The following is a 72,089-nucleotide window of genomic DNA, read 5'->3' as shown; positions in this document are numbered from 1 at the left end:
ATTATGGACTGACGTAAGTCCAGTTCTAGGGCGCTCCTGAGTTTACCCCGGGCATAGCAAACTGGCCAATTTAACTTTACTCACCCCCTAAGCTTTTTATGGCTTCCAACAATTCATCCGCCACAGTGACTTCTCTTATATTGTGAATTCTATTATTATACATTACTCTTAATGTAGCTGTAAATTTGAATTGCACTGAGGCGCCTAACATTTTAAATTCTTCCACCCATCTCCCTAGCTCCCACTGTTTGTTTATAGTTACCCTGGACAAATCTGACCTAATTTCAAATGAGAAGTCCTCGCCTCCTAAAGTTTTCAAACCAAGCGCTGTAGACAGTATATTTTCCTTCAATGAATAAGTTTGAAAGTTTATCCGAATTCTCCTGGGGCTCTTTACTGTTGGGTCTTCTCTTGAAGGGATCTCTATGTACCCTCTGATTATCGCTCGCTATTTCTTCAGTGCTCTCCACCAATAAAAGTATGTTTTTTATAAGAGAGACCACAAACAATTTAACATTATCCCCCTCCACTCCTTCCGGAACATTTAAGATTATCAAATTATTTCTTATAGAGTCGTTTGCCAGCCGCTCCACTGAATTTTGTAGCTCTTGTCCATTTTGTTCAAGAGTTTTATTTCTTCCTTTTGGAGCCTCATTTCCTCCTTCATTGTACCCAATGACTCTTCTAAACCATGGGCTCTTACCATCAAAGCGTCCAATTTCTTCAGCAGGGCCTCACATGTTCCTCTTATCTCCCCTTGATTAGTTTCTGAGGTTGCAAAGCCCCTTTTCATGTCATTGGATAAAGCCAAGACTAACCTCTCCAAAGACGTATTTAGTGTATCTGGAGCAGGAGAAATGACTGAGGTAGGAGTCAGAGTCAGAATGGGGGGCGAATGAGAAAATACTTGAGATACAGCATCACCTGGTGGAATTGTAAAGACACCGGCTGGAAGCTCTAACATACCCGCTGACTTCAAAACAGCTTCAGAAATACCTGAAGGTGGACTGAACACTTCGTTGCACAACTGCAGAGGACAAAAGCACTCTCTGCCTCCGTCTAGCTCTGGGGTGCCTGATGGTGCCTGGGGCAATTGCAAAAGTCTCCTGTCCCCTCCATTCTTGATGGGGCTATTTGCTCGCTATCCATTATTTTGGCAGGAAGAGCTCTTTTTAGTGAGCTTATCTTGAGAAAGGACCTGAACGAGAGGGTGATTTTTTAATTAAGTTGGGAGGCTGTGCTTATTTTTCTGCTTTTTAGCAACCTTATGAGTGCTCTTCTCACTAGACTTACAGCTGTTTACCGGCGTTTTACTTGCTTGTGGCTTCCTACGCCTCATTGGGACTCTCCCTCAAAACACTTTCATTCAGGCCCCCTTCCCAATTAGATCCTACCTCTACATGGTGATTAGTCCTTTGCAAACCCAGACCAGAGGGCCGAGCCACAACTCCCTTTCTCAGGGCCTATCCTTCTTTGTAGTCACCTCTGCTGCCTCTGCGTCTCTCCTGCCAGGTCTGCTTCTCCTAAAGCCTGCTACAACGCGCCATATCTTGAGCTTGTACTGGCTCTGCCACTGTTCCCCCGGAGTGGAACCTGCGCCACAGCCCAATAGGCGCGACGAAGCTCCAGAGCAGCTCGGGTCCAGCCAGCGGCCTGAATGGGCCTGTCTGTGCCCCCACAGGAAGCCTCCATGGTGAGCGCGGATCCTCTGCCAACGTTTTTTCACTGGAGGGCGGGCGGTAAACTTCCTACATTACTGCATGGCGAAAACTCAAGTAAGTTCTAGCGCGCTGCAGCTATCTTGCAGCTGCCATGTTCCCCCCTCATGCAGTCTGTAACCTTGCTTAACTAGAAGAATCGGAGCTCCAAAAAAGTGACTACGTGCGAATCTAGAACCCCTCACCAAGGGAGGATGCCCCCAATGACATTGAGTTCAGCTCTGCCACAGTTTGCTGCCTTGCCCTGCTGAGGATTTTTCACTCCCATTCTAGAGGCTAAGTGAAATGGTAACATTTCTGACCAGGAAGGAACCTGGATTCTCTATTTGACCTGTGCTCCATCATGTCAGCCTTAACTCTGTGGGTGGAACTCACAGAGTCTCACTCTGTGGAAGTCTGTGGAGTTGCATAAACACTCAGTGAGATTCCATGGAGTTCCACCAACGAGCTGGAAATATGCAGTGCAATACTGTGCACAAGAGGGTGCAGCCATTTGAGTTGACTTTGCTGCAACTTGTGTAGACAATCTACTCAAGCGGCAGTAAATTCACTCCAGCAGCAGTCTTCTGACTGCGACTGCTTAGAAAATCGTGATAGGGGATGCTAAATTGTGCTAACAAGCTCAAATTCTCTGCTACCTAGTGGGCTCTGGCATGCAGCGATTGGCAGAATTTGGCAGGAACTCTGAGTTAAAGAGTAGGATGGAGTGACCAAAATGTTGCCAGTTCCACGAGTGGAATGAAACAGTCCGCCAACTCCTACTTCACTCACACCTAAGAACCAATCAAGGAACCGGCCAAGTACAGCCAGATGACTGGGGTTGGTGTGTGAACATTGTTGGTGCTATTCTGAACATTAAACAATAAAAATCCATATCCATATCTTCAGTTTCCTTTGTTTTCAAAATAGGTTTGGGTTATTTCTTGTGTTTTGTTTTTTCACTTTTTAAATGTTTTGATACTGCATAAAAACTTTATGCTTTGCCTCTATGTTAAGTCTGTCTGTAACCAAGGCTTCGAGCTCAGGTTGATTCAGTGACTTTATTGCTTTACCATGACAAGGAATGTGTTTATTGTTTAAGGTGGGTCACCACCCTCCTTAACCAATACCCCTTGTTTCTTATAGCAACCAATGGGTATACCATAAGTAATTTACAACTATGTACACTTACATGGTCAAAACAATATAAATTACCTTCTGAAAGGGCTTAATTAGGGTTATCAAAGTGCAAATCTTCTATCCCCACAGTTTGGTTTAGTGGGTCACCAATACCAAAACACTTGCCTACTACAGTAGGCTGTGGGATTCTGTGTAACAACATAGTGCCTATAGGCTTTAAGGCAGTGTAGCAATCCACAATTAAAGACTTATTCTGTTTTGACAACAAGTAAGCCAGGCCTACTGGCTTTATCATAATATTTCATATATGAAATAAGATATAACTGATCTCAGTGAACCAAAAATACATATAGCCCTTACCATTAGGCTTGACACCATTAAGAACACAGTGCTCTAAAAATGCTCATAAGCTGATAACAATCCATTTTATTTTATTTCTCATAAAATTAAAAATATGTGCAAAACTATAGTTGGCAAAACAATATTTAACCTTTCTCAAAAGTACCTAACCAGGATTTTCACAGTGAAAAATCTTCTATCCCCTGGGTTTGCCAGAGGGGTTTACCAACAGTAGCATGCTTTCTCACTATGATAATATAGGACATTTACTGCAACAACATTGCACAGCTAAGGGCCTGCCAGCTTAAACAAATGCTTTTCACCATTAGTAAGTAAACCTTCTGTCTTTTTCATAACTTCATAGTAGATCATCAGAATTTTATTTGGCTGGGCGACGCTCCGCAGCTCTCGTGGAGAAGCCGCCTCTGCCCCTACCCCCTATTCTATCCAAATCATCACTGACAAGGTGGAAAGGAAATACTTTGTAAATCCACCACTGTCAAAAACTGTGCAACCAGACACTGGAAACTGTGAACCTCCAGATGCTTTCCTCAGAAAAGCCATACATGTCTTAGTGTGATGGTGGAGACAAGTATGTGGGAAACGGGATCTGAAATCTTATATTTAATTAATTGGTGTCAACCGTCTGAGAAAAAGAACCACATGAATATTTAAACAATCATTGGCAAAGCCAATAGGTCTCACCTGTGCGAGATCTATTGAATTTGTCTAGGTTTAGCTATGTCACAGAGCAGCACAACCGCTGTGCAACATGGCTGAAAACAAACAAAATGAAAGAACAGCGACACAGTCAACTCTGACCACACCATAGTGTTTTTTTTTAACTTTCCACCATGTTGTATAGCAGCTGGGAAATTGGGAAAATTCGTTGGTACATATGGCCCCAAATGTGTTATTTAAAAAAAAAAAAAAAAAAAAAAAAAAAAATTCCTTTAAATAATGAGTGTGAAATGAGGGTGAAGTTCTCAGTAAGTGTTTTACAGCCAGCATCTGAATAAATGCATTATTCAGATTCATGGGTGAGTAGACAAACCATGTGAAGTAACTCATTCTCCCACAAGGTTTTCCTTGGCAATTAGCATGGCTAGAAGGAGTAGCTGTTTAAAGTTGGGCTGTGGGACTCCCTCGGCCTTAGGAAAGCAGATCTGCTCTCTCTGAAACGCCTCTCTCTGGTCGGATGAATGTGCATGAGTGTCCATGTGACAGCTCGATTCTCAGGCGAGGCAACACAAAATGTCCCCTTCTTCTGTTTTGTCTTCCTCTCTGAAGAGAGGTTTGAAGGCAAGGGGAAGTGGCCATATTCTAACGCACTAGCAATGCTGCTGTGCAAGCGACACTAAAGGAAACAAGGCGAGTCAGCGTCTGGTCAACATCCTGTGATTCTGGGCAAATCACTTTAACCCCCCCCCCTCCATGTCAAAACACAATAGGGCATATTTCAGAAAAGTGGCGCTTTCCATAGTGCAGCGCCACTTTTCTTCCGCCCTTTAGTGCCTACTACCACCACCATGTGTGCGCTGTATTTAAATTACAGCGCACCATGGTGCAGCGTAGGGGGCAATAGTGCTTTTTTTTTTTTTACGCTATTGATATGCTCTGCAGGAGTATTGCCATAGGGGCTCATTGTATTCAATGGCATGCCCCGTTGTAACGCCTGCTCTGAGCAGGCATTAAAAGTGCCAAAAAAATGACGCAAGGAAAACAGGAGTACGCCCCCTTTGAAAACATTATGCCTGGCGCAGGCATAATGTAGCACAAAGGGTTACAAAGTGGCGCAATCCATGCATTTGTAAATATGTCACAATGATTTTGGTCTTCTAACGTCACATTAGCGTAAAAAAATTACGCTAATGAGGCATTAGAATGGCGCTAGGGGCTCTTAAATATGCCCAAATGAATGTTAAATTGTGTAATGTACCTGGTGCTCAAATAATACTGTTGGGTCAAGCAAGTTTGCACTATATAAATATGCACAAAAAAATAAAGAATAAATAGGACCTCAATCATAGTGTGAGCAGCGAACAAACACTTATTAAGCCCAATCAATCCGTACTTGGTCCATGCACCATAGAAAGAAAATTAAGTGGGACAGGAAGTGATGTGCAAATTAGAAGGCAACAAAGAGGAGTGGTAATGATGCTAACAAATTGTATGTAAAGGCATGCTAATATCCCTTTTTAGAGTTTTTCAAAAACATTTTTTTAGATACAATAGGTTGCCAAGTGACAGCACATTGATCTAAACAGGCTCGAACTAAACAGCAGTTTCACAAATATTTGGCTAAGATTTTCTGTTGATCTGATGTGCATTTTTGCTAATTATTCTGCAGTTTCCTGAGCTGGCGCATTTTTTTCTCATTTGCTCTGCTTTGCAGATTATTTCATTGCTTCCAGATTGTGATACGATGTGATAGAGCGGTCCGTAGTAATAATTTTATCTGTGTTCGGACGCTCTTTAGGCCGATGAATCTTTTGACTAAGTGGGAACTCTCTGTACTCTTAATCGATCCGTCGCATCAAATCAATAATCAATAACGTACATAAGCAATACCTTGATCAACATAACACTTAATGATTAATCCAGAATACATTTCGGCGAACCCTGACCTTTCAGTCAGGAATAACCACACCAGTTTATTGCAAAGTTAGTGAATTTATTTCCCTATATTAACAAAGCTAGCACAATATAAATGTGTCTCAACACCAAATGATAAACATATATGAACATTAATAGCTGTCCATAACGTCGAAACAAGTGCAATCTATGAAGCATTTGAATCACGAGGCATTCGATAATGGCAATGCAAATCACTAATACGATAATCTGTAATGAACTAATGGCATACATTTAGTCAGCATAACAAGATCTCAAATTGCATCGTGCGACATATGGAATCCTCATCTAACCACAAATTAGCATCGGCATGTGGGACTTCATGCAAAAACAATTTAGCAACATTAATTTAGGAAAACTCTTAACTAGGGATCTTACCAAAAATCAGCAGTTGGTTACCTAAAAGAAACACAATGCAATTTTACAATTTCTTTTCATATTTACCAATTACGATCAGCATACAAGGAAGTCTTCGTCTCACAGGTACCGTTTCTCGATCAGCATGGGTACCGTTTCAATCGGCATGGGACGGGACAAAGGGGCAGGGGTGGACGGGGCAAATGCCTCACGGCGGCAAGGTAAAACTATTACTTCATGCAAAGGGATCAAATCAAAGTTACAGTCTCTAGGGCAAGAATCATTTAAAGTCTCTTTCTCTCGATTAGAGAAAGCATCAAAGTCTCTTTCAATATGGCGTCGCAGCAAAGTGGGCCATAATAGCTACGAAGTCAAAATGGCGGGGTGTCCGATGAGAGAGAGCTTCCTCTCGTGCACCTGGTTTTTATAGACAATAGTTCAAGTCCAGTAGGGTCTTCCATTGGAGGGTTCATAGGTTAGCTTCAAATTGACCAATCAAAAACGACAGTTCTCAAGCTTTTACTTAAGCATACATTATCCTTGGAGATGGGTACGCAAGTTGCAACATTGTCTCCCAATTAGCTCACTTTCAGAGCCTCCATTGTCCGCACCTGCAAGTCGACCTTGAATTAAAGAGAAAATATGCCAGGCTGGCACTAACTTTAAGATAAGCATGTGAACAGTTTCTGTGGAAAAGTACAGCTTCAAGCAAAAATACACGTTTATTAGCACAGTGGAAAAATACGAACATCTAAACCGTGAGACCAGGCCACTAGGCCAAAGCCTCCGCTAAAGTAATGCTAAGCTAAAGCATTTCAAACAAGCAAATCGTAGCACACGTTTATGATTATGTCGGATTAGTGCAATTCTAATACACCACGTTATATAAAGCACGCGTATAAATGTTGGCAAACTACTCTGAGGGCACATTTTGTCCCCGTACAATCTTTATTAGTTCGGTTAATGTCACACATGATTATTTCACTCTACGTTTAAGCGTTAATAAATCAAAACCTTCATTTTCTGCTTCATCAATCCCTCCTCTGATGACTACTTGTCATCACACAAATCATGCCCACAAATTTTATTCCATTAAAATTCTGTCAGTTCCCTTTTCCTTTTAGTACCCCTAGTTTGCGCTTTGTATTCTTCTGCCATTCTTTTCACAATTTTCTCCTCCTTTCTTCTTTTAATTCTTTCCATAATCATTATTATTCCCCTTTTTATTCCCCAAATTCCAAATACACAAATTATTACTATTAATATTCCTTCTATTATTTTCAATAATATTCCATTCCAAATTCCCCCAATCCAATGTCCCACTGAAGCAGGTCCTTTTCCAACCTTCTCCCACACTCCTGGTTCTTTCAATTCCTTCAAATCTGCACTTTCTTTTGTTAGATTAGCAAGCATAGTTTTAATCTTCACACTATTATCAGGTATATAGGTACAACAGTGACGTGCACCAATCATTTTGCAAACGCCTCCATCCTTTGCTAAAAGAATGTCTAAAGCAAGCCTATTTTGAAGAGTCATAGCTCTTTCCGCTGCAAGCTCAGCATCTATCAGGATTATGGCACCTGAAAACTTTGTCAACATGTTATCCACTATAGTAGACAACTTTCGTATCTTGATGGAATTCAACACAACTCCTAATGAAGGAATCATGGCTCCAAATATATCACCTACCACAGCAGCTGCGGTCTCTCTTTTCTGGATACGATGGGATCCAGATGTCTTTTGAATCATCGATACGTCATCCAGCTGATAAACCTTTGGGAACACTATACCCAAATAACATCTCCCCCACCATCCCTTTGGAAGACGATAATAGGCATTATGCCCACAAATGTAATATACACCTGGAATGACAGGGTCAAGTCCGTTCATCATGAATGTCCATTTGGCCTTAAAAATAAACGTATGTTTGCATTCACTCGCTCCTACAAAAATGTTGTCATAATAAGATTCTCCTCTATATATACAAAATTTCCCTACATGCCAAGCATCTAAAGCTATTTTCCCTTGTGTCTTTATAGCGGCAAAATCATAATTATCTACTGAAGTCCTCTTATGTAGCTCTTTTTCTAATTTCGCCTTCATTTGTGCCCTTCTATCATCTGTGCGATCTAAAAAGCTTATTTCTACAGCAGAGACTGAGCAAGTAAGGTTCTCCCTATGAGCATGAGCCGTTTCAAAAGGTTGCATTGGCTCGAAAAATTCCCTCATTATTTTAGCATCCCAATCTTTAGCAATCTGACTAAGCTGCGCTATTATAGGAACATAAGCAAAGGTAACATCATAATTCGAGTAAAAATACTGTATGTTAGTTTGACCATAAAACCTAGACATTACTATACTACATGTAATCCCATATGTAAGAGGCATGTGGTGATAAGTTACCCCTTCCTTTACTGATGTCGGTATCTGTGTACACACATAACAATCCTTCGCATCCATAGTCTCAACATACTCTGTTAGTAAGCGATAGAAAACGTTATACGAAAGCTCTTTTTTATCGTGCAAGGGCCTCTCATCCAATGCTAGTCTTTTCAATGGTGTTAGTTCAGTGGCAGTAACAGGAGCAATAGTAGAAGCCTCGATATTCTCACTTTCACCCTTTCCATGCATTCCAAACACAATTGCCATTATTATTATTACACATGTAATTACCAAGCCTATACACACATATTTACAATATTTCTTTCTATTATTTTGCGTAGCGTACCTAGTCATGATCTGTATAGAATCAGAGAGCTAGAAGCACCTATAAAAGAAACTATTTAGCGATTCAGTTACAAAGCTGAACAAGCCCAATGTTCACACCGTCTTCTTCAAAAGGCCAGTCACTTATCGGTTAGCAGCATTTGTCTCAATTCGGCAATAACTCAGTCTTTATCTGTTTAGCAAGTCTCATCCGGTTTAGCAATGTCTCAGCTGGTTGTTTCTTTCACGTTAGATTGTAGCGAACAATATCTTTTACTACTCTTTCAATCGACAGAGTCTATGAAACTTTTCTTTTCTATTGGTATCTCTTCTTCTTCTTCGTTCTCGATGCTTAGAGATACAAACTCGTCAGTCCACTCATCATTGACTGCATATGCCCATTCAGGACCGGAATATCTCCTGTTTGGTATCCTTTTCCTCTTCAGTTTTGCTTCTCTTTTCGACTCTGCCTCGCTGGCACTTTCCTCTTTTGTCAAGTCTTTTTCCTCACTTGACGATTGTTCCACAACAGTCACTTCCTTTCTTTTCTCTTTCACTTTTGGCCTTCCTCCTTCGTTCAAACTTTCTTTACCCCTTTCTTTTATTGGTGAGATACTTAGTCTTCTCTTTGCACCGTGTCCATTTGATGGGCCTGCAATCTTTTCTGTGGAAGCTTGAACCTTTTCGTTCTGTTCTGCCTCGTTCCCTCCTTCTGTGGAATCAATCACGTTCTCTTTTTCTTTTTCTGTATCGTCTGCTTCTGGGAAAGCCCTCCTCTGATCAGGCTCTCCTGCTTTTTCACCTTTTTCGAGCCCTTCGTCACCGTTACTTTCGTCAGGCTCTTTATCACTTTCAGCTGCTTTAGGCTCCTTGTCACCTTCAGCTGCTTCAGGCTTTTTGCTACCCTCAGCTGCTTCAGGTTCTTTGTCACCTGTAGCTTCTTCGTCGCTATCTGAACTTTCTCCTTGGTCTCCCCCAAGTGAGTTGGTGTCTTCGTCGTCGGAGAATATCTCTTTCTCTCCTGCTTCTGCCTGTTCGCTTTCAGTTCGCTTTTGTTCTGTCTCAGCACTCGACACTGCTTTATCAGGCACTGGTAGTTTCAGCGCTTCAACTTCCTCATCTGTGGGACACAACACCTTCTTTGTGTGACTGGCGTGAATCCAGTTGGGAACCCCCGCACACTTCACAGCGGTAGTTGTCGTCAGGATCACTTGGAAAGGGCCTTTCCAACGGGGTTCCAGACACGACTTTCTCACGTGCTTCTTTACCACGACCCAATCACCTGCTTTCAGTGCGTGTCCTGGACCTTGGATCGGTGGCAAGGTGGTCGCTTCCACCTGGTGAGAGAAAGAGCGAACCACGTCAGCCAGTCCTTTGCAGTAGTCTAACACCATATCATCTGTAATATTCAAAAGCATGTTTGCGGGAACTGCAGGAAGTCTCATAGCTCTGCCCCTGAGAATTTCATGCGGAGACAATCCAGTCTTTCTATCAGGGGTGTTTCTCATTGACATTAGCACTAAGGGCAATGCGTCAGGCCATTTCAAATTTGTCGATGCACATATTTTTGCCATTCTCGATTTCAGCGTACCATTCATCTGCTCCACCAGTCCTGAGGCTTCAGGGCGATAGCTACAGTGCAGCTTTTGCTCAATGTTCAGCGCTTCGCAAAGTAACTTTATCACCTCGTTAATGAAGTGACTTCCCCTATCTGATTCTAAAGAGATCGGGAATCCGAAACGTGGTATCAACTCTCTCAACAATAGCTTGGCAACTGCAAGGCTGTCATTTCTACGTGTGGGGTATGCCTCAATCCAGTGACTAAAAATGCACACAATCACCAACACATATTTTAGACCCCCATGCACAGGCATCTCAATGAAGTCCATCTGCATTCGACTAAAAGGCCCGCTTGCCCTACCAATGTGACTCGCGTTCACAACTGTTCCCTTTCCTGGGTTCATCTGCTGGCAAGTGACACATCGATGGCAAACTGCTTCTGCAGCTTGACGAAATCTGGGGTTAAACCAATCAGTTTTGAACAATCTTATCATGGCATCTCTCCCTAGGTGAGCTTGCCCATGATAGAACCGCGCAAGCTGTGATAAGAGACTATTTGGCAAAACATATTTTCCCTCATGTGATACCCATAACTCGTCTTGTCTCTTTATACATTGTGATTTAATCCAGGAATCTCTTTCATCGTCCCTGACATTATTTTGCAATGCTTTCAGTTCATCTATCGTATCTACAACCTTCAAGGCAAATGCTTCAGCCGGTTCAAATTCTGGCTCATTTATCGTATTCCAATCATCCCTTAGTAATATACAGTTCAAGGCACAAAATCTTGCGACTTGATCCGCATATGCATTTCCCAGAGACACATAGTCCTGTCCTTTCGTATGAGCACTACACTTTACCACTGCAACTTCAGCTGGCACTTGAATGGCATGTAACAATTCCCTTATCCTCTCCCCGTTCTTCACTGGGGATCCTGAAGAAGTCAGGAACCCTCTCTGTGACCATAGTTGTCCAAAGTCATGCACAATCCCAAACCCGTATTGACTATCAGTGTAAATGGTAACTTTCATCAATGCAGACAGTTGACATGCTCTGGTAAGGGCTACAAGTTCTGCTACTTGTGCAGAATAGACTCCTTGAAGCCATCCCGCTTCCAAGACCCCTGTTACAGTACATACAGCATATCCTGCTTTCAAAATCCCCATCCCATCTCTTAGACATGAACCATCAACAAAAAGAATTTGGTCATTTTCATCAAGCTTGGTATCCTTGATGTCCGGTCGAGGTTTTGTGCAAAATTCAGTCACCTGAAGGCAGTCATGCTCGACGTCTTCAGCGTTCTCAATTTCGGCATTTTCTCCAGGAAGCAAGGTTGCTGGATTCAACGTAGTGCACCTTTTCAGCTGCACATTCGGTGAGCCCAGAATTATCGTTTCATACCTTGTGAGTCTTGCTCCAGTCATGTGCTGCGTTCGGGAGCGGGTCAAAAGTATCTCAACTGAGTGAGGGACCATGACTGTTACTGGGTGTCCCATCACTATTCCTTCACTCTGAGTGAGGCTGATACCAACTGCTGCTACGGCGCGCAAACACCCTGGGAGTGCTGCTGCAACCGGATCCAAAGTAGCTGAAAAATACGCTACTGGTCTGTTTACACCACCATGGGCTTGAGTCAAGACAGACAAAGAACATGCATCACGTTCATGGCAAAACAATGTAAAAGGCTTCGTGTAATCAGGCATACCTAAAGCTGGAGCCCTGCACATGCACTCTTTCAATTCAACAAAAGCATCCATCTCATCTCCCTTCAGCTCAATTTCATCCAAAGCATCCTTCTGGGTCAATTTCAGTAGAGGCTTTGCTAGAGTCGAGAAGTTGGGAATCCACTGGCGACAATAGCCCACCATTCCCAAAAACTTCCTCACCTCCTTCCTTGTCTTTGGTGGACTCATTTGAAGTACGCTCGTAATTCTTTCCTTCATTATTCTCCGTGACCCTTTCTCTATTTGGTGACTCAAGTATTTCACTTTCTTCTGACAGAACTGCAATTTGGAAGGAGACACCTTATGTCCATTCCTTCCCAAATGGTTCAGCAGAGCAATGGTATCGGCTGTGCAGCCACTTTCTGTCTTTGATGCAACCAGTAAATCATCAATGTACTGTACTAAGGTTGACTCGAATGGCAATTCTAACTCTTCCAAATCTTTCTTTAGAATCTGATTGAATATCGACGGTGACTCAGAAAACCCTTGAGGAATTCGACACCAACTGTACACTCTGTCTAGGAATTTGAAACAAAAGAGGAATTGGCTGTCCTCATGAAGAGGCACAGAAAAGAATGCTTGTGACAAATCGATGACTGAGAACCATTCAGCATCGCAAGGAATTTGAAACATTATCACAGCTGGATTCGGTACGACAGGGCAGCACTTGACTATGATGTCATTTATTTTCCTCAAATCCTGCACGAGTCGGACCTTTCCACTCGGCTTTATTAGTCCCATTATTGGTGAATTACATGGACTGCTTAACACTTCTTTCAGTACCCCTTGCTTTACAAATTCGTCAATGAGTTGAGCAACTTTCATGAGGGTATCTTGTGGCATGTGGTATTGTGGGGTCTGGGGAAAGATTGCATTGGGCTTTACAGTCATTTTCACTGGTTCCACTCCTTTCATCAATCCCACCTCTTTCCCTGTCATATCCCACACTTCCCTTCCGACTGTTTCCCGTAATTCAGCTGGGATGTCTTCTTCAGTTATCATCGGGAAAAGACAAATCAGAGGATACTCTTCATCAACAGTTTCCATCTCATCCCCCTCTACACTGTCCTCTTCTTCCCCATCACTGCTCGTCTGTATTGTTATTCCTTTGTTCGAACACATGATCGAGCAACCCAATTTGCACAATAGGTCTCTTCCTAATAGTGCTATCGGGCTTGAGTCACATACCACAAACTGATGCACCCCTTGATAGTTACCGATGCTGACTGGTACCGGATCTGTAATTGGGTTCGTCAGATATCTGTTTGCTACTCCCACCACTTGAACTGTCCTCCCTGAGAGTGGCAAATTTGGTACTTCACTGCTCTTAACAGTTGAACGTGTGGCTCCCGTGTCAACCAAGAATGAGACACGATGCCCCATTACTCTTCCCTCTACGTACGGACCCCTTTGATCAACTTCCAAGGATGCCGCAAGCACACAATCTCCTTCTTCTCCTGAACTTTCACTCTCCCATACGTTGTTTATTCCACTCTCACTGTGTAATGGGAACTGTTGTACGGTTCCATTTGTACTCATTACCTGACCCGATACCTGTGGAGGAACCATCACTTGCTGCTGACTCATTGGTGCCAAGGGTATTTGCATTTGCTGATTAGGTACCATAGGTAACTGCTGTTGCATCGGCTGCATTTGCGTCATCTGCATACGAGGCATCTGCATCTGCTGCGGCTGCATAGGTTGTAATCCCTGCAATTGATTTACGGTCTGAAAATTTTGGCTTGGACCTCTCATTTTCGGTCCCCTCATTGTCTGAAATGCATTGACATCATTGTTTTGCTGACCAACACCTGCACCTGCACCTGCACCTTCCTGCACCACCATCGGGCACTCGCGTTTCCAATGACCTACGATTCCGCACACGTGACACGGCATCACCTTCTTCATTGCCTGCACACCTGTCACAACAGTGTTCAAATCCGGGCCATTATTCACAAAACCTCCTCTGCCTCTGCCTCTGGCCTGTGGCTGAAACGCCATGTTTCCCTGCAACTGCAACTGCGGTTGTGGTACCTGCTGTTGGAACCCTTGTATCCCTTGCAAACCTTGCAGACCTTGCAAACCTGTCTGAGCTGCCTTAAGCTGCATCATCATCACCTTTTCTTTCAGCCTTTTCTGTTTCACTTCAATTTCGTCGCTACAGTATTTCGCATAAGTCAAGACTTTGTCAATCGGTTTAGACTGCCAACAAATCAAATGTGACTTTATCATTTGACTTATTTCTGGTTTCAGCCCTTCCACAAATCTGAACACAAAATGGAGCATGTCCTTCGCCTCAATTGTTTCCGTGCCACTGTAATTCTTGAACGCCTTCAACAACCTCTCATAGTAACTATGAATCGATTCTTTGGCCTCTTGGGCAGTTCGATTAATCTTCTGCCAATCCACATTCTTCGCGGGTACCTTAGTCTTCAAATGCTCAATCACCTTATAGTACAAGCTCATCACCATAGGTGATGGTGCACCTGTCTCCCTGTCTCTCTCTGGTTCACTTGTCGTCCAACCTACAGCTCTTTTGCAATCCTCCCACAAATCTGCCGGAACCACAATCTCAAACAGAGTGTTCAGGTCTTCCCAGAGACACTTTGCAAGCTTCACAAACCTGTCAGTCTGCTGATACCATTCAATCGGTTTCTCCCTCAGTTTGGGAAAATCGTCCGTAAAAGACTGAATGTCGCTTCTGTGCCATGGTACATGTACTAATTTTCCCCCTGCTGTCTCCCTCATTGGTAACATAGTTACTGTATCACTACTCTGCGGTCTTTTCTCATTGTGCTCTGTAGCACTGTCCCTCCTCTTTTCCTTCCTCTTTACCCACCTGCTTTCCCATTTGTCTAAGCACCTCCACACTTGTGCACTCTGCAGCAATTCTCTAAGGTGTGTCTTCATGCCTGCTGACCTCATGTGTTCAAAATCTGTGGTCCCAAAATCTAACCTGTAGCTCCTGCTCAAGTGTTTCGTCTTGTCTATGTCAACCCTGTTTCTGTCAGCTGCTTCCTGCAAGCTCTTGTGTATCTTGTTCACTTCCTTCGTAATCCTGGGACATAGATACCTCAGCTCTTCTTCTGTGTAGGACTCTAACCTGTTCACACCCATAGTCCCTTCCACCAATTCTTGTGCTTCCATGTTCAACCTGACCCTATTCATATAGTCTTCTCCATTCCCACTAGCTGAATTTTGTGTGGAATTCAGACTGTTGAACCACTGTGTCAACTGTTGCGCATTCACCCCCATCAGGGTAGCGTTCACATCGACTGCCATCGATGGTTGCGGCAGCTTTTCAGTGTTCGATGTTAGGGGTATTATCAGTGGGGGGCTCGACCTCACCAGTGTTGACTGAGCACATATAGGACTAAACTCCATCAAGGATCCAGACCCATTTGGCTGAGTCGCTATCGGAGTTATCCCTGGGGTGTTTTCTATGCACCTCCTTTCTGTCCCATTCTGCAGCATTGATCCCTGACTGCTCAGACCCAAGTTAGGCTGACTATACAGAGGTACCGGTGGACCTACAGTAATGGGTAGTGATATCGCGTCTGGGTTCTGTCCATTCCCCATGTTCTGAGGCATGTTCATTCCCACACCATGGGTCATCATTGCCGGCATGCCCATCTGGCTCCCCGTCATCTGAACATGTGCGTTTCCTCCCTGCATCTGCTTCTGGGGCAGCATAAACTGAGTTGATTCAGCTTGTCCCATTGTTGGGTTGTAACCATTCTGTACTCCCCTTACGGTTGGATCTAGAATCATTCCTGCACTGTTATCACTGTTGACGTACCCTGGCATCTGCGGCTGATAATTTTCTGCTGGTTTCAACACGGGCACATCTGGATATATTCTCCTGACCTGCGGTATCTGCGGGGTGAACAGTAGACTCGGGTCCTTGGATCCCGATGATGCTCCTGAACTCTGGGTTTCACTGTTCTGTACCGGTGCCGGAGGGGCAGAACTGGTACTTGGACCTTGTCCATTCTGTGCATAAGGCGGTGGACGGTCGTTCAGCAATTGCTATTGATATGCTCTGCAGGAGTATTGCCATAGGGGCTCATTGTATTCAATGGCATGCCCCGTTGTAACGCCTGCTCTGAGCAGGCATTAAAAGTGCCAAAAAAATGACGCAAGGAAAACAGGAGTACGCCCCCTTTGAAAACATTATGCCTGGCGCAGGCATAATGTAGCACAAAGGGTTACAAAGTGGCGCAATCCATGCATTTGTAAATATGTCACAATGATTTTGGTCTTCTAACGTCACATTAGCGTAAAAAAATTACGCTAATGAGGCATTAGAATGGCGCTAGGGGCTCTTAAATATGCCCAAATGAATGTTAAATTGTGTAATGTACCTGGTGCTCAAATAATACTGTTGGGTCAAGCAAGTTTGCACTATATAAATATGCACAAAAAAATAAAGAATAAATAGGACCTCAATCATAGTGTGAGCAGCGAACAAACACTTATTAAGCCCAATCAATCCGTACTTGGTCCATGCACCATAGAAAGAAAATTAAGTGGGACAGGAAGTGATGTGCAAATTAGAAGGCAACAAAGAGGAGTGGTAATGATGCTAACAAATTGTATGTAAAGGCATGCTAATATCCCTTTTTAGAGTTTTTCAAAAACATTTTTTTAGATACAATAGGTTGCCAAGTGACAGCACATTGATCTAAACAGGCTCGAACTAAACAGCAGTTTCACAAATATTTGGCTAAGATTTTCTGTTGATCTGATGTGCATTTTTGCTAATTATTCTGCAGTTTCCTGAGCTGGCGCATTTTTTTCTCATTTGCTCTGCTTTGCAGATTATTTCATTGCTTCCAGATTGTGATACGATGTGATAGAGCGGTCTGTAGTAATAATTTTATCTGTGTTCGGACGCTCTTTAGGCCGATGAATCTTTTGACTAAGTGGGAACTCTCTGTACTCTTAATCGATCCGTCGCATCAAATCAATAATCAATAACGTACATAAGCAATACCTTGATCAACATAACACTTAATGATTAATCCAGAATACATTTCGGCGAACCCTGACCTTTCAGTCAGGAATAACCACACCAGTTTATTGCAAAGTTAGTGAATTTATTTCCCTATATTAACAAAGCTAGCACAATATAAATGTGTCTCAACACCAAATGATAAACATATATGAACATTAATAGCTGTCCATAACGTCGAAACAAGTGCAATCTATGAAGCATTTGAATCACGAGGCATTCGATAATGGCAATGCAAATCACTAATACGATAATCTGTAATGAACTAATGGCATACATTTAGTCAGCATAACAAGATCTCAAATTGCATCGTGCGACATATGGAATCCTCATCTAACCACAAATTAGCATCGGCATGTGGGACTTCATGCAAAAACAATTTAGCAACATTAATTTAGGAAAACTCTTAACTAGGGATCTTACCAAAAATCAGCAGTTGGTTACCTAAAAGAAACACAATGCAATTTTACAATTTCTTTTCATATTTACCAATTACGATCAGCATACAAGGAAGTCTTCGTCTCACAGGTACCGTTTCTCGATCAGCATGGGTACCGTTTCGATCGGCATGGGACGGGACAAAGGGGCAGGGGTGGACGGGGCAAATGCCTCACGGCGGCAAGGTAAAACTATTACTTCATGCAAAGGGATCAAATCAAAGTTACAGTCTCTAGGGCAAGAATCATTTAAAGTCTCTTTCTCTCGATTAGAGAAAGCATCAAAGTCTCTTTCAATATGGCGTCGCAGCAAAGTGGGCCATAATAGCTACGAAGTCAAAATGGCGGGGTGTCCGATGAGAGAGAGCTTCCTCTCGTGCACCTGGTTTTTATAGACAATAGTTCAAGTCCAGTAGGGTCTTCCATTGGAGGGTTCATAGGTTAGCTTCAAATTGACCAATCAAAAACGACAGTTCTCAAGCTTTTACTTAAGCATACATTATCCTTGGAGATGGGTACGCAAGTTGCAACATTGTCTCCCAATTAGCTCACTTTCAGAGCCTCCATTGTCCGCACCTGCAAGTCGACCTTGAATTAAAGAGAAAATATGCCAGGCTGGCACTAACTTTAAGATAAGCATGTGAACAGTTTCTGTGGAAAAGTACAGCTTCAAGCAAAAATACACGTTTATTAGCACAGTGGAAAAATACGAACATCTAAACCGTGAGACCAGGCCACTAGGCCAAAGCCTCCGCTAAAGTAATGCTAAGCTAAAGCATTTCAAACAAGCACATCGTAGCACACGTTTATGATTATGTCGGATTAGTGCAATTCTAATACACCACGTTATATAAAGCACGCGTATAAATGTTGGCAAACTACTCTGAGGGCACATTTTGTCCCCGTACAATCTTTATTAGTTCGGTTAATGTCACACATGATTATTTCACTCTACGTTTAAGCGTTAATAAATCAAAACCTTCATTTTCTGCTTCATCAGATGCAATAAGTTTGCAAGTGTGAGCGAGAACTGACAGACTCTAGGAAGGAACATGTTATATTTTCTCACCTTAAACGGTCAGGGCGGTTGTGATAGCTCATAGCAAAAGAGCTGCCACTTGAGCAGAAAAGTTACTTGAGCGGCAGCAAACACAACGCGTGAAGCAGTGCTCTCTAGTGCGCTACGTGGTGCCACTTATGCTGGTTTGTCTCCTCAGAACGAACGCCCAGCACTAAAAAACAGTGGGAGCAGTGGGATGTGCCAGTTTCCACCTGTACACAGAACTCCATAGAATCTGCCTGAGCTTACATGTAACTCTGCAGAATTCCGCAGGGTGAAACTCCATGAGTTCTACCCATCCCTAGTATTAGAATATTTCTAGATCAAAAATAAATTGAATAGTCCATTTTGGGCTGCTAGCCGCATGATGGAATATTTAGATAAGTTAAAGATATGGTGGTCATGCAATAAGACAATCTAGAGAATGCAATGGCCAGGTATTCAATGTATGATATTGGCTATTGTGCAAAGTTTGGCCAGAAAATACAGGCAACCACTAGACATCCTGCCTTTTTACTTGCAGAATCATCATTCCGATCGAAAAGGCTGAGGACCATCTGTCTATTACTGAGACAGCAGACCATGGACTTCCACTGTGCCTGTCAAGAAGCCACATAGATTTTAAATATTAGTGGGAACAGGCTTTAGCGCCTGGGTACACCATGACTTAGATGGTGGTATTTAAACCAATAATGTTGCAGATGTACTTCTTGATGGCGAGTAGCCATAAAATATGTTAACCAGTTCAGGGCTGTTTGAACCACTATGCGCCAGTCTGCTTGTGCTGCCCTGCGCCCCCCTAACACCATGGCAGCACTGTATTTACAATACAGTGCACCACGGCAGTCATTAGCACAGCTGCGTCAGAATTTCTGCGCAGTTGTGGCGCTTTGCAGGACTAGCATCAAAAACTTTGACTCTAGTCCAGCAAAATGCGGGGAGGCATAGAGGACGAAGCAGGCGTTAAAAAAATGACGGTAGAATGAACAGTAAAATCTTGTAGATTTCACTGCACCATTTCTAAGGGCCTCCATGGAGAGGAACGCCTTCCTTACAAACATTATACCAGGCGAAGGTATAATGTGACGCAAAGGTTTAGAAAGTGGCGTAATGGTGCCATTACGTCAGGCTGTAAATGCGCTGTAGGGTGTAGCCTGTTCTGCGCCGCCGTAGCATCAGAAAATATGACTCTACGGCGGCTCAAGGGGCTTGCAAATAAGTCCCAAATTTTCATACTACATGGTAATGCATGACAGTTGCTACACAAGAAAGTTTGGGAGAGTGTGTTTCAGCAGCGTTTCAGGGAGGTTCTCAAAGTCAGTTGGATAACATGTGAGTTTAGTTGTTAGAGGGATAATGGGATAAGAATGCAATGCTAACAATGTTTGATGGTTGGGAGGTGCTGGGGTTATTTTTTGTCGTGTGGGGTCCTGTTCTGACCTGCAATGGATAAGGATTTTGATGGCTCCACAGGCTTGTAGAGATGGGAGCTGTTTGCTAAAGTCAGCTGGGCTCTTGTGGCGGCTAGAGGTTCACTCCACGGGTTGTAAGTTATTAGACATTGAAAACGCGTTTTTACAACGCAGATATGTATAACGTATTTTAATGTTATTTAATTTAAAAATACATTTACAATCTATATTGTCACAACTCGTATGTAATTTAAATGAATTTGAAATAACTTTAAAATGTGATGCACAGGTCTATATAATTAATGTTATGCTTAGGAATTCTGTAACCTCTGAGATCATTATTCAGGCCCTTGTGTAAAATGTGTTGTGGAAAACCAAGCCAACTCTGGCGGTGTTGAGGGTGGTAGTGGCATGTCAATAATTAACTTTCAAATACACATCACAGGAGGCTCTTCTTCAAGCTTTCCAACATCAACAAAACTGTCTATAACTTTAAAAACAACAAACAGAGCATTTTATCGATTTCTTTATAACTCCACCCTGCCATCTACTGTTTTTCAAGCTATTTACTCTCTGATATTTAGGGCATGTTTACAAGCCCCTAGCGCCTCCTTGCACCTCCCTGGCATCATTTTTTTTTTCTTGCTAAGGCGGCATCAAGGAGGCCTTTTCCCTGTGTCAGATTTACCAAGTGGCACGATGCAAGCATCACGCCATTCTGCAATCCCTTGCGCCACATTATGCCTACACCAGGCATATTGTATGCAAGGGGGTGTGCGCTCCCGTTAGGATGCCCAGAAAAATGGTGCAGTGAAATTTATGAGAATACACTGCACCATTTTTTCCATCATTTTTATCGACTGCCCAAGGTAGACGTTAAACTGACACTAACAATGTTTCCAATGGGCCTCACAAAGCATTGCTGGACAATAGCTTAAAAAATGTTGACACTCTTGTGCTAACATGTGCCACGGTACGCATTATTATAAATAAGGCACTACCATAGTGACGCTAGGGGGGCACCGGGAGGCACAAGGAAAGTGGTGCATCATAGCTGATGCTCCACTTTCTTGTAAATACTCCCCTTAGAACAATAACATTTAAGGAAACTTCAGTTTTTCCATGTTAATATACTTGAGTTATTTTTTTCTTCTAAAAGCGTTAAGGGATTGTTCCAACTGAATGTTTGGAAGTTTGAAAGGGGAGCCTCATGTGATGTTTAAATAAAAATTAAGGTATATAAATAAATAAAATGTTACTTTTGCAGCGCATTTGTACGAAGTACATGCATGCGTTGTAAATGAATATTCGATTGAAAAAATGCATTGCAAAAGTAAGTAATTTAAAATATTGTTCTGCATATGTAACAGATCCAGGGTAGTTATCAGACATTGGTTATTAAAAAAACAAATTACATTTGTTTTCTAACTTATGACTGATAACTATCCTGGATATTATGTAACAAAGGAAAAGGTAGAGTCAAGAACTCTGCTGAGGAGCATTACACGAAAATGAATGTGTGAACTTCACAGTAGACTGATCATGTGTTTCCCAAGCAAGAAAATATAAAGCGGTGGAAAAGCCTGATGAAAACAGGAGATGTTTGGCACAATGGTACTGCCCTAGCAGTGGTTAATTTGTAAATAAACACATGCTGGTGCCCAAAGCACTCCTCTGAAAAATGAGGCTGCTGTATTTGAATGTGGGTGCACTGAATACTGAGGCAGCGTCATCCTTATGCCATCTCGGGCCTCTTTAATCCATTTACAGCCACTCCCTGCCCCTTCAACTTACTCTTGCAGCTTTCTGCCTTCTTCCTTTGTGACACTTTTCCGTTTTTCTCTTCCTCCCTCTTTCCCATATGTGCCTTTTGCTCGCAGTAATTGCCTGATGCAGAAAAATGACTCGGGCCCTCAAAAATAAGTGCCGGTGCCCGCCATGGGCAACCACCTGCACAAATTAAGCATTAATGACTGTCACCTTACACATTCTAAGACAGATTTGTGGGAAAAAGTGCTTTGGCCATCTCCTCAGTTTTTAAAACTATAATTATTATAGTTAAATGTGAATGCTAGTTAACGTTTCATTGACATATTTGAATCAGGTTATATCCTTGCTCCTGACTCTATGATCTACTTACATCACAAGTGCTGTTGATCTGCTGACCGTCTTACTGCGATTTTCTTTCCTGATAAACCTCTTTGGCTTTGCCATCATGAGACTGCTTTGCTGTAGTGTCAGATTGTCATATGTGTTGTCTTTCCATTTCAGGCTGTATTTTAGTTACATGCAGCGCTTAATTTGTAAATAAAGATGTGCCGGTGCCCAAAGCCCTCCTCTTAAACACGCGGCTGCTTCATTTAATTGTGCGAGCAGGGAATACTGATGCGGCGTATTTCTGAAGACACCTCAAGCCTCTTCAATCCATTTAAAGCCACTCCCTGATCCTTCAGCTCACTCTAGCAGCTTTCTAATTTCTCCTTTTGTGAAACTTTTTTGTTTTTCTCTTTCTACGTCTTTCCCATATGTGCCTTTTTCTCGCAGCAAATGTTTGAGGCAGAAGAATAAGCCCCGGCCCTCAAAAATAAGATCCGGTGCTCAGCACTGGAAACAACAAGCACAAATTAAGCACTGGTAACACACAGTTCACTAAGGTTGTGCTCTAAACTCAGGTCATATACAGCTGTGTGCTTAGTGAGAAAAGGAAATATTAAAATGTGTTTCAAATAGTTGAGCCTGCGTTGCATGCGCTTGCGCATGCGTATCGCTTGCAAGATGCTTTAGTAGTTAGAAAAGGGCTCGGAGCCCCGTGCATGTCAGGTCAGTGTCTTTCATTGGTTCGTGGGCTTGCTTTTTAAAATATGCTTGCTTTCATTAGTGGAAGGCATGCATACCTCATGCCTTTTCCGGTAGTTAGCCGCATATGGTGGTGGACTGTCATATAACAATTGCAGAATGAATTCTATATCATTTGATTCGTCTGACCTTTTCGAGTTTCTTATTTTCTCTATCTTTGGACTGACTCCTGTTTGTTTTATGGGTAGCTTTCTTTCCTTCCATCTATGCTTCTTCAGTGATTGCTGGAAACAATTTAATTCCCTGCAATATATCTGATCTCCAAACCTTTTGAGCACTATCCCATCTAGCATCCGCTAGCGTCTTTTCTACTTTTCTCACTCTTGTCTCAAATTTCTTTTGTAGTTGCCTTCTAACTATTTGTTCCCAAATTGCTAATGCTTCAAACTGTGCTGGTCTTGGAGGTATTTTCATGTCATATAGCACAAATCTTAAATTCTCCAAGACTCTTAGATTAAACGTCCCATGGATAGGAAACGCTACACTTCCATGCTTTTCTGTTAATTTACACCATTGTTTTCACCAAAGACATGGTGCGACACCCTTTTCTTCAATTACAATGTAAGCTGGTGTACCCTCAGGCGGTATTTCTTCTCCTACATTTGCTTTAATATATACATCTCCCCTCAAGGCCCTCTTAAATGCTTTGAAAAATTTCATCTTTCAGTCTTTTATTTTCTCAAAATGTAATCAATAAGTGACTTTAATTCCCAGAATACTCTTCGCTTGCCTTTCCCCACCAATTGTGCTTCACGGACTGCGTCCAATCCGTACGCGACCCTTCTCACCAACCAACCTATCCCAGGGCGGCTCCAGTGACGTCACACTCACACACTGCGGCAGACAAAGTCTTGCTGCTTGTCTTCCTTCATTTAGCTTCACTCAAAACAAATTTTCTGCAATATATCACAAGCACTAATCAAAAAGAAGAAAACAGATCTGTCGGTTTACTACAGGGAGGGTAATACTATCGCTTCAGAAACCTTAGGGATTTTTCACTAGCCTCAGCAGTTATTCCATCTTTCTCGGTTTCCCACATTCGCAAGCAAAATTTGACCTGCAAACTTTACTCTCGACTGATCAATGAACTATTCTAGTGCACCTTAGAATTCATCAAATCTCAAAGTCGAAATTTTCTTTCATTCCTCAATATTCGTACTGACTTGTTGACCACGCCCGATCAACCTATTAAACCGAACAAATTACAACATCAATCAAGTGTCTCATACACTTTTCAACATACTCCGGAGTCTCTTGACCTCGCAGGGCCGTCTCAACATCAACAACCACGTGGACAATTTTTCCTGCACAAAGCGCTACACACATATGAGGTTTGACGACTTCCCTACCTTCACACTTTGGAGTACCACTCCTCTAAAATTTTAATTGGAGTCCTAACCCCCTAAAAATCCTCGCAAACTTCACAATTCATCAGCGGCATTAGCTGTGCAAGCGCGAAACCCTAACTTCACTCATACTGTCACTAGAAACGGCGAAAATATTCTCACACCTCCATTTCCTCCATTCACAAGCTCCGAGATTCCAGGAAAGTCAATGGGGGTTTAGGGCATCATCATCTCTCCAACTTGTTTTATTAAAGAAAATTCTAACTTGAATCTGTCTATTGTTCGGATGGGGTCCCAAAGGGCCAAACGATCAAGCTCAGCTACCATCTACTGATAACCTGTCCAGTCTTTGTAATTTACTTATACTTGGACACGCCGGAGGTCGGTGAACCTTTTGACCGGATTGAGTTCTCCTCATCCAAAGAAATTGTCAGATCCCTCAAATCAGTGATCAATATTCATTTATAATCAATAACCAATATTCAATTAGTAATCAATCAACAAATAGTTAAACAGAAATCAGTAATTAGACACACCATGACCTTTCAGTCATGAATAACCACACCTGTTTATTAAAAATTAATGAGTTTATTTCTCTATATTAACAAATCAAACAGAATGTAAGTAAGTCTCAAAATCAAATGATACACATATACGAACATTACTGGCTGTCCATAGCGACGGAAGAAACGCAATCTACGTAAAACTAGAACAATCACACACTCTGATATAGCTATGCAAATCACTAATAAAAGTAACTGAAATTGACTAATTGCATACATCGGTCAGCATAACAAAATTTCAATTCAGCATGGTGCATCAAATGAATACCTCAACTAACTTCTAATTAGCATTGGCATGTGGGGCTTCATGCAAAGTGAATTTAATCAACATAAATTTAGAAAAAACTTTTAGCTTAGGCTCTGTCAAAATAAGCAGTTGGTACCTAAGAAAGAAAACACAATGAATAGTAAATTTTATCCTTTTATAATTACCAAATTCAATCAGCATTCAAGGTAAGTCTTCGTCCTTCAGGTACCGGTTCGATCAGCATGGGGCAGACTTCAAGGGAGCCAAAGTTTAAGTCAAGTTTTCCTTACAGCAGCAAGGAAAATGGGGGGGCAAAAGTTATTATATGGACAAGGCAAAGTAAAGTTAAAGTTAAAGTCTCTAGGGTGAGAATTCTTTAAAGTCTCTCTCTCTGGGATAGAGAAAAAGCATCAAAGTGTCATCAAAATGGCTTCTCAAATCTGGCTTCAACATGGCATCAAAGAAAAATGGCTGTCTTCTCTTCGTCCTGTGGGATTAAGGAAGAAAAAAAGTTTCAAATTCTTTAGGTTCTTCCATTGGAGGGTCCATGGGGTGATTTCTCTTTGACCAATGAATAGTGTCTTTTCTCTTAATACTCATCTACGCATAAGGTGTCCTTGGAGTTTTGGAACATAAGTAGTAACAAAGTTGCCAATTAATTCTGCATCAGTGTCTTTATTGTCTGCACCTGCCGAAACTGACCTTGAGCTTCAAAGGGGAGAAAGTTGCCTAGCACGCAACTTTGAGATAAGTGTATTAGTCATTCTACTGGAAAAATGCAGCTTTTAAAGATTCAAAACACGTCTTTGTTAATACAAGTGAAAACTACGCAGTTAAAATTGAGACCAGGCAACTAGGCCAAAGCCTCTGCTAAATTTAAGCTAAGCGTATAACAGTTTTAACGAGAAAATCATAGAATATAGCTTCAATTATGACATATTAGTACATTTGTCGGTTTTCATGATTAATTAAGCTTGTTTATACTAATGGCGACCTACTTCATGGGCACATTTTTCTACATTCATTATTTTTTATTTTTTTTGCTAAAAATCACATTGTCTTATAAAATTTTGTTACATGATATATAAATGTTTGTTAGTCTTTCTTTGTCTGCTTCATCACTACTCATGTAAATGCTGCATACGTTTACTATATTTTTTATGGATCGGCTTTAAATAATGCTTTTAAATAACGCATCTCCACAGCGGTAGTCACATCCAAAATGGTGGCATATGCTGGTTACTACCTATTTCTTGCTTGGCTGAGACTGAGTACTATGTTACGTATTGGTGACTTTATATCATGATTTCTATCTGCGGGTGCCATCACTTATACCGGTGCAGACACAAGACACTACAGCTCGTGCCCCCACCAGGCACAGTTTTCTCATCAATACATTTATTAAAAATGTTGCAGTTATATTATAAATTATGTCATAGAAGATGTTATTACTTTTGTGATATGTGGAATAGGAAGCAGTGCATGATGAAGACTCAAGATAGTTACTTTAAGGCACAAGTTATAGTGTTCTGAGATAAGTATATCTATAACTGTTGAATTTCTATGGTTTTATGTTTGTAAAATCTGAGCCTAAGTATAACGTCCCTCTAGCTTCAGGCTTTTTGTGAATTTGTAAGGATTTTTTAATACTATTTCCTAACTATAACATTCCTGTAACCTTTAGCTTTTCAATGAATTTCTAGGCTTTGTTTTAACTTTAAGTAATATTTAATTACCCCACAATAATCCAATCCTGCTGCCAACCCCCTTTAGATGGCCAACCCCACGCCATGCATCACCTTTGGCCACTCATGGTTGGTCGCAGACACCTAACCTCCCACCAAGCAAAAGCAAACATCTATGTCCTGAGGGTGGGCACCTTGGGTCATAGGGAACGGGCCCATGGTGGTGCAGGTCCCCAGGTAGGTAGTGGTCCCTGGGGCTGAAAACAGCCCAGGAAGGGGGTGCGTGTCACCCTTCCCCATTGATAAATCGTCCTAGTTCCAGGGAGTTGGTGGTCCCCAGGGCCAAAAATGGCCTGGGAGGGGGACCGCCTTTCCCTCCCCCTTTTGCAAAATTGCAGTGGTCCTGGGAAGGTAGTAACCTTTGGAGTAGTGATGGGCCCAGAAGGGGGATAGTATGGCCCCTCTCTACCTTAATAAAAATTGGCCTGCCCCGGGGAGGTGGCAGTCTCTGGGGCTGAAATCGGCCATGGGGAGGGGGGCCTACCTGAGCCCCCACCAGCATAATTGTATGAATTTTCCCCTGGGACCAGGCTCACCCGGAGGCCGAGGTTTAAACAAGCGCCTTCCCTGCCCCCTTTTCTTTCTTTTTTTACTTTTTGTTTGGGACTCAATTGAGTCTGAGTCCCAAAATGGCTGACAACACTTCCTGGTTGAAGTGTTGGCAGCCAATCAAATCTCAGCATGAGATCAGTCAGATCTGCAGAGGATCCACAAACCTGGATATGCAAAAAAAAAATTCAAAAATTCAAAACTACTGAAGAGATTTACACCAAATTACAAGAAGGTCTCTTTCTGGATCAAACTTTCCACCAAATTTGGTGTAATTCTGTTCAGCGGTTTGGAATGTTGCTTTTAAACATTTATGGGAAATTGCATGAAAAATGCACATTTTTTTACCCACCGCCCCCTTTCCTTGGCACCCCCATGACAGATCACACCAAAACCTTTCATGCAGAACTAGACACAGTAGGGCACTGTTTTGGAAAATTACGTGAAGATTCGTCAAACAGCGCAAAACTTTATGCAAACCAAAACTCGCTTTGTCTATGGAAACTAGCTCTCAATTATAATTACCTACCGGTTATTGCCAGTAGGTAATATATATATATTCGGGTTGCCTATATATATATGGAGTTATGTACTGAAAATCTATACTTTCTTTCAATATTTTCTCCTTCGATATTCTGCCAACAATATTTGCTGCAATCATGATTTGTGCCTCAATATTCCAGCAGCACACCCAGCAGGGGGACCATTCTGGGCACTAAAATTTCAAAGTGAAAAGTCTTACAGTTCATATTTATAGGGATAACTATAGTGTTTTAGTTCTGCCTGAATTCTGAGCTTATCCTTTCCAACATAGGACGTGTTTCCTGTTCCATTCTGGAGAGCGGATGTGTACAAGAGTTGGGAAGCAGCATTCACATGAGGATGTTGAACTGTGCAGAAGTCTGACACAGTGTGTGTATGTGTGCACTCCTCACCCCATTCATTGAATAGCCTCTGAGGCCATGTTCATGCTGTTCTCTAAGAAACTTATAGAGACTACATGTTGTGCCTTCTGTAGCAAATAAAGAAGTACATACACAAAATCACTCAGTGACCTACCTGGTGAGTGGTCTGATATGCTGCTACATCATTGTGAGAGCGAGTTAATACCTCTACAGAAGCTCCTCTCATAAATCACCCTGGAGTGTGCTCAAGCCTATGCCTGTTTTTGCAGGAGTCCCAAACAGCGCATTTGTTTGTGGTTATTCACCTGCTCCACATCATACCTGCTTCCTGGCAGCAACATGGACCATGTGAGCTGTTTCCCTTGCCTTAAATCAATAGACAACAGGTAACAGGATTGAGCTACAGCAGACAGGGGCCCCAGGGACAAGGGCATTCATTGAGGTAACTTCACCCAGAGACAGGCAACTTGTTATCTATGATTCTTTTCCACATCTGGTCTTTGAGCTGCATTCAGTATACCATGCTAACCTGCATCCATATTTAACAATATGTATCATAGAAGGGAATATGCAGAGTGGGTGGTGACCTGGAATAGATCTTCTAAGGTGGGTGTACACATGTAGGGAAAATCAGTGCGCTTTACTGTTTTGACTGTAGTGACACTCCATTAAATTCCTATGGGAAGAGCTGCCATGGGGCGCAACTTCAGTCCCCTAGAGTCCACAGACTCCAGAGTTGCACCAATGTCCACTGTAACCTGTATGAAAAGAACACTGTTGTGGAGTATGAAAGCATATCTGTACAGCTTTTGGATCATCCAGGAATGTCATCTTTCTGACTCATCTCAGGATCAGAGCCTAGGTTTTTGGTGACTCTGGGCTGGGTTAATTACTTTTCTCTCCAGCTGCAGGGACAAAGGTTTCAACCATCAAAGGAAGTGCTTAACAGGGCTTAAGTCATCTCTGTGGGAGGACCGAATTGGGTGCACGGCCAGCCCCCGGCCACTCAACCAAGGAGGGAGTCCAGACCTCTGGAGTCAGACCATAAAAGGGGCTCCTTTGAAGATTTGCTGGGGAAGGCCCTAGCACTGATGTCACTGAGGGGTGGTGCTGAGACCCACAGAGCACATGTGGCAACTGACTCCTGGTTAACACCATTTTAAGCTTTCCCAGAAGACTGTGCAGGGAGGTTGGGACAGGGGCAGAGAGGTGATGTGCTACATCAGGATATGCCAGAGGCACAGCTCTGCTAGACAATCCTGCCCCGCTTGAAAGGTCCTGCATAGGGGAGAGAGCTCTGTCTTGGGTGTACTTTCTGCATAATATTGGGACTGGAGGCTAGTGCCATGAATAGTTGGAAGGAAGAATCCCCTAACTACTCCCTGCATTAAGAACTTTGCCTCTGATCAACCAAAGGCTCTGTGCGGCACACCCCATGACCACATAAGCTAGTTCCCTTGCACTCCCTGAGGACCAGTTGGAGGAAAGGATGGGCTTCTGTAGAAGGAAGGCTCACTGCCCAGAGAGACAACCAAGTGAAAGGCTGGCACAGGGAGCCAGTTAGACTTGCTCCCTACCAAGTTGGGAATCTTTGAGGCTGAAAGGCATGTTGAAAGGGCTCCAGGTGGCAAGGGTTCCGCACCAGGAGCAAAACACCACCAAAATCATTACAAATGGCCAGCCGGAGCCCGAGATTTACCCTGGAGAAGTTTCGGGGGACCTCTGACCTTTTGCGAGGCACCGGCGATTAAGCTAGTCCCCACCTGCCATTTTCAGCCATGCCAACAGGGTGGGCCAGGGCCCGGGATCTGCCACAAGAATGCAGAAGTTAAAGGGAAAACGCCGTTGCGCTTTCCCCCAGCAAGGAGCAACCACAAAGAGAAGTCAGGGATCACCGTCTCGCCCCCGCTAAGCTGTGGGGTGGCCCAGGTCTCCATCCCTAGGTCCCGGGGAAGAGTCAAGAATGGGGGGGGTTACGGATTGCGGTCGCACCCCCTCCCCATGAAGTTGAGTGGTGGCCTAGGATCTGGCCTCTTGGAGTGTTGATTAGCTACAGCCTGCAGCTTCATGCCACTGGAGATTTCAAATTTGAAAGAAGTGACAAGGTCCAAACTTAGAAATCTTCACCATGATTCTGAGACACCGCCAGCTGCCTTGCACCGCTAAACTTTACCATCTCAAACATTTGTTTTCAAAAAGCCTTCTAAGCCATGAGGTAAGTTGAGGCTGGTCCAAATCCACTCTGTAGCTAAACTTCGCTCCATTGCAGTCAGCCTTAACTTCTGACTTTGCCCCTGTCTTGCATGACCAGATACACTTGTTGGAGCTTTGGTCTTTCAGGCACCATTTTTCACTTTGAACTTTAGTAATTCATAACTCCATTTCTACTGGTTAGACATTTGTAATTTGGTCTCATTTTATTCATTACATTTTACTCTATTGGTCTTAACTGTTGTGGGATTTTTCTTGTGTTGATGTTTTCACTTTATTACTGTGTGTGCACTTCATAAATACTTAACACAGTGCCTATAAGGAAAGCCTAACTGCTTTTGTGCAGGGCTACCAGAAGAGTAGGCACAGTTTAATTTTGTGACTTCTATGGTTCACCCTGAGAATGATTGTGATTGTTGCATGAGAGACCAGTAAATCCATATACATAGCTGATGACCAAATCATGTAAACATTCACTCATGTACTCTGTCATTCACTTATTAATACAAAATGACACTAACTGATCAACAAAGAAAGACATCCACTTGTAAACTAAAAAGTTGGCTCCATAAGCTTTACTAATGACTATTAATCCATAGTTCTAAACAGGGATGTTCACTGTATGTTTAATAAGGCTAAATCAATTCCAAATTTCCAGCATAACAAAGAACTATATGAATATATTTCATTTAAATTCATTGTATTTATTGTATTTATATTTCATTTAAATTCATTCATCTGCATATGGATGCACTGGAAATCTGGGAATGACCTCACCCTCCTAGACCTTACTGGACATCCATCCTCAAAGTGTCAAATGTTAATTCTGATGACCTTTTATGATCTTCCAAAGCAACTTGGCCCACAAAATCTGAAACTTCTACCATGGAATGAGTGCCATTGTGTAGGAAGTAGAGAACAACCAATGGTTGTAGAAATGAAGTGTTTGCCTAGAGATGCTGCTAAGTGGCAAGCAGGGTTAGACAAAGACCTAGAGGCAAAACGTGGTTAATCAACATAGAGCCAGAAGTACAAAGCTATTTAGCTGTCGCAAAGCCTGTTTTTCCCTAAATCACAGGATGTGCTACAGCTAAATGAGTTGTACAAATGTTTTAAATCCATTCAGCAATTCAGTAACACATTCCTGAATTGCTAAATGGGCTTAGGAAACCACAAGGAATCTCTGTTTGGATGGGATGTGTTTAGGACATCTCTTCCAAACAGCAAATCTTTATGGTATGTATTAATGTTTTGCAACCGAATTCCGGGTGCAATACAATAACGCCTTACCACCTCAAAGGAGGTGGAAAGATTTTCACAAACGGGAAGTGGTCCTCTAGGAACCCCTTCTCCTTTGAAAATGTTATCAAAATATATTTTAGAAGTCAGCAGTGGTCTCACAAACTACTTCTGACTCTTTAAAAAGGGAAATGACACATTTTTTAGGCGCATCCCGTTTTCCTTTAGGAAAAGCTAGTTGCATTTGAATAGAAAAATATTGCTTTATTTAAAAACAATCAGAGTCACAGTGGTCTGCTGACCTCAGCCACCATTCCTGTGATGGCTGTCATTCCTAATGGGAAGCAATTTGTGATCTACCTCATTAGCATTAATGAGGTAGTTCTATTTGCAACTCACTGGGAATTACTAATTAAAAAACAACATTTTCATACATTAAGAATGAAGATTAACAAATATTGGAAATCGGTATTTGTAATGTTTCAACACCTGACCCATGGTCAGTAACATAGTCAGTGTGGTAGTGGGGCTGTGATTGTGACACACCAAGAGTCAAGGTCACTTTGCTGGTATGCAATATATAAACAAAGGTGTCCATCCCAGTACCAGGCAGGAATGATCCATGCAATGGTTAGTGGACATTGATTTGTTCTACGTGACTTATTCTAATGTGAATATCTGCTTTGGATCCAACCTTCCTGAGTGTAGGCTGGATATGTGTGGCTTACAGTCATCTAAAATTCCATATCTCCACAGTGTGTGAGGAGGTCACTGGAAATATATGGATTACAAAACTAGGTGAATGAGCACAGAAGGGCAAAGAGAGCAGTGATTGTTTAAATGAGAACCTAATTCCTAATGGTTTATATTTTTCAGCAAGGCAAGTGTTTTTCAGAGTAGAACAGCAACACATTTTCTCATGTGGAATGACCCCAAGGGCAACACAGAAGAAGTAAATGTGACATTTTCATAGCAACAAACAATACAATCCATATATTATAACATTTGCTAACAAGTCTCACTTGTGAATTCATGAGAAAGTGTAAAAAATGTGGAAAGTTTGGTTCGTTTTTCAGAAGAACCGAGTTTCACAGGCCTGTGAAATAAATGGCCTGAATCATTGGAAACAGTCCAAAGCCTGGGGGCAAAATGCTTTATGTTTTAATCAACCAACAGCTTGTCAAAAGAGCACAGATTCCATTAATTATCTCTTGGTGTTTGAAGAATGAATGCAACAGGTGCAGGAGAGGGGTAACATTTGCTTACACATATTGGACAAGATAGCAAAATATTTTTAAAGTATCGTGGAGGTTCTTGTGGTTACATTAGGCATTTCTGTAAACTTTGGGAGGAAATGTAAATAGATCAGAGTCTTCAGGAGTAATGTGGCTTGGTGTCTGGATACTGTAAGTAGTCATACTAGATCGGTGAATCTGTCTAGGGGGGCCTCCTCACTCCCTGTAATTACGGACATAGTTTCCAGTACTGGACTTCAGAATGGCAACCTAATGCATTCTGGATGTTGTAGTCTTGGTTTGCGTCCATTGAATTAATTAGTCATTATTTGTCCTCCATTGATCCAACTGCCTAATTTTCATTCCAAATGTTAGCGTTTCCTCATAAGGTTAATTTAAGTAAGTTAAATTGTACTTGCAGGCCATTAGTCTCAATCTCGACAAGGCCAATTTAGGCCCATATTTATAGTTTTTTTGCGCCGCATTTGCGTCACTTTTTGACACAGAAACGGTGTAAACTTACAAAATATAATTGTATTTTGTAAGTTTGCGCTGCTTTTGCGTCAAAAAGTGACACAAATGCGGCGCAAAAAAAGTATAAATATGTGCCTTAGGGCCAGATGTAGCAAAACAATATTTTGCGACTTCAATTTGCGAGTCACAGCGACTCGCAAATTGCAACTCGCTAAATATTATGGAGAAAGGTGTCTCAGACACCTTCTGCGACTCGCTATGGGGTCGCAAAGACCCACCTCATGAATATTAATGTCTGTGACTGCTTTTTTAATAAAGCAGTTTTTTTTTCTTTTTGCAGCCTGTTTTCCTTAAAGGAAAACGAGCTGCAAAAAGAAAAACTTCTGAAACCATTTGGTTTCGTTTTTTTCAGAGCAGGCAGTGGTCCATAGGACCACTGCCTGCTCTGAAAAAATATTTTTGGGGGCATTCACAAAGGGGAAGCGGTCCCATGGGGACCACTTCCCTTTTGCGAATGTGTTACCATCCACTTCAAGTGGATGGTAACTGCGAGTTGGTTTGCGACCGCATTCGCGGTCACAAACCAACTCAGCATGGCGATGCGATCGCAAATAGGAAGGGAACACCCCTTCCTATTTGCGAGTCACAGTCTCAAATTGCGAGTCGGTACTGACTCGCAATTTGAGGTTGTGCATCGCGTTAAGCCTTTTGAATATCTGGTACAGATCCAAACCTTCTGGATTAACATTGGACAACCGTGAATTAAGCCTAGATACCTGAAAACTATGATTTGCTGGTGAAATCACCGGAAATGGAGAAAATGTCTGTGATGACATCAAGTGGGGTTGTAATGTATAAAATCTGTCTAAACTAAGAGTTCCATGATCACCTGAGGTCGCTATTTGTAGTCCATTTGATGGTAAATGATTTCAGGGGAAGAATGCCTACCGTGAAGTGAAAGTATAGTTTGTGATCTAAGGGAACGGTAATGGCATCCCAATAGGGCTCCAGATGGCTACCACATTTGAAGTCCAAAACCTTCCCTGTTAGGGATGAAGTGAGAGCCATTTTTACTTTCGACTGCCTGACCCGGAGCCAGTAATGCTTCTTTTAGTGTCTATCCCAGAGGTTCCCAATCTGTGCGCCGTGGCACCCTGGTGCGCCTCCAAAACTACCCAGGGGCGCCACAACGTAAATATTCCGAGTGCAATTTCTTTTGTTTTTCAAGCTGGCTTTCAAACATGTTTTGCTAAGATGAAACTCCCTTTAGTACCACTAGATGGCAGTGCGACATGCAAAATAGCACAGGAATTGCTCCTATCTGTCATAAAAGTTAACACAAACTATGAGCAATGCAGAAATAAAAACACAGGCACGTGTTGGATTTAAGTATGTTTACGGTGTCACTTTTAATGAAATTGTGGTATTGGTTTAATAATATATTATATTTAATCCTGAAGGGCACTGTTTTTAGTCTTGTTAATGTTAGTTGGTGGGAAGACTTTTTAACATCTTTTGTAGTGTAGGAAAAAGTTTTTATGACTACGATAGTATGCAACATGTTTAATGCATAAATGTGTTTTTACTTTTTTGATATGGTGTTATGTGGACCTCCATCGGAGTTTTGTACCATAATAAGAACTGAATTGACACGGACTGTGACACACGACTGTAGTGAGAAGGAATCAGAGACTGCAGACAAATACTGAGGTCTGAGACAGGAGAGTGCAAAGACTCCATCAGACACTAGAAGAGACAGAAGCAGAGTTAAGATAATGGTGGCTGCTGGAACATTTAGTAAGTTGAAAGTGAAATATAGTAGTGCTGATTAGTGGAGCTGCATTATTATATATCAAAAGTGGCTCCTTGACAACTAGAATGACTTGATGAGAGATCCCTGTGCTGGAGGCAATTTTTAAAGGAACAAAATAATAGTTTTAAAGACAATCATTATGCAGACCACAGTGCTAAAGAGCATTGTTTCTGTCTTAACCAATGAAAGGTTTTTTTTTAATTAAACAACTGTTATATTTTTTTATTTTGCTACATCTATGATTATAATACCTTCATAGTTCCTACCAAGTATTTTTGAGGGAACAAAATGGAAGAACTCCAGAGGGCGGGCTTATAAGCCCCCCACCCCTCTACCCCACTCGCTAAAACAAAAATAACACAGTGGGGAGCTGCAGCCAACTGCCAATAGGTCAAGGGTTTGGGGACCACTGGTCTATGCTGTCATACCTGTTGAGGATGATGCACCGTCTCATAAAGATCACAGGTCAATAGATATTAAATGCTTTTTGATTTGGCAAAGCCAAGTGATTTCATTAGATGTACCGGCCTCCATCACGTCTTTTAGGGCCAGTCTATACTGAGTCAGTTCAGGGTCAGATCACAAACTTCTCTAAAACAACAGAGGACGAAGTCTGGCTTTGTCAGCTAATGTATTCCTGCCTTGGTTGAGCAATAATGGCACCACTGGAGCACTACCATGGAGATAAGCTAAACTTCTCAAGAATTTATTTTCAGAAAAAAAGTGAGAGAAGATACATTAGCAAAACCTCACAGTCCGGAACCATACAATGCATAATTTACTGCTTTGGCATTGTAGATTTGTAAAGCAGAAGCAATCGGTTTTGAGAGCGAAGAACTGTGTTCTTTGTTTATGGCACTGGAAACTTTTTTGTGTTTTGTGGTCATTAATTCAACCTATGGTTTCCATGCGATGGTCAAGGTTAAGGTCACACCTAGATATGTGAATGTATCTACTCTTTCAAGTGGCATACTCCCCAACACAAGTCTGCCCTTAGTCAACTTTTGCTTTTTGAGAACCATGAACTTTGTCTTTGCAGAGTTGATCTCTAGTCCACGGGCTATACACAATTCTTTGAACCGAAATAGTGCTTGCTGAAGCCCACTAGGTGTCTTAGAGATCAGTAAGGTGTCATCCGCAAGCAACAAGATAGGTGTTTTAGTGCAGCCAGATTGGGAGCATCAGTGGGGAGACCTGCAGGAAAGGTAACATTGTCATTAAGAAACAAAGAAAATAGGGTGGGTGCTAAAATGCAACTTTGACATACCAACTTAAGAATGGGGAAGGGTTTGGTCAATTGTCCCTGATTATCCCATTGAAGCTGGGCATAGTTACCCTCATGCAATCAAATTGGCACTCTCAGCAGATTCAAATTAACATAAATTACACAAGCCCAATACATTTTAGGCATAGAATTAACTTTAACTGAGCCGTAAAACTAACCAAAAAGATTTTTCAAATATTTATAAGTAACAAATGCTTTTGTTAACAGGCAATAATCAAGCATATGTCTCAGATCTTGATAAAAATGGAAGACCGAAGATAACTACAAAATAAAGTAACAGCAGATATTTAAGTCTAAATGAAAAAAACATGCAGAGCATTTGTCGACTTCTCCTAAAATTTGCACTTGAGCCTCATTACGAGTTTGGTGGTCTGAGGACCGCCAAACTCGTGATGGAGGTCAGACCGCCACACTCCTGGTGCTCTGGCTGCCAGATTATGATCCTGGGGGGATGACCACCAGGAGACCGCTGCCTCTGCCAAGATCAGGGATCCCAACGGGTTTATGGCAGTCGGAGTAATGGTCAGCCACAGCGGTGCCGAGTTCAGAACCGTCATGCTGATCATGACTCCACTTTCTGCCACCTTTTCCTTGGCAGTTTCACTGCCATGGAACGGCTGGTGGAAAGCCAGTGCTGGGGCCACAGGGGGCACCCTGCACTGCCCACGACTATGTCCTGGGCAGTGAAGGGCCCCCTTTCCAGCACCCTTGGAATGGGCACTGTCTGCAATGTAGATAGTGCTCATTCTGAAGGTGCTGGTGTGCGATGGTGTTGGTCTTGGCTCCCTATGGAAACCAAAGTGAATGCGGCCACACTGTAATACATTGTTTCCGGCGGTTGGCCTGGTGGAAACATTGTAATATGACGAGGTGAGGCCACCGCCTTGATGACAGCCTCACCCCCGCTGTATTGACAGTTGTGGCTGGAAACCACTGGGATCGTAATCGGCCCCTAAGTGTGGAGTACTCAACAAATACACAATTTGCCTGCGAAATCAAAAAAAATGGACCTAGCATATGAGCCAGTTACAGAACTAGCAAATCATTTGAAGACAAACCAAGGGCCTGATTTAGAGTTTGGCGGACGGGTTAATCCATCCCAAATGTGACAGATATCCCATCGGATATACAGCAGATGTGATATCCGTCACATTTATGACAGAGAAACCACATCTGCGAGACTCTAAATCAGGCCCTAAGTCAACTTATGGGCTACTTCGTTGATACTTGTGTTGGTAAGCTGCACCATTCTATACCGTTCTCGCCACAGATACCAACCCACCTATTGCAGACTATGGTGGACCTGTCAGTACCATGCCTCATCAAGCCAAAACAAACAACACAGTGTAAGGGTGGCACAACGCCTTCCAAGGCACACTAAGGGCCTCAATACGAGTGTGGTGGTCTGAGGACTGCCACACTCGTGTTGACGGTCGTACCGCCGCATTCCAGGTGTTGGACCGCCCAATTACAAATGACCAGCATCTATGCCAGGAATATGGTTCCCAACAGAATGACGGCGGTCAGATTTGTAATCAGACAGTGTGCTGCTGATCTCAACACCGCAGGGCTGATTACAACTACCCTCACCAACAGCCTTTCCATAGCGGTCCCTTTAAGGGAGCCAAGTGCTATCTTGTAGCACTGTTCCTGCTGGTCTGACTGACGGGAACGCTCTATTGCAATGGAACATTGTATTAGGGCGAGGGAGCACCACCACCATGGCGGTGGCGTCCTCCTCGCAAGTTTGGTGGGCCTGCGGTGGGACTGCAAACCTCTTAATGAGGCTCTAGGCTTGTATAAATTTCTATGAATAATAAAAAAAGTGGAAAGCTACCAACAACTTAAAATAGAACTAGCTGTTGCCCAACTAAAACCGAAAGTATCTAAACGAACCAAAGAAATGCAAATACTACAATGCACACTACAGTCATTTGTAAACAATGAAGGCCTACCTTACCTAGAATCTATATCAAGAACAAAACTACACAATACAAATATCCATCTAAAACTAAAATACTTCTGCTAATAGTAAGAACATGCTAACAGAAAGATTATTTTAATTATCTTTATTATTCAGTCTAAAATTTTAAATGTACTATTAAAACCACAGCCAGACTGAACAAAAAATAGTTTAAATGAATGTTAATGAATAAAATAATATACATGAAAACACCTACACTACCTCTTAAAAAATGCCTACTATCATTTGAAATAAATAAACAAAATACAACAGTTTTAATCAAGCACTACAATAAATAAAAAACTGCAAAAATAATAAAGCAAAATAATAACATTTTTGCATGCACTCAAAATATATCAAAAGGTTTTTCACTGATGTCCATAGGTATGGAACTATTCCACAAAAATGAAATCCATACTAACAGAATGAAAAAGTCAGAATAATTAAAAAATCTAATGCAAAAAACAAATCCACAGGGAAAAATCATAACCCACATAAACTATAAAAATAAAGTAGAAGAGTCGCTCATGAAAAACTGAAAAATAAAGGAAATAAAAAGTAACATTCTTTACCATATTACCAAGTATTTTTTTAATGAAGAATAAACACACCCAAGAGTGCAATCATCTTCCAGTTTGATGACAAATCTGTAAGAAATCCCAAAATACTCACCCACACAACAGACCCAGTCTCATAAACACTGCCAACAATATAACATAAACCATACAATAACATACAGACACACCAATATACTAAAACATTATATTAATATGTAAATAATATATTAAGGTCAACTGTACTACACATCACACACTTAACAACAACCTACCACAACAAAGCATTAGGTATACCAAAGTTACTAAACCTAAACACATACTCCAAAAACTAAAACCTCAAAAAGTAAATTAAAAGTACTCTGATCTGGACCAGCAGCAGAAACTGTGACCACCAGGAATTACCCAAAATTATAGCAATGGACTAAAAAGGGTTCATAAATGAAAATAAAAAGAACTACCTACCCGTAGAAATCAACATGCATTAAAAAATAAAACGTAAACATAAATAACACATTCTAAAGTTTAAAGATATTACTAAAAGGTACTATAAAATATATCTTTTCATGTATTATACTTGTTAATATATAATAACTATATACATGTATGGAAAAGGCATTGTAAAAATAAAATGAAGGTGTTAAATTGTTTGGGAAATATATCAGGAAAATGACGATGGCCCTCATTAGAACCCTGGCGGTCGGTGATAAAGCGTCACTAATACCGCCAACAGGCCGGTGGTAAAAAAAAAATTGAATCACGACAACGCGGAAACTGTCAACTCAGACAGCCACTTTAACATTCCGACCGTCACGGTGGTAGCAACAAACACCGCAGCGGTAATCGCCAACAGACAGGTGGAAGACAATATACCGCTGACACAATTACAAGGCACCAATCCGCCAGCTTTACCAACGCCATCAAAAGCACGTCGGAAACAGTCTTTGGAACGGAAACCACTCACCTCACGACACCCAACGATGAACGAGGACGCCATGGAGCCCGGGTTATAGGGCCTGCCCATGTTGGTCTACCTCCTCATCTACCAGGAACATCAAAGACGGCAATGACAACCACATTGAGTACTGCACCTAGCACACTGGGGGGAGGAAAAAGAGAGTGACACACATGCAATACGCAACACTCTCACCCCCACCCACAACACCATACACACGAACACATCCAATTACATCACAGATACACCCCGTCACCCCTTGGAAGAACACAAGGACCAAATAAAATGATTTTAATGAGTGTAATAATCGAAAATTCAGATAGGCCAAGATAACTTTAAATGATCAGTATATACAAATAGTTACACCAAGTACACAAGTCTGTATACTGTTCCATTAAATGTCCGTGGACCAGTGGTCCCAAAAAGCATGGGCGAAGCCCACACATGACACCTTCCTCAAAATGGAGAGAACACTGCAAGGGCATCAGGTAAAAAAAAACACAGGCCCCTCAGGGGGATGGGGAATGGGGGCACCTCAACCGGATGATGGTACGAAGCTCCTCGAGGGGGCTCCATGCCCACTGCTTGGTCCTGGGGAGTGCAAAGCCACAGTCTCTCAAGTCCCTCGAGTGGGTGGTTTGCCCACTGCTTGCTCCTGGGGAGTACAAAGTCACAGTCTCTCAAGTGTGTGGTTTGCCCACTGCTTTCTCCTAGGGAGTATAAAGCCACAGTCTCTCAAGTGGGTGGTTTGCCCACTGCTTGGTCCTGGGGAGTGCACAGCTACAGTCTCTCTAGCGGATATTGGGTCATATGTTCGAACACATTTTCCCATAGACACAGAATGGGTAAAACCCTTTGATACATCTGGCCCATTGTTCTCCACTGGTTCTGGAGCGGGCTTTGTGCCCAGAGTGCTTTATCCTGCCAAGGATAGGGGGAGGGGATGCTGTTCTCCATTCGTTCTGGAGGGGGCTTTGTGCCCAGAGTGCTTCATCCTGTCAAGGATAGGGAGAGTAGATGCTGTTCTCCACTCGTTCTGGAGGGGGCATAGTGCCCAGAGTGCTTCATCCTGCCAAGGACCGGGGAAGTGGATGCTGTTCTCCACTGGTTCTGGAGGGGGCTTTGTGCCCAGAGTGCTTCATCCTGCCAAGGGTAGGGGGAGTGGATGCTGTTCTCCACTGGTTCTGGAGGGGGCATGGGGCCCAGTGATGCTGCACCTGGGGTGTGGCAGTTCCCATTCCCTCAACTGGGTGTCTGCGCTACAAGATTTTCAGGGAACAGGTAGCATGATACTCCATGGAGGCAGAGCCACACTCCAACCTGTGGCGACTTAGCCTGCAAACTGCTGGTAGTGCCAGTGCTGGTGGTGGTGCCTCATGTAGTGTGTGCAGGGTCCAGGACGTCTCCTGCAGCCTCGGACGGCTACCCACTGGGGATGCTGCTGATGTCCGCTGTAGTGGCACTGGCTGGGTAGACCGCTGGGTAGGTGGCGGTGGCTGCGGCCATCTCTGCGGCGGAGATGCTGCTGGTGGTGCAGGTGTCTGCACTTCTGGAGGGAGACACCAGGCCGTCTCCTGCAGTCTCAGAAGGGTGCCCACTGGGGATGATGCTGGTGACTGTAGTAGAGGCAGCAGACATGCAGGTGGCAGCGCAGGTGGTGGCCGTTGCTGCGGTGGCCACCGCCGTACAGGTTGCTGGTCTGTCTTGAAGAAGGGGTGACACAAGGCCCTCATCTGGAGGCTCCGCACCCTGAGCTGACTTTCCTTTGCACTTGTGTCCCTTCCCAACCTTGGAAGTTGGCGACCTTGGCACTGTCCTCTTTGGTTCTGGAAGAGGCCTTGCTGGGTGGTTGGTGTGGCTTTTCTCTTCGGCATGCTGGTCCCTTATTTACCTTGGCAGGTGGTGGAATAGGGTGATACTTGGCCTCAATAGGTGGCACGCTGGCAGCCCTGATGGGTGCCGCTTTCGATGTTCCCGGACTTACAGGGACCACACTGGGTGAGGATTTGGTGGCTGAGGTGTTGGGCTGGGATCTAGACATCCTCGCCCTAGGGAAAGGACGGGGGAGGTGTAGAGAAAAGGTCAATGGTAGCTAGGAAAAGTTTTTTAGACACACTGGGACGGGAAGATGGAGGGAATTTGGGAGTGGAGGGCGAGGTAGTGGTTGTAGGAGGTGTATGTCTGCTGAGTTTGGGTGAAGGTGCATGGGCTGGAGGCTGTTGGGAGGTGGATGGCTGTTGGGTGGGTGTGTGCCGGCGTTTGTGTACTTTGGGAGGAGGGCTCACAGACACACTGGGAGAGGACACAGGGGACGTGTGCATGGTAGTGGGGGTGGTGATTGCATGTGAGCAGTGTGTGGTGATGGGCGCGCTGGTAATGGAGGTAGTGGCTGAGGATGTAGTGCATGCAGGTGTGAGTGGAGACGAGACTGGGAGGGAGCTGGACGACGTGGAGGAGGGGGACACAGTGGAGGCAGTGGATGTTTGTGTGTCTGCATGGGTATGGTGCTTGTGTGAGTGCCTATGGGATGTGTGGTGCTTATGTTTGCCTGAACCACTTTTATGTGTTGATGTGTGTGCATGCTGGTCTGATGGTGTGCCTGGGATAGGCTGAGGAAGAGGGGATTAGGTCTGGTTAGTGGAAGTTGGAGTGGGAGGCTGGACACAGGGATAATAGCTGCCATCAGTGCTAGGGCCAGAGACTGAAATTCTCTCTGTTGGGCCACCACGCCAGAATGAATGCCCTCCAGGTATGAATTTGCTTGTTGCAAATGCCTCTCGACACCCTGGATGGCATTCAAAATGGTTGAGCGGGCACAGGAAACACACTGAAGGGCTGCTGGGAGGGCAGTGCTGGTAGGGGGGGTGGCGGCGGTACATGTAGTTGCGGTGGGCACGGAGGTGCCCGCCACTGCAAGGGAGCTCCCATCAGAGGAGGAGTCACTGTCGCTGGTGTACGCTCCTGTCCCCATCGTGGAGCTCCCCTCGCCCTCCATCCCACTGGTGCCTTCAGACTCTGTACATTCACCCTCCAGGGCCATTCACACGTTTTGTGCAGCACCCATCCTGAAGTTATGTGTTTTGAGGTCTTCACATGTGATAATAACAAAAAGCAGGGAAAGTGAAATAAAACATTTGCCTAGGATCAAACAATTTGGTTAAGTGGAGAAGCTGAAATTATTCCCAAGTTTATGGTTGCACATTGTTCACATTGGACAGCTGGAGCTGTAGCTACCATGGTTAGAGATGGGTGAGCCAACAGCCCGTGCAAAGCTCTGAAAGTGTTTGCAATGCAGTAAAATATGCCACTGTTTATAAAATACTCTGTATTTCTTTCACATGTGGAAACTTCGATATTAATACTGCACAATTTGTCACGTAACTGAGAGGTACTTGTTGAAAATGATAGCGTTTGAACCTTTTTAAAAAAGTGCGAAGAGCCTTTGCAGTCGGAGGTTCATAACAGGCGGAGAGGATGTTGAGTTATGGTCAGAGAGGACCGCTTAGGGAGCTGGGAAATCAGGTTCGAGTCTCGGCATTGGCACAACATCCCCCGATCTTGGACAAATCACTAAATCTCACTGTTCCTACAAAAATCAACACGTACTTGTGTAAAAAAAAAAAAAAACTCTCTAATAATGTATTCACATGGTGTTTGACACGCCAAAAACGTTTGAACCACCTCGCCCCAATTACCTTGCTGTAGGGTGGCCGTATTTTTAACAACAAAAACCTGGACAATCTACAAAATTAGAAGCATGACAATAGTTGTGCTTTGACTAGGTGGGGGGGGGGGGCATTCAATGACTTACGGGACAGCGTTTAATACAAATAACAAGAATGACATTCAAGAAACAAATACCAAGAATGCTTTTCGCACATCTGTTAACAGAACAACCCACTCAATTCCCTTCGAGACAGACCCAAAGATGATTCTCGGAGCGAATTTTTTGCGCATGAGACGGAATACCATAGGTGGTGAAGGGTAGAATGGCAGGCCGTTTAGGTGAATATAAGGCTGGGAATGCGATTTCACTTAGCTAACGAGGTGGGGTTTATTAGCAAACTGAGTAAAAACATCTTACTTTCAAAAGACAACGGTTATTTACATGATGTACTGGGGCCGAATTCCAGGTTGTGCTTCCCGCGTACTTCCGGGCTGAGTAGAAGATATCCAGCTGTATGGGTGCAGGTGAACAGACCAAAAAGGAAACAGACAATAGACCTTAACAAAAAGACCACCCTCTCGCCATTCTGCGCCCTCGGTATGCTCATGAAACCCTGCGACAGGAACAATAGCGCTCCTAATGTGCGGTGGATCCGGTCACCTATTGAGAACGAAGTGAAAAAATAGTCCCGAAGAATGACTAATAACATAGATCCTGTGGACCTAAACTGTAGTTGGCTGGTGCTCTTTTTGGGGGGGCTAAACCCCGCAAAAGGCATGACGTACGCATGCCCTTCACAAGTGGGTATACTGCAAAATAGAAAGACGATGGTGGCAGCAAATGGGGAGTTATGGGCTGACTGAAGCCCATGATGTAGACACAGCATACTCGGTTTGACATGTGCACTGTCTATAGGGGTGGGTGGCGAGCTCTGCTCCGCTGCCAGAGTTAAGAGTTTTTGGCACTCACGCTCCGCTTGGACCGCTGAGTTTGCCAAAAACTCCTCTAGCACCAACAGCAGAGCGGAGATCACCCGGTGCATAAGGCAGCCTAGTTATGGGCCACGCAGAGCAAGTACAGACAGTCTGGGTTGCAGTGCACAGACGTCCGTGGAAGCAAAGAGAGCCAGCCCGCTGCCTAGCAACAAGGACCCCTGGGAGAGAAGAGAACCCAGGTAAGTCCTTGTTTTTTTCTCACTGAGCACAATTAATTCAGGCCAGTGCTGTTTCACGCCTCTTGTGCACATTGCCTGTCCCATGTGCAGTGCACGCGGGACAGGCGGGTGCACAAGAGGCCTGAAATGGCAGCATTTACTGCCTATGGCCCTGGCCTTAATTCAGACCAGGGCAATAGGTAGTGAAAGCTGCCGTTTCAGGCCTCTTGCACTGTACACGGGACACACCAGTGCACAAGAGGCCTGAATCGGCAGCTTTCACTGCTTACGGCCCTCTCCTGAATGTGCCCGACCCTGCTTAGTACTTCCGAGAGCTCGTGCATTCAGGACTCCACGGAACACGGAACTCTGCCTCCATGGAATTCCAGAGTTTTTAAACAACTCCGCAGAATTCGCGCAGTCAAACTGCATCAACTCCACCCAGGCCTAGCTGTCTAGAGCTGAGACCTAACAAATGGGGAGGCTATGGGTAGACTGAAGCCCACAATGTAGACACAGCAGTCTCAGTTCGAGACATGTGTGCGTGCCGTCTAGAGCTGAGACCAAAAAAACTATCTGTACCTTAAGAAACAGCAAACAGAGCACTTCACTGATTTCATTAAAACTCAACACTGCCATCTTCTGTTTTTCAAGGTATTTACTATAAGACATTTAGAAAGTTAACATTTAAAGAAACTCAAATTTTTCCCTGTTAACCCCTTCGCTGCCAGGCCTTTTCCCCTCCTGTGCCGAGCCTTTTTTGGCTATTTGGGGCAGTTCTCACTTAGGCCCTCATAACTTTTTGTTCACATAAGCTACCCACGCCAAATTTGCGTCCTTTTTTTCCAACATCCTAGGCATTCTAGCGTTACCCAGACTTTGTGGGTTTCCCTAAAGGAGACCAAGAAATTAGCCAAAATATGGCATAACTTTATTTTATTTTTTTAAATGAGAAAAAAGGGCTGTAGAAGGCAGCTCGTGTTTTTTTCCCTGCAAATGGCATCAACAAAGGGTTTGCGGTGGTAAGATCACCATCTTCCCAGCTTTCAGGAAAAGGCAGACTTGAATTACAAAACCCCATTTTTCAACACAATTTTGACATTTTACTGGGACATACCCAATTGTTACTATTTTTTGGGCTTCAGGCCTCCTTCTAGTTAGTGACCGAAATGGGTCAGAAACCAATGCTGGATCCCAGAAAGCTAAATATTTCTGAAAAGTAGACAAAATTCTGAATTCAGCAAGGGGTAATTTGTGTAGATCCTACAAGTTTTCCTACAGAAAATAACAGCTGAAATAAAAAATATTGAAATTGAGGTAAAAAACAGCCATTCTTCTCCACGTTTTACTCTGTAACTTTTTCCTGCTATGTCAGATTTTTTAAAGCAATATACCGTTACGTCAGCTGGACTCTTTTGGTTGTGGGGATTTATAGGGCTTGTAGGTTCATCAAGAACCCTAGGTACCCAGAGCCAATAAATGAGCTGCACCTTGCAATGGGTTTTCTTTCTATACCGGGTATACAGCAATTCATTTGCAGAAATATAAAAAGTGAAAAATAGGTATCAAGAAAACCTTTGTATTTCCAAAATGGCCACAAGATAAGGTGTTGAGAAACAGTGGTTATTTGCACATCTCAGAAATTCGAGGTGCCCATACTAGCATGTGAATTACAGAGCATTTCTCAAATAGACGTCTTTTTTACACACTGTCTTACATTTGGAAGGAATAAATGTGGAGAAAGACAACGGGGAATAACACTTGTTTTGCTATTCTGTATTCCCCCATGTCTCCTGATAAAAATGGTACCTCACTTGTGTGGATAGGCCTAGTGCTCGCGACAGGAACTGCCCCAAAACACAACGTGTACACATCACATTTTTCCACAGAAAACAGAGGTGTTTTTTACAAAGTGCCTAGCTGTGGATTTTGGCTTCTAGCTCATCCGGCACCTGGGGAAACCTAGCAAACCAGCACATTTTTTAAAACAAGACACCTAGTGGAATCCAAGATGGGGTGAGTTGTGGGGCTCTGACCAGGTTCTGTTACCCAGAATCCATTGCAAACCTCAAAATTTGGCCAAAAAAAACACATTTTCCTCTCATTTCGGTGACAGAAAGTTCTGGAATCTTAGAGGAGCCACAAATGTCATTCCTCCCAGCGTTCCCCCAAGTCTCGTGATAAAAATGGTACCTCACTTGTGGGGGTAGGCCTAGCGCCCACGACAGGAGAAGCCCCAAAACACATTGTGGACACATCACATTTTCACAAAGAAAACAGAGCTCTTTTTTGCAAAGTGCCTAGTTGTGGATTTTGGCCTGTAGCTCAGCCGGCACCTTGGGAAATCTAGCAAACCTGCACAGTTTTGAAAACTAGACACCAAGGGGAATCCAAGATGGGGTGATTCGTGGGGCTCTGACCAAGTTCTGTTACCCAGAATCCTTTACAAACCTCAAAATCTGGCCCCAAAAACACTTTTTCCTCTCATTTCAGTGACAGAAAGTTCTGGAATATGAGAGGAGCCACAAATTTCCTTCCACCCAGCGTTCCCCCAAGTCTCCCAATAAAAATGGTACCTCACTTGTGTGGGTAGGCCTAGCTCCCACGACAGAAGAAGCCCCAAAACACAATGTGGACACATCACATTTTCACAAAGAAAACAGAGCTGTGTTTTGTAAAGTGCCTAGCTGTGGATTTTGGCCTGTAGCTCAGCCGGCACCTGGGGAAACCTAGCAAACCAGCGCATTTTTGAAAACTAGCCACCTAGGGGAATCCAAGATGGGGTGACTTGTGGGGCTCTGACCAAGTTCTGTAACCCAGAATCCTTTGCAAACCTCGAACTTTGGTCAAAAAAACACTTTTTCCTCTCATTTTGCTGACAGAAAGTTCTGGAATCAGAGACGAGCCACAAATTTCCTCCCACCCAGTGCTCCCCCAAGTCTCCCGATAAAAATGGTACCTCACTTTTGTTGGTAGGCCTACTGTCCGCGAAAGGAAGTGCCCCAAAACACTATCTGGACACATCAAAATTATCAAAAACAAAACTACCTGTTTTTGCGGGGGGCACCTGCATTTTTGGTCCCGGACTCAGCAGCCATCTAGGGAAACCTACCAAACCCAGACATTTCTGAAAACTAGACACCCGAGGGAGTCCAGGGAGATGTGACTTGCGTGGATCCCCCAATGTTTTCTTACCCAGAATCCTCAGCAAACCTCAAATTTAGCTAAAATAATCAAATTTTTCCAACATTTCTGTGTGGGATTACCGCACTGGGACAAATTTCATACCACTCAACATTCCCCTCAGTCTCCTGGTAAAAATGATACCTCATTTGTGTAGGTGAGCCAAGTGCTTGTGAAAGGGAAGAGCCAAAAACATGTCGATATTGAAGGGGAACCAAAGGGGTCCAAAAGGGCAGTTTGCAAAAAAACATTTTTAGGCTGACAAGTGCAGGAGAAGTTTTATCGGTATATATGAGACAATGCTGGGTGGTAAGAATTTTGTGGATTCCTGCAGATTCCGGACGGTCCCATCACAAAAACGTGGGGAAAATGTGTGATTTCCAGCCAAGTTGGAGGTTTGCAGGACATTGTGGGTATGGAAATGGTGCGGGATGCATGTGAAACACACCACCCTGGAATCACCCAGATGTTTAGTTTTCAGATGTGATTAGGTCTTGTGGATTTTTCTACATGGCAGCGTCCCAAAGTCCATAAAGTGCAGCCCTCACCATTCCAAGTGGGACGAGTTTGAGAGTTAGCCAAGCTCTCATGGGCCAAATGTAAAACCAAAACCCAAAATAATCAAATGTCTTCTTGCTTGCTGTGGGATAAGATGTTTTAGAGTGCAGGGAGAGCTGAAACACTGTTACCCCCTTCAGTTGGGGTGGGGGCATAACCAGGCCCATACTGGTTGGTAGCCACCACCCCAATATATATATATATTTTTTAAATTCCCTGGCATCTAGTAGACTTTCTGCCCCCCGGGTTGTGGATCAGGGGTAATTGCCCCATCTGCCCACTGGTGGGCAGAACAACTTTGGTCCCATTTATTTGTGGTGGGGGTATGGCCATACCCCCACCCTCTTATTTTGGAAATAAAAAACTTTCCTGGTCTCTGGTGGGATTTCTGCCCCCCCCTTGGGGGCAGATGGGCCTTCCAAAAATAGGCCCATCTGCCCCAAAGAGGGGCAGATATGGCCAACAGGAATGTGCCCCCATGGGGAGCGACCCTTACCCAAGGGCTGCCCCCTAAAGAAAACACACACATACACACACATCAATTCCGGGTGCCCAAGTGGTTTCTCCCCCCCCAGGGGGCAGATCGGCCCAATAGAAATATGCCGATCTGCCCCCAAGGGGAGCAGAAATGGGCAAAAATAAATTCTCCCCCCAGAGGAGTGACCCTTGCGTAAGGGGTCGCTCCCCAACTCTAAAAAACAAAACAAAAACAAATGATCCCTGGTGCCTACAGGTTTTTGCCCCCTCAGGGGCAGATCGGCCTAATAGCAATAGGCTGATCTGACCCCGGGGGGGCAGAAATGGCGTAAAATAAATTAGCCCCCCGGGGAGCGACCCTTGCGTGAAATTGTCGCCAAAAAAAAGATCCCGGGCGCCTAGTGGTTTCTGCCCCCCTTGGGGGCAGATTGGCCTAACTAAAATCAACCAATCTGCCCCCAAGGGGGGCACAAATGGCCGAAATATAATTTGCCCTCTGGGGAGCGACCCTTGCCCAAAGGGCCGCTCCCTGACTCTAAAAAAACAAAAAAACACAACAAAAATTATCCCTGGCACTTACTGGTTTCTGCCCCCCTGGGGGCAGATCAGCCTAATAACAATAGGCCGATCTGCCCCCAGGGGGTGCAGAAATGGCCTAAAATACATTTGCCCCCTGGGGAGCGACCCTTGCCTAAGGGGTCGCACCTCTTCTGTGAATTCACCATAAAAAAAAACTCCCTGGTGTCTAGTGGTTTCTGCCCCGCTTGGGGGCAGACTGGCCTCATAAAAATAGGTCAATCTGCCCCCAAGAGGGGCAGAAATCACCTAAATATAATTTGCCCCCTAGGGAGCGACCCTTGCCTAAGGGGTCGCTCCCCAACTCTAAAAAAACGGAAAAAACAAAAACAAAAAAATATCCCTGGAGCCTAGTGGTTTCTGCTCCCCCCGGGGGCAGATCGGCCTATCAACAATAGGCCTAGAAAAAAATTACCCCCCTGGGGAGCGACCCTTACCCAAGGGGTCGCTCCCCTTACCCAAGGGGTCGCTCCCCTTATGCCAGTTTCTTTTGAAAAAATAGATCCCTGGTGTCTAGTGGGCATTTCAAAAGCCACATCACTTTACGATCCGGCTTTTGAAATGCTCTGAGAGACTTCAAAGGGAAGGAAATTCCTTTTCTTCCCTTTGAAGCCTCTCAGGGCCCCCATCACATGATCGGAAGAGAAATGCAAAGCATTTCTCTTCTGATCGCGCTGGAAGCTGAGCTTCCAGCCGATGGGGAAGTGGCCTCTGATGAGGTCAGCATGCAAATGCGTGCTGATGTCATCAGACGTCACTGGAGGGGCCAGGGGGGTCGGGGGTGGAAGGGGAAGGGTGTCCCCTTCCATCGCTGCCTTGGGGGGTTGGAGGGAAGCCCACACCTCTGAGCTCAGTGCCCAGGGTGTAATGGTTACATCCTCGGCACATGAGCACTGTGCCTCCGGACGTAACCATTATGTCCGTGGCACAGAAGGGGTTAATATACTTGCCTTATTGTTTTAATTAAACAATTTTTCTTCTAAAAGCAATAACGGATTGTTCAGACTGAGGCCCTCATTTCGACCCTAGCAGTCCTAGGACCGCCAGGGCCACGGTGGCGGTCGGATTGCTGCGCTAGTGGCTGTCCGATCGTCCCATCACGAACATGGCGGAGCCACCACTGTCGGACCGCAGAGCAGCACTCCCCTGGGGATTACGAGTCCTCTTTCTGCCAGCCTTTTCATGGTGGTCCCACTATCATGCAAAGGCTAGCAGAAAGGGGGTGTTGGGGGACCCATGGGGGCCCCTGCACTGCCCATGCATATAGCATGGGCAGTGCAGGGGCCCCATGGACAGCCTCGTCGCACTTTTCACTGCCCGAATTGTAGGAAGTTGTCCCTTACAGCACAAAAACAATCATCCCCACAATGCAGGGACCCTTGCACCATGGTGCAAGGCTGCCTGCGTTGGTACTAGGCAGCAATTTGTGCAGGGTGAGAGGACAGAAAGGCACCATATCTTGAACATACAGTGCATTTATGCCCTTTCCCAGTGGCACATGGCAGCACAGCAAGGCACTTGCTGCGCTGTCATGTGCCATGGGCTCCATAAATGAGGCCTTAGGTGCTAGATGACAAATAATGGCCCATGGGCAGGTGACATGTAACTGTACAAATGTATAATGATTTGTAAAATAACTCCCATCCCACATATGTGAAGTTTAATGCTACACACTCACCATGTTTCTGAGGCAACAGCCTTGCCCGGAAGGTGCTCCCAAATACACAAATTCTATCCTGAAAGCAAAGAAGAACACTTACAACCACTGATGCAAATGTGAATGTGTACTTGCTAGCCAACTTGTGTGTAAGTCTAGTTGTGTGGTCCCCGAATCTGCAGGAGGTCCCAAGTATTGTGTACCACTTACCCTTCTTAAAGACGTAACACAATGCAGGAAGTTGTGTAGCTGGACTGCAGATGACCACTAACAAATTGCCAGGATACATGTGTAGTGTGCACAAATTGAGCACAATGCCATCACCCATGTACACAATTTTCCTTCACCGTGACATGCATTCATGGATTGAGAAATGGCAGTTGTCACATCAGTCAGTCAGTTAAGGGATGTGTGAGTGCATACCGTATGGATGACATCATGTCAACTGTCATGGACAATGTAGGACAATCAAAGGCTTGGACAAATGTAATGAATGGCACCACCAACATCTGGGGATGAGCATGGACCTATACATATGTCTGTGTCAGCCATGTCTTGCATGTCACCAACACTCTAGGCTGGACCTACAAAACAGATTCACATTCACATTCTGTCACAGCAAACATATTGTCAACATAAAAAAATGAGTGGGCTTGAGCGATGGGAATCAACCACCATCCAAATCTGCTGCAGAAATATCACAGTCAGAAAGTTGAATTGGGTGATGAATCTGCCCATGCCCTACGTTTGACATTCTATACAGTGAATGAACAGGCCCTGGAAATGGCAGTACACTGGCATGATCAACATATGTGGTCATAATTGTGAGAAGTGCATGATAAACCCATGATCTGCAAGATAGTATTGGACTGTGCAATACTGCAAAATATTTGTGTCAAGACCCCCTAGAAAGAGGACCTGGAGGCACCAAGGGAAGAGGAGGATTAGCCATCACATCAACCTGACCTCCACAACGCTGCTGCAGGTGCACAGAGACACGCACACATTGTGCAGAAATTCTTTAGTTAAGCACATGTGACTGAAGGCATGACTGCCAAACATGTTACAAAAAGAGTTAATTTAACATATGCCTTGGAGTGTTTGTCACAGTCCCACTTAAAAAATAACACAGCCACACCCAGGAAACCATAAGTTGGCCACAACAGTTGTCAATCAATTGTGAACACTGTCATCATCCTCAACGTACCAGAGACAATGCACTGATCTCTCAAAAGTGTGGTGTGGTGTGTTATGTATTTATTGCCTGTGGAACAAACATGTTGAACTGAAAACACTTATATCCAACAATGAATTGTTGGTACAAAAGGAAAATGGATAGATATGAATCACTGGGTGATGCATTAGTGCTAAACTGTATGCCATGGTGTGTAAAAAGTAGTCATAAACTGCAACGGTGGATCAGTGGGAGATATGTGTCAGCTCAATGGGGGAAGGATTCAGGACACTGGTGACAACTCGCAACATCCACATCTTTTGCACTCACATGTATGACAAATAGTAAGTGTATCACAGTGTACTGTACACCTGTATGTGTAGCACAGTGTCCGACAAATCTGTGTTCATTTTGATTGTATGCCAGTCATTGGCATAGCACTTCACACACTGTTGGCAATATATCTGAGTACATCTGGATACAGAATGACTTGCAAATGTATGTGGGACCATTAGCTGTTATTAACATTCCCCCAATCCACCCGTACTCACTGTACACCTGACAAAGTTCACTCACCCAAAGCTTCAGCTGTGGGTGAGTACTCCTCACAAGCACACCTATAGGTAAGACCAGCAGAGTCATAATCATGTCCTAAACAGGACCTGCTACATTGTGGAGGTGATTGCCAGAGTACATGAGTATTACTCTGGCAGTCAGGCTATGTTTGGGGGCCAATCAGCCTACTCACCATCAAGAGCAACTAAACCGATATTAGTGTGCTTCAAATTGCAGAACACATGTGCAGGGCATAATCTCCCATGGCCCAATGACAATGAGGAGCATGAAAAATGGGATGATGAGTATGGTGAAGATGGAGAGCAAGGACAAGATATAACATCAATAGCAGCAACATTGCTGATGTACCATATACTAGTAATGTGTGTGGTACATGCGTGGATGACTCATATAAAGTCAGAAGAGTGTGATTACAAGGAAAAGTGTATCAATGTAAGATAACAGATATCATCACAACCAGTGTGCAGCCAAATTACCTGCCCAGTCACGGTATGAGAAAGTCATCCTGTTTGCATATACAACCAAATTTGACTGACTGAAAATGTTGGTGATTGGCCCTGGCTGTATCATGGGTCTGCTAACCAGGCCTAGGGCCACTACTCTGAATAAAAGGCATATGCAGAAGTGGTACAAGTACAACTGCCAACAACAGACGCCTATACGTCCCTAGTAGATAATAGGGCAGGGAAAGTTTTACTGTCTGCTGTGTGTAAAATGTGATGCCAGGTGGAGAGCCAATATCCGGAGGAAAACTGGCAGTGTGTACCCTGATGGCAGGCCCCTAGATGGGGGAAAATGAGCAAATTGCACCATTCACATATCTCTTCACATGTGTGTCCTAGCTATCAATACACTTGCCTGCACTGGAGACTGTAATACTTCCCTACCCCCCTACTGACAGCCTACCATCTCCACTGTGAAACACAGCACATGTTTGCAGATGTCTGCGCTGTCCTAGATGTGACATTTGACATTGGATAGTTAATACTTTGCCCCCCAGTCGTGGTTGTTGTAGTTCATCATATGTAGCACTGGTGTGTCCTGGGACTTCTGTCACCAACTTCTCAAGGATGACAGATGGCACCATCTCCTCCAAGTCATCCAGCTCCACCTGGGGTGCTTGACTTCCTCCTCCGGTCTGCAATGCTGCCTTGCAGTTCCCCGCCAGTTTCACCTTTGTTCTGCGCTTGCAATCATGCCATCTCTTTTTACAGTCAATGACTGTTCTCTTCACCTCTGCCACAATGTTGACTTTGTCCACTAGTGACTGCCATATTGCCTCTTTCTTCCCTAACAGCAATTTGGAGGTGATGAAGAGCTGTTGCTGATGCTCTGTCACCTCGGTGATCAAGATGTTGTTCTCTTCCTCACTGAAACTGAGCTTCCTCTTTCTCTTTCTCTTCCCCTTCTTCTGGGAGTCTGTCTGGACATCCTGACTGGTACTGGGAGTGTTGGGGTTGTCCTGGGGTCTCTGGTCTCCTGGCTCTGCAGTGTCTTCTGTTTTTTTTTTAAGTGGCGTTTTGCTGCTGGCACATTTAGGTGCAAAAGTGACACTAGTCTGACCAGTGTCATATTATGTGCCCCTATTTAGGCTAACGTCATTTTTCAGCACTAGCATTATTTTTTTTTACAACGCAATGCACAGGCTAGTGTCATTTTTTTTTACACTGCTCCAATACAAACGCTGTGGTGTGCTGGTTTGTAAATACGGCGCAAGCATGGCATTATGATCTGTTGTTACACAGCGTAAAATATTTTTATGTGATGCTGCAGCAGCGGTGCATCATTTTTTGTAAATAAGGCACTTAGGGCCTCATTATGACCCTGGCGGGCGGCGGAGGCCGCCCGCCAGGATCCCGCCCTCCATTATACCGCTCCGCGGTCTGAAGACCGCGGAGGGTATTATGAGTTTTTCCCTGGGCTGGCGGGCGGTCTCCAAAAGACCGCCCGCCAGCCCAGGGAAAAACTCCCTTCCCACGAGGATGCCGGCTCGTAATCGAGCCGGCGGAGTGGGAAGGTGCGACGGGTGCAGTGGCACCCGTCGCGTATTTCAGTGTCTGCAAGGCAGACACTGAAATACTTTGCGGGGCCCTCTTACGGGGGCCCCTGCCGTGCCCATGCCATTGGCATGGGCACGGCAGGGGCCCCCAGGGGCCCCGCGACCCCCCCTACCGCCATCCTGTTCATGGCGGCTTTCCCTCCATGAACAGGATGGCGGTAGGGGGGGTCAGAATCCCCTCGGCGGCGCAGCGAGCTGCGCCGCCTTGGAGGATTCTAAGGTCAGTGGAAAACCGGCGGGAGACCGCCGGTTTTCCCGTTCTGACCGCGGCCAAAGCGCCGCGGTCAGAATGACCAAGGGAGCACCGCCGGCCTGTCGGCGGTGCTCCCGCCCCCGTTGGCCCTGGCGGTAGAGAACCGCCAGGGTCAGAATGAGGGCCTTAGTTTGAAGAATAATATCCTAATCGAAGTCAAGGAAATGTACTAACCAATGCTGTTCATTGTATGATATTCAACCTATGAGTGGCTATTGTTTTGTATTACAGGGTCAACTAATGTACAGAAAATACATTTAAAAGACCACAAATGACAACCATGAACAACATCACTGTCTATGAAAATTCCAACTTTTAGGGACTTCAAAGGACATTTGCTGCAGATGTTCCATATTTGGCAGGGAACTTTGAAAACAGCATCTTGACTGTCAAAGTTGTGGGGCAGCCATGTCTAATGTATGATCAATCAAACTATCAGGGGAAGTGCATTCCTCTGGAGGAGGGAGAATATTCTTGTACTAGTATGAATAAGAAGGGTTCTTCTCTAATGCTGACCTTCGAAGATCTGAGCAATCCAAAGATCACAGTTTATCAGCATTGCAATCACTTGGGTAAAGAGAAGGCTCTGAATCAAGAGACACATCTGAAGTGTAGAAACATGGATTATATGATTGCCTCAAACTGGGTCCAGAGTGGAGCATGGACACAAGTCAAATCCATACTCTGGGTGTTACTTTTACTCTAAAGTCAAACTTCTCTCCCAAGTGCCTTAGCTGATCTCACAATGTGCTAAGTCAGTAGATGCCTTGCTAAATATTTCAGTTTCAGACAGATACTGTAACCAAGTGTGTGAGCCTGTGAGTGAGCATGACCCTCTCTTTGGTTTGCATTCTAAGAAGAGGGGTCATATTATACATTTTCAATTTTCAGTCTTGTAGGCCTTGTACCTAGTTTGCAAAGAAAGTTGTAAAGAGGCAGTGGCTGATTTATACTACATGCAAATATAGATATACAACCTTCTGGAATTCTCAAACATTTCCAGAAATATGCTTGGGGTATGGGAAACTGCCCCAGCAGCTGCAGGTTTTCATGTGTATTCTTTGGAGGGTCATACAACATTCACAGAAAGATCCCATTCTTGCTTTGTGGAGTACTCCATAGAAGAGAACTAAACACGGAGGCAGTAGAACCCCCCTGCAAAAATGCTTAGAATTCTTTGTACCCCTACAATACCAGCACATTTGCAGGTGATCCCTTGCCCTTTCCACTTGGCTGCTGTACCTCTCCCTCTATTTACAGCAGTGTTCCCCAACCCCCAGGCCGCGGACCGGTGCCGGTCCGCGGATCAATCGGCACCGGGCCGCCCGAGGAACTTCAAATCTTGAAGGCATGTTTAAATACAATTAAATTAAAATTATTAAATCAAAACAAGCGGGCCACGGAAAAATTATCAAACATTTACCGGTCCGCGGCGATAAAAAGGTTAGGGAGCACTGATTTACAGGGTGGGAAGGGGAAGAATAGGATTTCCATGTTCCACGTACTTTCAGGGCTAACCAACCGTTCATAATTGTGGGGCAGGGTTCCCCTCAGGGCCTTAACCCAAGGTGTCATTGTACTTACTGTAACACTGTTAGCTTCACCTCTGAATGGAGATACATTTATGAGCAGCTCTGGGGCTTGTACTGAACTTTAGAACCCTCTTCATTTTGTTCTGATATCATTGCATCTTAGATGGTTTAAATAAAATAGCTGTGTGCTTCTTTCAAATATAAACAAATACTCCTAATCACTGATTTCTAATCCACCTACCCAGGAGATAAAAGTAACAGAGTTTTGTATCTGTATGTGAATTAAGGATTTCTTTTGGCTGTGTACTTTTTCCAGTAAAGGAAAAAGTCAATGATCAGACCCTGTATTTCCTCTGTGATTGTGTTTGTGTCTGGACAATAACAAATAAGTCCCATTTCTCAGCAGTTCAAGCGTGCACATATGTCAATATTTATTTGCAATGGAGGATTTCATTGCCAGCACTGTAGAACTAATCCAATGTGGCAGGGGAAGCATAAATTACATCAGATACTTTGACCTACCCCATGATGACATCACAGGTTGTGACCCCCAAAAGGCCTTTCACCCTGAGGCTTCAAAGGAAGTTGCATCATTTCAGTCTTGAGCCTGATGTTATTACATCAGTCAACATTAAATGCACCTGCAATAGAAGCAAGTTTAACAAAGTAATAATAATGATTCTAAAGCAGATACCGCTCCATTTAAGCTACTACCCATTTAATAACTAGGGTCCTACCACGGTATGCCTGAGATGGAAAGATGATAGCCCAAGAACAAGGGTATCCTTGGCTAGTAGTACAGCCATCCTCTCCTCAAGCACAGTAATCATATTCCCAAGCGCACCTTCAAATACACCATCTCCCCCATCATTTGCTCAGACACAATCCTCATACTCCCAGATATTACCTCACCTGCCCAGTCATAGCCTCAAAAGTTCACGTGTGCAGGTCCTTACCCTCCCTGAACTAATATGTGCACAGACCTCTTGGCTGTAGCCCAAGAGGTAAAGCTGTCCTACTCACATCAGGTGCAAGATACTGTGTGTCAATGCGAAACAGATGAGTGGGAGATGGGGCACCACAGTGTTCATTCTCGAGATAGCAGGCTTAGTTTAGTGACTGAAATGTTTAGCATAGAGCCAGAGACAAACTATCTAGATGTCTATAATGATTTAGTGTTACATACATGAAATATGTTTGGAAATTATAAAGTACGCTCTATAAACTGAGTTGCCTCCTCTGGATCTTTTGATTGAAGTGCTGCTTGATAATTGAAATGCAAAGTCTTCCCTCAGGAAATCACTACCATGAATGAATTTGTTCAATGGTTGCATGTCGAAATACTGAGTACAGAAACATTGAGCTATCAAAATATCATGACAATACATAACAAGGCTACTCTTTGTGCGGCTTAGAAAAACAAATACAATGAATTAGATGGAATAATTGGCATCATGCAGAAAAATTAAACAAAAGACAAAAGATAACTCACTGATAGAAATATCACAAATCCCAAAAAATCTTTACTAAGATACCACAGGATTAATGTCATTAAAAATTGCAGTAAGGTATAGTAAAGTGTAATAATAAGGCCTAAGTGTTCATTGCTCCAGTGATCGCACAATGAGGTGACAGAGTGAAAAAATGTGTATAGAAAGCAGGGGAAGACACACACGCACACACACATGGAAATTCTGTTCAATAATGATCACATTCTTGTAGCATTACTTCATTTCTTTTACCATTCCCCCTTTTATCAACAACTCTTCAATCCCAAAAGGAAAAGATGATCATCATCAGGACCAATCATAGAAAGTGTCAGAAACACCCAGAATGCCTAAAGAAATGGAGACAAATGAGTATGGTGCCTCTAGAGAGGAAATGTAGGAATCAAGGCAGAGAGGTAAACTTGCATGGAGTGTAGCTGGGCAGTCAAACACTGGAAGTGGGAACCAACCTAGCACAAGGACAGGTGGTTCAAAGCTTCTTATGAAATCGCTGGCACAAAACTGTCAGCTAAGAGTTTGAAAATCTTGTCTCAATTATTGTAACAAGTACAAACTGCACAGGTGAAAAACAACATGTCACACTGGGGGAAAAGTGTCACACACCAGAAGGTACTTACTACTGGCAAACCCCCTTATCGGGGAGTCTTAAACTAAGGAGACATAATAAATATAGTACACAAGAGAAAATAACAAGGAATCAATGTTAAGCTGCTAAGGTAAAGAGACTTAATCAAACAATTGATGTAGCAGCTGGTTCAAAGACTGGAACCCAATGAATACACTTTTCACCCATGAACAAAGGTCCCACCACACAAATAAGTCATCAGTTGTATACACGTCTTTAACTATTCCTGTATAGTTTCATTCCAAATTGTGGAATTCTATAGAAATATAAGTGATATAAGCACAACACTCTTCCCCAATGACAGCACAGACTCCACCCTCAGCAGCAAAAGACAGAGCTGTTCTGTAATGAAACAGTCTGTTGGTTCACCTGCTGATTAGTTCTTAACGCTAATGTATTAGCAGTTAAATTAGTCTCCTCCTCTACTACCTTAGCAGCTCAGAATATTTTGTGGATGGATAGGCGTATTCAACAAATTCACATCAGGGTAGCAATGAATTGTTTACTTTCTGAAAACTCTATTTATTTTGTCAGGCAAAGCAAGAGGGCATGTAACAAAATATTTGGTATTAGATGCAGCTTACCCGTTGCAGGGGAGCCAGTTCCAGTGTGATCAGAGACACTCCTTTGGGTGAGCAAAAAAATTGATTTGAGCAATGTCTCCTTGCACAAAGACTGGACAAGGGAGGCAGTTTGCTTTGGAATAGTTTCATTGAACTCACTGTGTACAATTAAGATGTTGCAAATGCTTTTTCATACACCAATCCATTAGAAACTATGGTTGGATTACAGGGGGCAGCAGTTCCAGTTTGAGCAAGGGCATACAGCTTGATTTAGAGTTTGGTGGAGGGGTTACTCTGTCACCACCGTGAAGGATATCCTGTCCGCCAAAATATAAATCCTATAGGATATAATGGGATTAAGAGTTTGGTGGACAGGATATCTGTCACTGTTGTGACGGTGTATACCCTCCGCCAAACTCTAAATCAGGACCATAGTCATCAAGGGGGGAATGGTTAGTATGTTCCGGGATAAATGCCAAAGGTGCAAAATAGCACATTGTTCCTTGCATTCAGATGAAATCCGAATAGGCACACCCCCATTGGAATCCGTAGGTTGGTGCCAGTATGAACAGGGATATAGCTCTTGTATGTATTGATTCAAGATCTGCAGAACAGTTTTTTCCTTGTGGTTAGAATGCTATTTCTGAAAATGGGCAGTCAACTCCATGCAGTGAAGTATTTTCAGCCAGCTGCCTGCAGCCACCTGATACAGGCACACAATCAGCCAGATATTTGAAAACTCACAGATAATATCTCCTCATTTCAGTTTACCACTATCCATAATGTCTATAACAAAACAAACCCCCTCATTTTGTTTATGTCTAAGGAAAATTATTTAAGTTTCACAGCTTTGATTCAACCAAGATAGCTTCAGGCTTGCCACACTTTTATCAGAAAAATAGAATGCTTGCATTCTAGGTGTTCATTGGAATACTGAAATGTACCTGTAGTAGAATAGAGGGGATTAAACAGAATAAAATGCTGTTGGAAGTACATGTTGTAGTCAGAATATCAGACATTGGGCCTGAACCAACTATCTTTCCCACCAACATTAAGGGCTGCCTGCCCAATTTAGAATTGGGCAGATATAGGATAGGCAACCACAGAGACTCCTTCAGCTCCAATGTGGGCAAAGCTCACCAATGGTCCAATTAATTGAAGGACATTGGAGGTTTAGCTGTATGTCTGCACCCTAAATTTAGGTGGGCATACATCCAGCTGATTTTTCATGCCTGTCACTGCCAGGTAAAACATGGTAGTAAGGGGCACTGAGAAGTGCTCAGTGTCCCCTCTGCCATTGGAGAATACACCTATGGCTATCGGAGCACTGTTTATTTTTCTCCAAAAAGAAAATCCAGCTTTGGCATCTGTTTCTTTAGAAGAAGGACACCTCACTCCAAAGGTCCCAGCTGACCACGGAGGAATGGATATTACAAGAGATATGGACCCTGCCGTGAGGAGCTGGGGGATGTAGAAGTGACCAGAAAGAATGTTTCCAGTAGCTGGTGAAAAGTGTGATTATGTAATTGTTCTACTTGCAAAGAAGCAGGCCAAGGTAATGAGGTTTGCTGCGAAAGGTCCCAAATGAAGCTCTCAAGAAAACCAGGTGTGTCAAACTCTGAGAATGTTTACAATGCTGCAAGTAGGTTTAGCACAACCTTGCGGTGGAGGTACCTGGCCTAGTGGAGTTCTGTCTGGCTATAACATCCAGCCCTGACCCGCTAAAGGATTTTGAGCACCAAAAGTGTGAATTCTGAAGGTACACCCTAGGACTGAGATTACTATGTTGTTTTTCAATGATACCTTCCTTTTTTAGACACTTTTTTCCTTTTAAACTCAGAAATTCATGTCTTCAGTTCCCCCGATGGGATTTTAATGATTTTGGTATCTTTTTGCTCAATAAACTGATCTCTATGTTTCCTAAATTGGTTTTGAATTTTTTTTCTGTTTTCTTTTCACTGAAATGTTCGCTGCTAGTTGAACTTTACACACATTTTTCTGCAGATTGTCTACTGTTCGCGCCAATAGCTATCAAGGGTTGCACTGAGATTCTCTAAAAAACTGTGTTGTCGCCTCTCCAAATTGTGATTAGTAAATTGGTACGGGTTCACCCCTCCCCCCAACTGACCGAATTTCTCACAGTAATAATATCAGTGGCAGCAAAGGGCTATGTGCAGTGAGACACCCATGTTTCGGTTTTATCTTATGCATAGTCATGTGTTACTTAGTTTCAGCACAAATATCAGGAACTGGCAAAAAAGGGACTCCAACTACACCAATGATGCAATTGGGTGCTGTCAGTGGTTTAAAAAATGGGTGGTGACCCCTTTACAAAAATGTTGAGCACCTTCATGTATTATTTTACAAACTAAGCACTGTACCATGGGTTTCTCTGCAAGACAAGACATACCTATGGCTGTGGTATTTTTAAAAGTACTGTTACGTCATCGTATTGTTCTCCAAAAAAGGGCATTTTGACTAAAGAGTGTAGTAAATGTACATCTGTGTGCCCCCATGATTATTCTCCAGTATCCCAAGTCCTTTTGTGTCAGGATGCACATCAGGTGATTGTACCACAGAATATCGAAGCTACAAATATTAAGATAAACTTATCGGGGACAACATTTAGAAAGTAAGTGCATTAAGATTCTCCATTCTTTCACCACATCTATGCACCTTGAAGTTATTTATATATATATATATATATATATAGTCAAGGTATAGTTGGAATTATGTACAGAAAATCTATATTTACTTACCTTTCATTTTTTGGCCAATATTCTTTCCACAAAATTTCACCAGAGTCTTACAGTTCACATTTGTAGTGAAATCTTTTGAGTTTTTATTCTGCCTGACTTCTGAATATGTGCTTCAAAGCATGTGACGTGTTTCCTGTTCTGCCCTGGAGAGGCAATGCTTTCAAGAGTTGAGCAGCAACAGTCAGAAAATCATGAACTGCATTGAGGTCAGATGCAGTTTGTGTACACTCCTCACCCCAGTCACTGAATGGACTCTTAGGAATGCTCATGCTGTTCTCTAAGCTACATGTAGAGATGGTATGGATGATGTGCCTATTGTAGCGAATAAAGTCATATCTGCATACAGTTACTCTGTGACCTACCTGGTGTGATTCATCTGATGTGTGGCTGCACTATTGTGAGTGTAAGCTGGGAACTCTACAGAAACTCCTTCACAAATCGCCCTGGAGTATACTTAAGCCCATGTATGTTTTTACAGCAATCCCTAACTGCACATTTCTCTGATGGACGTCAGATAATGGGGTAAGGCCTGAAGCAGGCAGGAGCCCTGGGGCGAATGCACTTATCGAAGGGACAGGCAACTTGTCATCTCTGATCCAAATGCTGACAGCACCTGGGGACAGCACGAGCCAATACATTTTTGCTGCTAAACCACGATACCTCACTGCATATGTGCAGCACCATCTTAGCTGGGTCCATAGTCAAACAGAAAGGATGAGTAAACATCCTCACACCCGTTTTCCTTAAAGATGGGTCAATGCTTCAGAATTCTGTTTAATACTATCTGTGCCAAACATTTACGTTATGGATCTCTTTATTGAAGGCTTGTCAGTGTCAGTGAGCACAGTGGCAGGGGAAGGTCACAACACTGACATTTTAATACTCTGTATAGCAAGTGTTACTACAGCCAAATCTAATGGTACTCAATTCACTGACCACTGAGGGGTGGTAGGAAAAGTCAGCATTGCTGTGAATCATGCATCTCTCATTGGCAAGAGTTTAACTTACTCTGTCGACCTCTTGGCTTGTGTGTGTAGGACACTGACTCTTTGTATAGTGGACCAAAAAGAGGTACACTGTGTAAAGAGTCCAAGCAAACCTCAGAGAAATTAGAGAGGCACAAATGACACCACAAATCCTCTCTTTTGTGGTAGTGTGGGTGAGCAGTTAGGTATATCAGAGGGTAGTGCTATGCATGTAATGCACACACATAGACAGTAAGTGAGATGCACACTCAATAAAGAAATCTGACACAAATTTATATAAAACACAGCATGTACTTTTATGTAAATTTAGCTACCAAGATCACCCGAATCAGGTGAGTTCTTTTCGTGTTAGGAATTTTTAGAGTTTGCAAAAATTGACACTAAGGCCCTCATTACAACCCTGGCGGTAAATACCGATTTCCGCCTTGCAGAAGACCGCCAACATACCGCTGCGGTCGTGGAATTCCGCTACAGTTATTACGACCCACAGCTAGGAATCCGCCACAATACAGACACCCACACAAGTCCGCCACAGCAAAGGTCAGTGATAAACTGGCGATACCAAAACCGACACTGTCACGCCAACAGGAATACGCCGACACTATCAAGACCCATGAATCAACGCAGCGGTCTTTCAACCGCGGTATTCCATTGGCAGTACACACCGCTGTGCTCAAAATACACACACATTTACAAAACACAACCGCATTGGACAATTCAAAATACACACACCTGATACACATACACACACCACTCCCACACACCCAATCCAATATAAAGCACACACCCACATCACCCACAAACCCTTACAACCAAAATTTTGAAAGAAGGCCAGAGAGAGGGACTACCTAAAACAACACCAGCATCCACAGACACACAACACCATCACTTACACAACATCCATGCACCTCAAGCAACACACACCAACACATCCCCTCACACATCACAACAGACACCACCTCACACATCACCCACACCACATCATGGCACCTCAAAGACACCCCAGGTTCTCTGAGGAGGAGCTCAGGGTCATGGTGGAGGAACAGCCACAGCTATTCGGATCAAAGGTGCAGCAGACATACATTGCAAGGAAGAATGAGCTATGGCACAGAATTGTCAACATGGTTAACGCAGTGGGACAGCATCCAAGAACGCAGGATGACATCATGAAGAGGTGGAACGAGCTATGGGGGAAGATGTGTTCTGTGGTATCCAGACACCAGATTGCTCTACAGAGGACTGGCAGTGGACCCCCACCTCCTCACCCACAACTAACAACATGGGGGGAGCAAGTCTTGGCAATGATGCATCCTGAGGGCCTCGCAGGAGTAGCAGGAGGACTGGACTCTGGTAAGTCAAATCTTTACTACCTAATCCCGACACCTCACCTGCATGCCATCACATCCTGCCACAGTGTGGTGGTGTTGTGTTGGTGGGGCGCTGGTGGTGGAGCAAGCACCATGAACCCCATTCCCTCCCGGACGACCACCGTGACCACCAGATAAGATGATCATCCGATAGGGGAGGGAGCAGTGGGGGGTGTTGTGTGTGTGCATGTGTATGCAAGTGCCTGTGTGAATGCATGTATGGGGGGGCGGGGGTGTCGTGGCCGTATGTGTGTGTGAATGAGTGAGCATGGATGTGTGCATGGATGTATGTAAGTGTGGTGTGTGTGCATGCGTGAATCAATACATGGTTCGCGGGGCAGGTGGTCAGTACGGGGATCAGGGGTTGGGGAAGTCAGTACAGGGACCGGGTGGAAGGAGGGGGCTTCACTGCTTGGGGGGGTGAGGAGCTTCTGATATGGGTGGGGCCTCCTACATGTAGGGGGAGTCCTGTTGTGGTGACAGGAATTAGTATTCCTGTTGCCAGTAAACTTAACGCCAGGGATTTCGTGGCGGGGCTGCTGCCACAGAATCTCTGGAGGTATGAATACTCATAATACAACGGGCGGTGTTAAATGGACTGCCGGGTTGAAGGTGGTCAACCTTCAGCCAGGCGGTCACACCCCCTGGCGGTATAGGTGGTAAACTGGCTGTGATGTTGCCAGTTCACCACCGTGGTCATAATTTGGTGGTCTTGCACTGCCACGCTGTCGGCATTCTAACCAGCTCCGCAGGTGTTACAGGGCAGGACTTCCAATTTCATAATGACCAACTTCGAATTCCGGATACAACAGGAATTGGGAGATCGTGAACTGGGACAAGATGTGGAGGGGACAGTTGATCAATACTCTTTCAATATGTCTGTGATGCTCATCTGCTGTAATTTGGTGGAATACTACCAATTATGCGGTTGAAGTGGTCCAGTGTTATGTATGGATTTATATTTATTTGCACACAGTATGATTCACATCTCTCTCCTTGTTTAGTGGGTGGGAGAGCGGGGATGGGACAAGTTAATAAACTGTAATGTTATTTGTTTTTCAAAATTAACAAATAAATAAAAATAATATTCCACAATACCCTCTTGTACTTTGTTGATGCACTGCACATGGTACAGCATAGAGAGAGTGAAAGGGTGGGGGATTCTGAAACACACGCTGCTGTGCAGGGTTTAATCTTGTTCAGGTTTAGTCCATGGCCAGGCCTGGAAACCATAAACAGTTCCAGGGCTTGCTTGAGGTGCTTGAGGTACTTCCATTTATGACTGCACTGATTGTGTAGTGGTCACTGAGTTGTAAACTTTAAGTGGAAGAATAGCTGTTTGTACAAAGTAAGTCGGGCAGCAGTAAAACGTCACTAAAAGACAAAAGTGCGGAAGACGAGATGTTTAGTGGAGCTGGTCTGGCAACGAATATAGTGGCAATGGAAAGAACTGGGAACTGACAGCGCAGATTCTTAGCTTTCAACTTAGCACTTCCACCATTTGTACACAATAGTCCAGGCCTTTGGATACATCCTACAACATGAGGTTGAGCCTAGAACATACAGTGAAGTCAGGAACCACCTTATCCAGTGCCATCTGGGTACAGTAGCACAAGACATCCAACATGAATAATGGTGAAAGCAATGTTGTGTCAGTTCAGTGCAAAATCCTTTTCCCATGGTTAGTTCATTAACAATCTAAAGCAAAGCTATGCAAGTAGTCGGCTGCTCACACATGGGCACCAAGCAGAAAACCATGCCATTGGCAACAAAAAAATTAACCAAGCTGTGACAGAGCACTTAAAACCAATATATCAGTGGATATTGCTGCAGTAACATCAGCATCCTCTTACCCAGGATCTGGTAGATCCCAGAACACATTCTCTCAAGTCTTCCAAGAGTTGGTCCTCTTGTGAGAATTAGGCAGCCAACATGGAAACCATGGCCCTTTTATCACATCCTTCTATGAACATGTGCTTTCTAATAAGAAACCTTTGTTGGAAAAACTTTCATACTCACCAACAACTTAGGTGGCTTGTGGAGGACTCCTTCTGGCTCTTAAGAACTCTTGCAGAGGACAGCTAACAATTGTCAATGGACCTTCGAGGATGAAGAGAAAGAAGGCATGAGTGAAAGTCAACATAACATTTTAATGCAGGATGCTGAGGTGGATCAAGCAAAACCAGGAGCATCAGGACCTGCTACCAGTTGTGGCATATTGATGAGTGGCAAGTAAAATATCTATTGCACTGAGTCATTTGTAACTGACCATAAGTGTGTGTGAAAGCACTATGAACCGTTAATTTGGGACACATGTTGCAAAGATTTGATATTCTAAATTTTTTGTGCCCTGCAGAAGCTGCCACCCAATGTCAGGACCTAGAGCGCACCATTATAAATTGTAGACATTCCTATGTCTGAGCACTGATGTGTAGGTTAATAAATGGACAAGGTGTACTCAAGTGCCAGTTCAAAGCCAGTATGCGACTGAATCAGTCATCTCTAACTTGTGCAGTCTGATGACTCACAACATAGCGGAGTGTGCTCAGTCACTGGGTACAGTCACACGAAAAAAGTTAAACTGATGAATCATCCAAGAGAAACAAGCAAACAAGAACTTCATCTTGACCTGAAGATAGGGAATCATGAGGCCTGTATTGACATAAAGATGGTGAGACTCATACCACCTCATGTCCTCTACCCCATCCAGTGCACTAGCCTCATACTTTGAATTAATCTGTCTTCTGGTTTTCATCCCTGTGGGAGCTGCAGTGAAACCATTGACAACAAGGAAGGGACACAGCAGAAGTTTATCACTGTTAGAAACATCTTTGCTTGTCCCTGATTGTGACTTCCTGATGTGGAGGCAGACAGTAATCAAAAAGACCTCACTCACAATGCCAACAAATGTCTGAAGGTCTCTTTGAAATAACACTTTTTCAAAGAGATAAATATGACAAGTGTTAGACCTGGCAGACTTAGGGTAGTCTTCCACAAACTTTTTGCCTGCCTCCCTCTATTTGTCTGATCTAATTTTTGCTGGTTTTAGGACTCTGTACACTTTACCAATGCTGACCTGTGCTAAAATGCTTGTGCTCTTTCCAGTAAACATGATAACGTTGGCTCATTGCCAATTGGCTTATTTAATTTACCTATAAGTCCCTATTAAAGTGCACTAGATGTGCCCAGGGCCTGTAACTTAAATGCTACTAGTGGGCCTGCAGCACTCTTGGTGCCACTCATATACATAGCCCCATAACCATGTCTCAGGCCTGCCATTGTGAAGCCTGTGTGTGCAGTTTTATTGCCACTTTGAGTTGGCATTTGAAACTACACGCCAAGCCTTAAATTACCCTCTTCTTTCGTCTAAGTCACCCTTGAGGTAGGCCCTAGGTAAGACATAGGGCAGGGTGCTATGTAGGTAAAAGGCAGGACATGTACTTATAAGTTTTACATGTCCTGGTAGTGAAAAACTCCCAAAATCGTTTTTCACTACTGGGAGGCCTGCTCCTCTCATAGACCAGAAGTGGACATTCCCTTGTGTACCTTTAAGTAAATTCTGATCTGAGTGAAGTAGACTTGTCATATTTGGTATGGTTAGAATGGTAATAAGAAATCCTAAAACATAGAACATGTTATGTATGCTGATGGTACACAGTTATATAAAACAACAATTCTTGCAACTCATTGAAAGTCTTTGGATGAAAAACTGTCTGCGCCTCAGTGCTGGGAAATCTGAAATACTGCAGAGACCCAACTCTCTGAACTTTTCTTTCCCCTGCACTAAGGCGGTCATTCTGACCGTGGCGGTCAGCGGTGAAGCGGCGGTAAGACCGCCAACAGGCTGGCGGTCTTTTTTCATGTATTCTGACCATGGCGGTTACCGCCATGGCCAGCCGCCGCTTCACCGTTCCGACTGCCACGGCGGTAACGACCGCCAAGCTGGAGACCTGGGTCTCCAGCCCGGCGGTCGTCACATACCGCCGGCGGAATTCCAACCCGCCATGGCTTTCATGCGGTTTAGCTGAATTTGTTAAATTGGCTTATACCCAACTGGCATATTTAATTTACTTATAAGTCCCTTGTAGAGTGGTATACCATATACCCATGGCCTGTAAATTAATTGCTACCAAGGGCCCTGCCGCACTTACTGTGCCACCCACTTAAGTAGCACCTTAAAACATGTCCCTGGCCTGCCACTGCAGCCTGTATGCAGTTTCAAACTGCCATATCAACTTGGCAATAAACCCCCTTGCCAAGCTGTAAACTCCCCTTTTATTACATATATGTTACCCTCAAGGTAGGCCCTCGGGATCCCATAGAGCAGGGTGCCTTGTAATTGAAAGATTGGACATTTACTTTTTAGTTTTACATGTCCTGGTAGTGAAAACATTTTAAATTTGTTTTTCTCTACTGTAAGGCCTACTCTTCCCATAGGATCACATTGGGGATTCCTTATTACATTTAATACACTGTCATTTTCAGTTGGGAGCAGGTGACTATGTTCTGTTTTATGTCTTTGGAACTATAATGAGAAACCCTATTTAATGGTCATTTGTGCGTTTTTTATTGCACTTTTGAAAATGTCACTTTTTAGAAAGTTTAAATGTTTTCTTCCCTTGGACCTACGTGCCTGCAGCCTCTCTTGCTTCACATGACTGTGTGTAACTGACTGTTAGACTTTGTGAATTTCTCTCTGACAGTCACACAATAGATTGATTAGGTGTGCCTGAATGTGCCATCTGCTGCAGGATGGGGTGGAGTTTAGCACAGTCCCACTGCAACTGAATAGGGAGGATTCTGTCTTCACACAAAAGACCTATCACCTTCACATTGTCGCTGCTGCCAGCTTGGCCCCAGGTCAGAGGAGTCAGTAAATTCTATGCACTTTAAAGCCATTGTCTAGAAGTGTCTCCCACCTTCCAGAAGGAAGGCACCAAGGTATAAAAATGGGACCTCAGACCCCAATTCTTCAGTAAACTTCTGTACCTGTGGATACTTTGTCAGGGAGAGGGACTGCTGTGCTGCTGAAAGTACTGCCACTCTGCTGGACTGCTGACCTACTGTTGCCTTGCTGAACTGTTGCCTTTCTGCCCTGCTGCCCTGTTGCCTGGAAAAGAATTACTGCACCTTCAACCTGAACCCGGGACTACCAGAGTAACTCCAAAAGGCTAGTTTGCTGGCCTGCTGATCGGAGCCTTCAGGACACAAAAGACTCCCTTCATCTTGAACCCCATCTGAACCCCAGATGTGTGAGTCCTGGCCCTCCAAGTGGAAACCCATCAGTCCTTCATCCTTAGAAGTGGGGCTGAAGGTGACCAAATAGCCAAAATCCAAAAGTGAGGACCTAAACATTGTTTTTATTTTAAAAAAACTGTTCTGAGAATCAAGAGGAAACTCGGACCAACCTTCTTACTTGTCCATCTGAGGTTCATTGCCAGTCGAATTGACTTCACAGCTTTACCTGCTACGTTCTTCTCTGCAGCTGCAAATCCTTTTCAGCAGTCCATCACCAAAGGGATATCCAGCCTCATGGAATTGTCTTCTGCTGCAGCCCTCTGCCTCGTTCCGCTGGAGAATTTTGACTTCCATTTCAGAGACTAAGTCCAAATGTAAAAATCTTCACTATGGCTTCAACTAATAGCAATCCAATGAGTACGCTCCCTCCTTGGACACCTCCTGCAGCCTTGCCCTGCTAAGCTTTACCTTCTCAGAACATTTTTCTCAAAATGTCTTCTAAGTCCGAAGGAAAGCGCCAACCGAGTCCAATCTAGTTCTTGTATCTGAACGGTGCTCAATTGTGGTCAGCCACATTTTTCGACTTTGACCCGGTCCCGCACGACCAGATGCCTGCGGTTGGCACTTAGATTTTTTAGATGGTAGTTTTTACTAACAACTTTCAAAAATTCATAATTCCAGTTCTACTAATTTGATTTTTGTCATTTTGGTGTCAAATAATGTATTAAAATGTACTCTATTTTTCTAAATTGGATGGCATTTTTCTTGTGTTGTGTTTTCACTTTATTCCAATTTGTGTGCTGCATAAATACTTTTCACATTTCTTCTAAGTTAAGCCTTACTGCTTTTTTGTGCCAAGTTAACCAGGTTTAAGCACACGTTAGTTTAGTGACTTTTTGTGATTCACTCTGCAAGGGACTGCGGCTATTGCTTGACCAGTGCTCACACTCCAGTCAACCAGCAGCCCAATTTCTCACCACACAAGTCCACAGACGTTTTCCTTCCACATGCTTTTATCACCCACAGTCTCTGTTCACCTACTCATTAATTTTTCTACACAAATTCAGCTTTCATTCAGACATATATTCAGAAGCATTCCAGCTTCCCACTCACCCAATTGCCCACCACCTCAAACCACCATCCATTTACTCATGTATCGATACAGTTATTCATCCCTCTATACATATCATACCTTAACATATGTATTTGAAAGAGTGCATTCCCCCCTTGGGATGTCTTGGTGCTGAAATAATAGATTTTCATACTCATTCATTTGTACTGAACTGATTTACTTGCTCAGCTATCCATGCAACAACAAACTGCAATGTATGCATCAAATAGGCAAGGGTGTATGCACTGCTGCTGCAGACTGTGCTGACCCTGTTATTTGAGACAGATGCACTGATACTTAGGCCCTGATTTATACTTTTCGGTGCAAAACTGCACTAATGCAGTCTTGCACCAAAATGTTTAACACCGGCTTGCACCCTTTCCAGAGCACCAGCCTAGCACCATATTTATAGAATGGTGCAAGCCAGTGCAAAGAGTAGGCTAGCGTAAAAATAAATGACTTTAGCCGTGTGTGGCTGGCGATATGAAAGAAGGGGGTTTTGCACCAAAAAATGACATTAGGCAGGTTAGAGTAAAAAAAATGACTCTAACCAGCGTAGCGCCATTTTCTGATGCTAAACCATCCATACCACATGACTCCTGTCTTAGAAAAGATAGGAGTTATGCCCACCACCCCAATTGCCAGCACAGGGGACCAGGGTCCCCTGGACATGGCCATTGCACCCAGTGCCATGAAGGGGGAGGGGGGCATTTCAGGGCCCCCAATGGCACTTTAAAAAAAAAAAAAAACTTTCCTGTACTTACCTATACTTACCTGGGGTGGGGTCCCCCATCCTTCACTGTCCCTCTGGTGTGGGTGGGGGTGCCCCTGGGGCCTGGGGACGGCACCTGTGGGCTTATTCTATGGTATTCCACCATGGAAATAAGCCCACAGGTCCCCTAAGGCCTGCATCTAATTGATGCAAGATAGTTTTCCGCAGGCAAAAAATGACTTTAACTCCAATATTTTGCCGCTAGACAAACTACTCCTAACCCAACCCTAAAATATAAAACAACACCAACCACCCCACCCCTAAAACGAAAACTA

Source organism: Pleurodeles waltl, chromosome 7, assembly GCF_031143425.1.
Source record: "Pleurodeles waltl isolate 20211129_DDA chromosome 7, aPleWal1.hap1.20221129, whole genome shotgun sequence".
Taxonomy (NCBI): Eukaryota; Metazoa; Chordata; class Amphibia; order Caudata; family Salamandridae; genus Pleurodeles; species Pleurodeles waltl.
Note: the sequence above shows the minus strand (reverse complement) of the source record.